This window comes from Mus musculus, chromosome 5 (assembly GCF_000001635.26).
Source record: "Mus musculus strain C57BL/6J chromosome 5, GRCm38.p6 C57BL/6J".
Classification (NCBI taxonomy): domain Eukaryota; kingdom Metazoa; phylum Chordata; class Mammalia; order Rodentia; family Muridae; genus Mus; species Mus musculus.
This window is the reverse complement of record NC_000071.6, coordinates 69,429,866-69,501,954: the sequence shown is the minus strand read 5'-3', so window position 1 is coordinate 69,501,954 and position 72,089 is coordinate 69,429,866. Positions and strand designations below refer to the sequence as shown.

The following is a 72,089-nucleotide window of genomic DNA, read 5'->3' as shown; positions in this document are numbered from 1 at the left end:
AGATGGTTATCCCATCAGCTCTCCTGAATCTACACCACCCAGGAAAGCTCTCCTGCCCTGTCCTGGCTGGCCCATCCAATGCTGCAGCTAGCAAGAAGCAGAGTCAGCGCTCTCCCATTTTCAAGCCCTCAGAATGTCTGATCCATGCCTATGCCATCAGGGCCAGCCCTGCTATACTTCCCAGGTGATGTGCAGGATCCATTCTCCCAAGTCCTGCAGCCGTTGAGGGTCTAGGTGGGCTCCCCCACTCTCTGAATCTCATGGCTATCGCACTCGAAACTCCTCCAACCGGGGCCAGCTGAACTCTCGTTCCAGGGAGGTACAGGTCTCTCTCCTGAGTGTTGTTGCTGGTGAGGAACAGAGACACCACTCATGATCCCTATGCCAGCTCTCTCATCTGCCATAGGTGGCAAGGGTCAAGAGGCTACAGGGGAGAGGGCATCTCTTTCTCAACCCTACCATTTCAGGGCAGACAAGTGGCAGGACCCATTCTTACTCTCTCGGGGACACCGCAAAGGTGCCTCTGCCAACAAGGTCAATTCTGCTGTGCTTCCCAGGTAAGATGCAAGGCCTGCTTTCCTGAGTGCTGCAGCTGGAATGCTAGAGAATGGTTTAATTACCCAGGAGAGTTTTATTTTAAAATATATAAGCTAGAAGAGCAAAGTTATTACCCACGTTTTTTTTATGAAAATAAAATCTACTGATCACAATGCATTTTGAAAAATAAAAAATAAAAACATAAAAGGTTTTTAAAAAGTAAAATGTGGTGAGAATAGGGGCCTAAAATACCTTTACTTAGAAAAGTGGTTTATTACCATTTGGAGGCTTCTCCTTCTAACTGTATTTCTGTAGAAGTAGAAGTAATATGTATGTTATTTTACAAAACATCCTCACTTCTTCCTAATGTCTCATTTTAGTGATTCTGTATCATCCTCGCTTTTAGACCCATCTGATTTATGTCTAACTTCCCCTTAGTGATGGGTGTTTAGATTGTTGCTGATAACAACTGTTCCTTTTTGGTAAAAGTGAATTCCAAAAAGGAGAACCGAGAAGTTAAAAACAGTAACTGTTTAAAGTTTCATGCTGAAATTTATTAAGTGGGCTTTTTAAGAATTGGGAAAAATTTATTAATCACTAGAAAAGCAGCTACTTTGTCCTGTTCTGGGACCACTGTTTGGCTCATACTGTCATTGTGACATGCAAACAGAAATGGGGTGAGTGTGGTGGGAGAAGCGAGGAATGGAGAGAAGAAGAGAGGGAGAAGGGGAGAAAAATGTAATCCTGAAAATAATGTTTACCAAAATCCCAATAAAGTGTTCCAATTAAGATTCAGATAAGTCTTCCATGTAAGCTGGATCAAGCTATAAAGAAGTGAGTGTTTTCTTTCTGAGCAGAAGTAGCTAAACCAAAGGGATCAATAGAAACAGACATGAGCTTTTCTTATCTTTGGGGCCTTTTATCCAATTCAGGGATAAAAGCAGCAGAGACTGCCACTGTTATCTATTTCTGTATTTCCTTTTAGACATATAGTTCAATAGTTGATGGTTTGAATGCTAGAGGATTTCTTGTGAGGAATCTGACTCTACTTTTGAATGAACTCTTCTTGTGAATTCTTAGAGTGGATCTTATTCAGTCATAATAGTAAAGAAGGCTTTCCAGAGAGAGGTTAGCCTCCCAGATCAGCCTTGTAGCATAGCCTATGCAATATGGTTTTCTGAAAATAACTGAAGCTGATTATATCATCTTCCTACACACCTGTCCCCACATTCCTATGTATATGGGTATCCTCTTTGTTTGGCCAGACCTATAATATCTATCTATATTCTTTCTATCTATCTATCTATCTATCTATCTATCTATCTATCTATCTATCTATCTATCATCTATCTATCTGTTTAATACCATTACTATTTTAACTAGCTTAATTTACTGATTATTAGAGTTTATGCAATAAATTTTTGGGTAAATGAATGAGAGAGAATTCGTGAAAAGACCTCAGCACATCCCAGGAAACTCTTCAGAAACCTTAACTAGAGGCCATACCTAAGGTACTTTTCTCTGTTTTCATGCAGTACCTTTCTGTTTATAGTCCTTTCTCAGCCAACCTTTCAGTTTACAGATACACATGGGGAACAGTCTTTCCTCTTGGATACCTAGGCAGTGACTGGGTCTTTGACATCCATACTGCATCTTCCTGGTCCTGCTCAGCCCTGTTTTCATTGTTTACTCTGTTGCAGACAGTCATGTGTCACATCTAGCTTGAGTTGCTCTAATAGATCAGCTCATTACTCAAATACTAGACCTTACCTGACCTTTGCTCCCATGGAACCTACACCCCTACATTACATCCTCCCTACAATAAATATATAGAGATGCTTAATTTTTCTATTATGGTCCTTATTGATCCATATTCTTATTTCTTTCTTCCTTTCTACTTCACCAGAAGAAACATGTCATATTTTTCTTGTCAAGAATTCTTTCTCCCCAAGATATAAGATACAATTTCCTAAACACATGAAACTCAAGAAAAATGAAGACTGAAGTGTGGACACTATACCCCTCCTTAGAAGTGGGAACAAAACACCCTTGGAAGGAGTTACAGAGACAAAGTTTGGAGCTGAGATGAAAGGATGGACCATGTAGAGACTGCCTTATCCAGGGATCCACCCCATAATCAGCATCCAAACGCTGACACCATTGCATACACTAGCAAGATTTTATCGAAAGGACCCAGATGTAGCTGTCTCTTGTGAGACTATGCCGGGGCCTAGCAAACACAGAAGTGGATGCCCACAGTCAGCTAATGGATGGATCACAGGGCTCCCAATGGAGGAGCTAGAGAAAGTACCCAAGGAGCTAAAGGGATCTGCAACCCTATAGGTGGATCAACATTATGAACTAATAGAGAGATGATAGATGCATAGATAGAATATAGATATTATAAGAATTCACTAAATCAGTTTTCAAATACTAACATCAACAAAATCATACCTGACAAGCAGAGATCCCTAGAGTTACTTAGTCCTTAAGGTTGGGTGTCTCAACTGTGGGAAAATGCCCAGAACATCTGTCTTTCTCTAGGAGACAACAACTGTTACTTACTCAGTTCACAAGGCTAGGTGCATCACTATTTCTAATCTGGCAACAGAATCCTGGAATTCTCTAGGAGAACTGCTGGTCCCCAAAACAAGGAGTTTAGAGATGCTATTTCTGCAATCACTGATGAAACTGCAGTAACAGCAGAAATAGGGCAAATCAACTTAGCACCAAGAAGAAAAAACAAGTGAGCAAAGACAAGATGACACTTCTTATAATTTACCCTTTATATCTGGACTTCTCTCAGAAGAGACTACCCACATTTGGGGTGGATCTTCCCATATTAATCAAGGCAATTGGAACAGTTCTTCTGACAAATTGACATTATAATCAATCATAGTATATATGCATGTATAAACACAGATAACATACAACGTACATAGACAGACAGACAGACACGCACACACACACACACACACGCACACACACACGCTGAAGATAGCACTGTTAAAGAATGAAGGGAAGGTCAGATTTAGAGAGGCAGGCCCCCAGAAGCACTTTTACTGACATCATGGGTATAAGTGAAGACCTTGCTATGTCTTACAGTGAAATGTATTACTTCCAAGTTTGCATGATGGTTCTCTAATTTTCAGTGTGTCTGAATTTGGAGACAGAGTTGTTAAGAAGGAAGTAAATTTAAATGAGATCATAAGAGTTGTTGGGGACCCTGACACAATAGGCATGATGTGCTTTTTTTGTTTTGTTTTTGTTTTTTGTTTTTGTTGTTGTTTTTGGTTTTTTGTTTGTTTTGAGACAGGATTTCTCTGTATAGCCCTGGCTGTCCTGGATCTCACTTTGTAGACCAGGCTGGCCTCGAACTCAGAAATCTGCCTGCCTCTGCCTCCTGAGTGCTGGGATTAAAGGTGTGCGCCACCACACCTGGCTATGTACTTTTAAAGAGAAGACTCAGGAACATTTCCCCCTCCCCCTCCCTTTGTCTCTTTCACACTCTGTCCCACAATTGTCTATATTAGTCTAGATTCTGTAAAAAATCCACACTGGTCAGATTTACTAGATTGGTTCACAATCGATATGGGTTCCATATGGATCAACATACAATGTTGGAAAGGCTGTGAGAATACTTTAGCTACACAGTCTGTAAAGCAGGATTTAACCTCAGTCTCAAGCCAGCGCTGAAGGCCTAGAGTACTCTCAGAGAGTCTCTGCCCTTCAGTTCATGTTACAAGTCCAAGAAGTTATATTCTGAACCAGTAAAGCCATGGCAGTAGCAGGAACAGCAAATATCAACAAGTAAAATAACATAAATGTGGGAAATGGGGTAGACATGGTAGCAAGCATGAAAATAAGGCAGCCAACCAGAAGATACTAATTTGTCCTTGCATCTCATTGTGTCTGGGTAGTCCTCAAGAAGACCTTTCTGGGGACGAGTCATTTTCTCTCAGGTAATTCCATCCTAGGAATCCTTCTCAAGGACTGACCCAGGGCCTTGTCTCTTAGTTGATTTCAGATCCTGTCTAGGTGAGAATTGAGTTGACCCATCCTCCTTTTGGCTCTCCCTCCTGTTTATCGTGTGAAGGATAGATATGTAAGAAGAACAAGGGGCAGTCTACAGCCTAGGATTTCCCATATCATGGGCATGTGAGTGACATCTACAATTGATACATATTATTTTAACTCACACCACGGTATAAGATATTATACCCTCTCTGAAAAGTTATCAGTTCTTGTCCTTGTTCCTTCAATGACAATACTCACATTTTTTTGGGGGGGGGCTATATTGGTGCCATCTGAATTACACAGACAGGGTGTCATGTCACTTCCTTGACAGCAGAACTTTGTCTACATTCGAGTTTATACACTGAACATTGTGGAAACTTCTGAAGCCTGAATGACCACTGAAGGCTCTTCATTAATAATTCTACCTTTTAGAGAATCTATTTCTTATGACCTGCCTGTGAGTTATGAAATGTGCTTACGCGGAAGATGTCTCCTTCATTGCTGAGCACATTTCAGGGGAAAAGGCCTTTTTAATGACAATGACAACATTTGAATTTTGTTTGTTCAAATTTGGAATCTCGAGGAAATTAGTCTGAACAGGTTAGAGGGTGCGCCAGAGAACCGGACAGCTTCTGGGACGGGCAGAAGCACAGAGCCGCTGAGGCAGCACCCTTGGTGGGCCGCAGACAGCCGGCCACCGTCCGGACCAGAGGACAGGTGTCCACCTGGCTCGGGAGGTGGCCTCAGCCTCAGGAGCAGCGGTCACCATCTTGGTTCTAGGACTCCCTGGAACTTAGGATTTTAGTCTGCACAGGTGAGAGTCTGCACCACAGAAGCTGACAGCTTCTGGGAACTGCCAAAGCAACACAGCTTCTGAGAGAGGCCCTGTTTTGGGCCTTCTTCTTCGACCAGGAGGAGGTCCAAAAACAAGATATCTGCGCACCTTCCCTGTAAGAGAGCTTGCCAGCAGAGAGTGCTCTGAGCACTGAAACTCAGAGGAGAGAATCTGTCTCCCAGGTCTGCTGAGAGACGGTAACAGAATCACCAGAAGAACAATCTCTAAACAGAGTCAACTATAACTACTAACTCCAGAGATTACCAGATGGCGAAAGGTAAACGTAGGAATCCTACTAACAGGAACCAAGACCACTCACCATCATCAGAACCCAGCACTCCCACTTCGCCCAGTCCAGGGCACCCCAACACACCCGAAAACCTAGACCTAGATTTAAAAGCATATCTCATGATGATGGTAGAGGACATCAAGAAGGACTTTAATAAATCACTTAGAGAAATACAGGAGAACACTGCTAAAGAGTTACAAGTCCTTAAAGAAAAACAGGAAAACACAATCAAACAAGTAGAAGTCCTTACAGAAAAAGAGGAAAAAACATACAAACAGGTGATGGAAATGAACAAAACCATACTAGACCTAAAAAGGGAAGTAGAAACAATAAAGAAAACTCAAAGTGAGGCAACACTGGAGATAGAAACCCTAGGAAAAAAGTCTGGAACCAAAGATTTGAGCATCAGCAACAGAATACAAGAGATGGAAGAGAGAATCTCAGGTGCAGAAGATTCCATAGAGAACATCGGCACAACAATCAAAGAAAATGGAAAATGCAAAAAAATCCTAACTCAAAATATCCAGGAAATCCAGGACACAATGAGAAGACCAAACCTACGGATAATAGGAGTGGATGAGAATGAAGATTTTCAACTCAAAGGACCAGCAAACATCTTCAACAAAATTATTGAAGAAAACTTCCCAAATATAAAGAAAGAGATACGTATGAACATACAAGAAGCCTACAGAACTCCAAATAGACTGGACCAGAAAAGAAATTCCTCCCGACACATAATAATCAGAACATCAAATGCACTAAATAAAGATAGAATACTAAAAGCGGTAAGGGAAAAAGGTCAAGTAACATACAAAGGCAAGCCTATCAGAATTACACCAGATTTTTCACCAGAGACTATGAAAGCCAGAAGAGCCTGGACAGATGTTATACAGACACTAAGAGAACATAAATTCCAGCCCAGGCTACTATACCCAGCCAAACTCTCAATTACCATAGATGGAGAAACCAAAGTATTCCACAACAAAACCAAATTCACACATTATCTCTCCACGAATCCAGCCCTTCAAAGGTTAATAACAGAAAAAAACCAATACAAGAACGGGAACAATGTCCTAGAAAAAACAAGAAGGTAATCCCTCAACAAACCTAAAAGAAGACAGCCACAAGAACAAAATGCCAACTTTAACAACAAAAATAACAGGAAGCAACAATTACTTTTCCTTAATATCTCTTAACATCAATGGTCTCAACTCCCCAATAAAAAGACATAGACTAACAAACTGGCTACACAAACAAGACCCAACATTTTGCTGTTTACAGGAGACACATCTCAGAGAAAAAGATAGACACTACCTCAGAATAAAAGGCTGGAAAACAATTTTCCAAGTAAACGGTATGAAGAAACAAGCTGGAGTAGCCATCCTAATATCTGATAAGATTGACTTCCAACCCAAAGTCATCAAAAAAGACAAGGAGGGGCACTTCGTTCTCATCAAAGGTAAAATCCTCCAAGAGGAACTCTCAATTCTGAATATCTATGCTCCAAATACAAGGGCAGCCACATTCATTAAAGAAACTTTAGTAAAGCTCAAAGCACACATTGCACCTCACACAATAATAGTGTGAGACTTCAACACACCACTTTCACCAATGGACAGATCATGGAAACAGAAACTAAACAGGGACACAGTGAAACTAACAGAAGTGATGAAACAAATGGATCTGACAGATATCTACAGAACATTTTATCCTAAAACAAAAGGATATACCTTCTTCTCAGCACCTCATGGTACCTTCTCCAAAATTGACCACATAATAGGTCACAAAACAGGTCTCAACAGATTCAAAAATATTGAAATTGTCCCATGTATCCTATCAGATCACCATGCACTAAGGCTGATCTTCAATAACAAAAAAAATAACAGAAAGCCAACACTCACGTGGAAACTGAACAACACTTTTCTCAATGATACCTTGGTCAAGGAAGGAATAAAGAAAGAAATTAAAGACTTTTTAGAGTTTAATGAAAATGAAGCCACAACGTACCCAAACCTTTGGGACACAATGAAAGCATTTCTAAGAGGGAAACTCATAGCTCTGAGTGCCTCCATGAAGAAACGGGAGAGAGCACATACTAGCAGCTTGACAACACATCTAAAAGCTCTAGAAAAAAAGGAAGCAAATTCACCCAAGAGGAGTAGACGGCAGGAAATAATCAAACTCAGGGGTGAAATCAACCAAGTGGAAACAAGAAGAACTATTCGAAGAATTAACCAAACGAGGAGTTGGTTCTTTGAGAAAATCAACAAGATAGATAAACCCTTAGCTAGACTCACTAGAGGGCACAGAGACAAAATCCTAATTAACAAAATCAGAACTGAAAAGGGAGACATAACAACAGATCCTGAAGAAATCCAAAACACCATCAGATCCTTCTACAAAAGGCTATACTCAACAAAACTGGAAAACCTGGACGAAATGGACAAATTTCTGGACAGATACCAGGTACCAAAGTTGAATCAGGATCAAGTTGACCTTCTAAACAGTCCCATATCCCCTAAAGAAATAGAAGCAGTTATTAATAGTCTCCCAGCCAAAAAAGCCCAGGACCAGACGGGTTTAGTGCAGAGTTCTATCAGACCTTCAAAGAAGATCTAATTCCAGTTCTGCACAAACTTTTTCACAAGATAGAAGTAGAAAGTACTCTACCCAACTCATTTTATGAAGCCACTATTACTCTGATACCTAAACCACAGAAAGATCTAACAAAGATAGAGAACTTCAGACCAATTTCTCTTATGAATATCGATGCAAAAATCCTCAATAAAATTCTCGCTAACCGAATCCAAGAACACATTAAAGCAATCATCCATCCTGACCAAGTAGGTTTTATTCCAGGAATGCAGGGATGGTTTAATATACGAAAATCCATCAATGTAATCCACTATATAAACAAACTCAAAGACAAAAACCACATGATCATCTCGTTGGATGCAGAAAAAGCATTTGACAAGATCCAACACCCATTCATGATAAAAGTTCTGGAAAGATCAGGAATTCAAGGCCCATACCTAAACGTGATAAAAGCAATCTACAGCAAACCAGTAGCCAACATCAAAGTAAATGGAGAGAAGCTGGAAGCAATCCCACTAAAATCAGGGACTAGACAAGGCTGCCCACTTTCTCCCTACCTTTTCAACATAGTACTTGAAGTATTAGCCAGAGCAATTCGACAACAAAAGGAGATCAAGGGGATACAAATTGGAAAAGAGGAAGTCAAAATATCACTTTTTGCAGATGATATGATAGTATATATAAGTGACCCTAAAAATTCCACCAGAGAACTCCTAAACCTGATAAACAGCTTCGGTGAAGTAGCTGGATATAAAATTAACTCAAACAAGTCAATGGCCTTTCTCTACACAAAGAATAATCAGGCTGAGAAAGAAATTAGGGAAACAACACCCTTCTCAATAGTCACAAATAATATAAAATATCTCGGCGTGACTCTAACTAAGGAAGTGAAAGATCTGTATGATAAAAACTTCAAGTCTCTGAAGAAAGAAATTAAAGAAGATCTCAGAAGATGGACAGATCTCCCATGCTCATGGATTGGCAGGATCAATAATGTAAAAATGGCTATCTTGCCAAAAGCAATCTACAGATTCAATGCAATCCCCATCAAAATTCCAACTCAATTCTTCAACGAATTAGAAGGAGCAATTTGCAAATTCATCTGGAATAACAAAAAACCTAGGATAGCAAAAACTCTTCTCAAGGATAAAAGAACCTCGGGTGGAATCACCATGCCTGACCTAAAGCTTTACTACAAAGCAATTGTGGTAAAAACTGCATGGTACTGGTATAGAGACAGACAAGTAGACCAATGGAATAGAATTGAAGACCCAGAAATGAACCCACACACCTATGGTCACTTGATCTTCGACAAGGGAGCTAAAACCATCCAGTGGAAGAAAGACAGCATTTTCAACAAATGGTGCTGGCACAACTGGTTGTTATCATGTAGAAGAATGCGAATCGATCCATACTTATCTCCTTGTACTAAGGTCAAATCTAAATGGATCAAAGAACTTCACATAAAACCAGAGACACTGAAACTTATAGAGGAGAAAGTGGGGAAAAGCCTTGAAGATATGGGCACAGGGGAAAAATTCCTGAACAGAACAGCAATGGCTTGTGCTGTAAGATCGAGAATTGACAAATGGGACCTAATGAAACTCCAAAGTTTCTGCAAGGCAAAAGACACAGTCAATAAGACAAAGAGACCACCAACAGATTGGGAAAGGATCTTTACCTATCCTAAATCAGATAGGGGACTAATATCCAACATATGTAAAGAACTCAAGAAGGTGGACTTCAGAAAATCAGATAACCCCATTAAAAAATGGGGCTCAGAACTGAACAAAGAATTCTCACCTGAGGAATACCGAATGGCAGAGAAGCACCTGAAAAAATGTTCAACATCCTTAATCATCAGGGAAATGCAAATCAAAACAACCCTGAGATTCCACCTCACACCAGTCAGAATGTCTAAGATCAAAAATTCAGGTGACAGCAGATGCTGGCAAGGATGTGGAGAAAGAGGAACACTCCTCCATTGTTGGTGGGATTGCAGGCTTGTACAACCACTCTGGAAATCCGTCTGGCAGTTCTTCAGAAAATTGGACATAGTACTACCAGAGGATCCAGAAATACCTCTCCTGGGCATATATCCAGAAGATGCCCCAACTGGTAAGAAGGACACATGCTCCACTATGTTCATAGCAGCCTTATTTATAATAGCCAGAAGCTGGAAAGAACCCAGATGCCCCTCAACAGAGGAATGGATACAGAAAATGTGGTACATCTACACAATGGAGTACTACTCAGCTATTAAAAAGAATGAATTTATGAAATTCCTAGGCAAATGGATGGACCTGGAGGGCCTCATCCTGAGTGAGGTAACACATTCACAAAGGAACTCACACAATATGTACTCACTGATAAGTGGATATTAGCCCAAAACCTAGGATACCTAAGATATAAGATACAATTCCCTAAACACATGAAACTCAAGAAAAATGAAGACTGAAGTGTGGACACTATGCCCCTCCTTAGAAGTGAGAACAAAACACCCTTGGAAGGAGTTACAGAGACAAAGTTTGGAGCTGAGATGAAAGGATGGACCATGTAGAGACTGCCTTATCCAGGGATCCACCCCATAATTAGCATCCAAACGCTGACACCATTGCATACACTAGCAAGATTTTATCGAAAATACCCAGATGTAGCTGTCTCTTGTGAGACTATGTCGGGGCCTAGCAAACACAGAAGTGGATGCCCACAGTCAGCTAATGGATGGATCACAGGGCTCCCAATGGAGGAGCTAGAGAAAGTAGCCAAGGAGCTAAAGGGATCTGCAACCCTATAGGTGGATCAACATTATGAACTAACCAGTACCCCGGAGCTCTTGACTCTAGCTGCATATGTATCAAAAGATGGCCTAGTCGGCCATCAATGGAAAGAGAGGCCCATTGGACACACAAACTTTATATGCCCCAGAACAGGGGAACGCCAGGGCCAAAAAGAGGGAGTGGGTGGGTAGGGGAGTGGGGGTGGGTGGGTATGGGGGACTTTTGGTATAGCATTGGAAATGTAAATGAGCTAAATACCTAATAAAAAATGGAAAGAAAAAAAAACAATAAGTATATATATGAGTATTAAAAAAAAAATTTGGAATCTCTCAAGTTGAAATCAGCTTCAGTGGTTCTTCTCTATCTAAAGATTCTCCTGTTCTCAGAGGAGCTTTAATAGGAGACAGTATGTTCATCAGGGTTCCAGTTCTCCATGATGAGAATGACAGTAAGGCCAACTCAGCAATGCATGAGCCTAATTATTAGAAATCTTATATTCTTTTTCTGCTTGATTTTTTTTTCACGATTCAAGATGGACTGACAGGCTCTTAGCATACTGATTAAGAAATAAGCCAGTTGATTTCAACCTTTTCAATCTGCTTCAAGGCTGCCGTGTGAAATGCACAGACTCACACTTCTAAATGCAGAAGGCTCAGTTTTACCATGCTGTATAGTCTCTCTTTCTTTTTAAAGGAATTTGTCCTTCTAGTAAAACAGTGATTTTATTATTTTCAGAGGGTGAAAGACATCTTGCAATAATATGGAATTTAAAATAGTGTTTCCGATGACCACTAATGCAAAATGAAAGTTGATGGGATGGGCGAGTTTAAAACAAAGCATTTCTAGTCAAATCCACAAAAGATTACTTTTTTTTCCCCCAGACAGGGTTTCTCTGTATAGCCCTGGCTGTCCTGGAAATCACTTTGTAGACCAGGCTGGCCTTGAGCTCAGAAATCCAACTGTGTGCACCACCACGCCCGGCTGTTTTTTTGTTTTTATGTTTTTGTTTTTGTTTAGAGAAAAAAAAAGATTACTTTGATGTCAATTAGTAGTAGAATTACAAGACCAAAACCCTGGTGACTTTCAAAAGAGAAAGAGTTCAGTAGACACCTGCCACCAAATGACTTATATATTTTTATCTGTGTGCATGTATGAGCTTATGATATATATGCACTTATTCATGTGTGTGAGTGTGGACACATGTATGTGACAGAGGTGCTTTGACATTTCTTTTGAATCAGAAACTCTGTTGTCTGAGTCTTCTATTAGATTAGTAGACTCATGAGGTTCTTGGGATTTTCCCATCTTTCCCCTCCACTCTCAGTAGGAACACTGGGCTTACAAATGTGTCACCATGCCAGCTTTTGGGGGATGATAGGAATTGATTCAGATCAATGCTAGATCCTTCTGATTATGCTTCCGGTGCCTTACCTACTGAGCTGTGCCCCTATTTCTGAAATAATTTTTAACAGGAATAAACCTAAATTTGGAAAACAAAAACAAAAAACAAAATCAAACAAACAGATATCAAGGTCCAACCTTAGCTTGGCCTGGGTTACCAAGGAAGGGGAATTTGGGAGTGGTGGAAAAAGAACTCAGAGTCATCAATGTTTTGTGTTCTGCTCTAAGTAGCTCTTGATCTAGATAACTCTCTTTTGTAGAGGAAAACCCAGTCTTTTATTTTGCAAAAGCTGCTTCCTTAGGAATTGCATATCAATTCAATCATTTATCCCAGGCTCCCATTCATTTACCCCAGGAATCAGCATTTTATGACCTTAGCCCCTTGACTGAAAGACAGAGTCACAAGGTCAGATTGAGTCCTAGCCAGAGCAATTCCACAACAAAAGGAGATCAAGGGGATACAAATTGGCAAGGAAGAAGTCAAAATATCACTTTTTGCAGATGATATGATAGTATATATAAGTGACCCTAAAAATTCCACCAGAGAACTCCTAAACCTGATAAACAGCTTCAATGAAGTAGCTGGATATCAAATTAATTCAAACAAGTCAATGGCCCTTCTGTACACAAAGGATAAACAGGCTGAGAAAGAAATTAGGGAAACAACACCCTTCTCAATAGTCACAAATAATATAAAATACCTTGGCATGACTCTAACTAAGGAAGTGAAAGATCTGTATGATAAGAACTTCAAGTCTCTGAAAAAGAAATTAAAGAAGATCTCAGAAGATGGAAAGATCTGCCATGCTCATGGATTGGCAGGATCAATATAGTAAAAATGGCTATCTTGCCAAAAGCAATCTACAGATTCAATGCAATCCCCATCAAAATCCCAACTCAATTCTTCAACGAATTAGAAAGGGCAATCTGCAAATTCATCTGGAATAACAAAAGCCTAGGATAGCAAAAACTCTGCTCAAGGATTAAAAAAAAAAAACCTCTGGTGGAATCACCATGCCTGACCTAAAGCTTTACTACAGAACAATGGTGATAAAAACTGCATGGTACTGGTATAGTGACAGACAAGTAGACCAATGGAAAAGAATTGAAGACCCAGAAATGAACCCACACACCTATGGTCACTTGACCTTTGACAAGGGAGTAAAAACCATCCAGTGGAAAAAGACAGCATTTTCAACAAATGGTGCTGCCACAACTGGCGGTTATCATGTAGAAGAATGAGAATTGATCCATTCCTATCTTCTTGTACTAAGGTCAAATCTAAGTGGATTAAGGAACTCCACATAAAACCAGAGACACTGAAACGTATAGAGGAGAATGTAGGGAAAAGTCTCGAAGATATGGGTACAGGGGAAAAATTCCTGAATAGAACAGCAATGGCTTGTGCTGTAAGATCGAGAATCGAAAAATGGCAAAATTGCAAAGCTTCTGAAAGGCAAAAGACACTGTCTATAAGACAAAAAGGCCACCAACAGATTGGGAAAGGATCTTTACCTATCCTAAATCAGATAGGGGACTAATATCCAATATATATAAAGAACTCAAGAATGTAGACTCCAGAAAATCAAATAACACCATTGAAAAATGGGGCTCAGAGCTAAACAAACAATTCTCAACTGAGGAATACTGAATGGCTGAGAAGCACCTAAAAAAATGTTCAGCATCCTTAATCATCAGGGAAATGCAAATCAAAACAACCCTGAGATTCCATCTCACACCAGTAAGAATGGCTAAAATCAAAAATTCAGGTGACAGCAGATGCTGGCGAGGATGTGGAGAAAGAGGAACACTCCTCCATTGTTGGTGGGATTGAAAGCTTGTATAACCACTCTGAAAATCAGTCTGGTGGTTCCTCAGAAAATTGGACATAGTACTACTAGAGGATCCCACAATACCTCTCCTGGGCATATATCCAGAGGATGTTCCAACCGGTAAGAAGGACACATGCTCCACTATGTTCATAGAAGCCTTATTTATAATAGCCAGAAGCTGTAAAGAACCCAGATGCCCCTCAACAGATGAATGGATACAGAAAATGTGGTACATTTACACAATGTAGTACTACTCAGCTATTAAAAAGAATGAATTTATGAAATTCCTAGGCAAATGGATGGACCTGGAGGGCATCATCCTGAGGGAGGTAACCCAATCACAAAGGAACTCACACAATATGTACTCACTGATAAGTGGATATTAGTCCAGAAACTTAGAATACCCAAGATATAAGATACAATTTGCAAAACACAGGAAACTCAAGAAGAATGAAGACCCAAGTGTGAACACTTTGCCCCTTCTTAGAATTGGGAACAAAACACCCATGGAAGGACTTACAGAGACAAAGTTTGGAGCAGAGACAAAAGGATGGACCATTTAGAAACTGCCATATTTGGGGATCCATTCCATAATCAGCTTCCAAATGCTGACACCATTGCATATACTAGCAAGATTTTGCTGAAAGGACCCTGATAGAGCTGTCTCTTGTGAGTCTATGCTGGGGCCTAGCAAACATAGAAGTAGATGCTCACAGTCAGCTATTGGATGGATCCCAGGGTTCCCAATGGAGGAGCTAGAGAAAGTAACCAAGGAGCTAAAGGTATCTGCAACCCTATAAGTGGAACACAATATGAACTAACCAGTAACCCCCGGAGCTCATGTCTCTAGCTGCATATGTATCAGAAGGTGGCCTAGTCAGCCATTAGTGGAAAGAGAGTCCCATTGTTTGTGCAAATGTTATATGCCTCAGTACAGGGGAACACCAGGGCCAAGAAGTGGGAGTGGGTGGGGGAGCATGTGGGGGACTTTTGGGATAGCATTGGAAATGTAAATGAAATAAATACCTAATTAAAAAAATAAAAAATAAATTACGAACTCTAAAATAATATATAAACAATGACAGCCATGCAAAAGAAAAGAAAGAAAGAAAGAAAGAAAGAAAGAAAGAAAGAAAGAAAGAAAGAAAGAAAGAAAGAAAGAAAGAAAGAAACAAACTGCTCAAGTTCTACTGCTTGCTGGATCCGGAACTTTTCTGTTTCCTACTCCTTCACTGTCTAAGTTTGGTTGTCCTGGAACTTGCTGTGTAGACAGACTTTGAACTCTGAGATCTGCATGACTCTGTCTCCTGAATGCTGAAACTAAAGTCATGTACTACCACATCTGGGTCTAAGCCTTTCATGGCCACCATTCCTCAAGATCTGGATCAAAAGTCTATGTCTTCTAGCCTCAGTGTCTGGATCACAACTGTGCTCTCAATTTTTGGATTGTAGTTTTTACCAGATTAAAAGTCCAAACTTTTCCTTGTTCAACTACAAACACAAACAATAAACTGGTGGACTCTTGACCTGAGATTGCCTTTTCCTAAATCTCTTTATTTCCTTCTTTAATGTCTTTCTAACAAAGTTGGCTCATTGTGCCCTTAATTTTTTCAGGTCTGTGAAACCCCTCATATAATTCATATTGCATCCTTTTATTTTTCATAGTTGAGAAATTCTGTAAAGAACTGTTCTCAGACTGGTTTATGTATTCTTGAACTTGTGTTTTCAGAGTTCTTTCCCTTAGCCTAAAGGGCTGTTCTGAAGATCTCAGTGTCACAGAGACACAGTCTTGCTTTCTGGAGTCCTGCTGTTTCTGATTATCATGTGGTCATTAACTTGGGCAGAGAGAAAATTCCTCAAAGGAGGAACATAAAGTAAAATATATACAGTATTCTGCAAACAAGCCCTTTGTCTGCAACAACCTTCAGCACTTGAGGAGACCCACATCTTGCTGGCTCTTCTCCATGAGGAACCATGTCATGCTGTCATTCCATCACTATGCTGGACCCAGCAAACAAACAACAACAAAACAAAACAAAAGAAAACAAAACAAAACACATATTTGAGCCTGGAATGTTTCAAGAATTGGTACTGAAGGAACATTCATTAGCAAACACTGAAATGCGGGCCTGAATTTTAAGACAGTCCTAGCTTCATAGACATCTTTTCCAAAGTTGCATATTGAGAACTTGACTGAAGTAATTAAGTCACTGAAGTGTATCAAGACATAGGTGCGGAATGTGATATAAATGGTAGGTAATCACTTTATATGATATGCAACATAAATATTTACTAAACATGGAAGCATTTTAAACTTCTTTTTCTCTTCTGTTTTTTTTAATAGATATTTTCTTTATTTACATTTCAAATGTTGTCCCCTTTTCTAGCTTCCCCTCCTAAAATCACCTATCCCCTCCCGACTCCCTCAGCTCCCCAACCCACCCACTCCTGCTTCCTGGACCTGGCATTCCCCCACACTGGGTCATAGAACTTTCACAGGACCAAGAGCCTCTCCTCCCATTGATGAGCGATTAGGCCATTGACTAGTCTATCCTCTGCTACATATGCAGCTAGAGCCATGAGTCCTATCAAGTGTTTTTGTTTTTGTTTTTGTTTTTTTTTTTTGATTGGTGGTTTAGTCCCAGGGAGCTCTGGGGGTACTGGCATTTTAAACTTAATAAAATGTGTTCATCTTGGAAAACATTTTCCACTGACAGCAGACAGATCAAGTTATCTTTAATTTTTCATAAGTAAAAATTTGAAGTATTACTATTAATTTAAAATTGCTGCATTGTTAAAGACAAATGTCCAAATTTGGTATTCCAGTTTCAGTTTCTGTATTTATGTGTTACTGACTAAAAGTATTATAAAACAAGGGAGAACCAAAAGAGACCACAGGAAATTTGACTTTAAAAATGTAACTTCTCTCCTTATTTGATCTATCAGCCAGTGACTCTAAATGTTTTGTCTACGCCAATTATAAGAATTGTATTATTTAGGAAGGTAGGAAAGATTGAAGCCAATAAAATGTGAGATTGAATGGTGTACTTGAGGTGAAGTCTTAGAAGGAAAACTTCCTGGACAAAAGCAGAAGAAAAAAAAATGGTGTCTAACCATTCTTACCAGCATCACACTTGTTCTGCCTAGGTGGCTAAGAGCTATGCTTTGGGCAGATAGAGGAGAGAGAGAGAGAGAGAGAGAGAGAGAGAGAGAGAGAGAGAGAGAGAGAGAGACAGAGACAGAGACAGACACACAGAGAGAGAGACAGAGACAGAGAGAGAGAGAGACAGAGAGAGATACAGAGAGAGACACAGAGAGACACAGAGAGACACAGAGAGACACAGAGAGACAGAGAGAGACAGAGACAGAGGCACAGAGAGAGAGACACAGAGACACACACACACACACACACACACACACACACACACACGAGAGAGAGCTAGAGAGAGAGAGAACCACATGATATCCTTTAGCCTTACTGAATGAGTCACTTTCATTTTCTGCTCAATACCTTTTCCATTGATTGAACACATAACTACAAACAACTTACGTGATCCACATGATGATTCAGTTGCTACCTTCTCTTTGGGTTGCCTTTTGTTTGGCCTGCTTAAAATGATAGCCCTGCAGTGCTTTCTATCCGTATCCAGTTTCTTCTTAACACAAGAACCACTTAACATACCCCAGTATTAACTTGCATGCACTTTTTATTATTTGTCACCCATCCTAGAATCTGAAAGACAGCAAGAGCTGCTTTTGCTTTTCTGTAACTTACAACTCTATCCTCTGCATCTACATAATGTTTGAGACATAGTAGGTGGTCAATCAATATCTCTTTAAATGAGTGACTCAATAAAGTATTCAATAAATACTTTTAGAATCACTCAATGATCTATTAAACTTATAAAGATAAACAATCAAACCTACCTCTATTTGCTTATTCATCTTTCATACATTATTCATAAAGAGATTGCCAAATGGATTTGTTACCTTCTATTCACTACGAGTTGTACTAGAGATCATTTTTACACTTACTAACTTCAGTAAGACTTAATACAGATATGGGTGATATGAAAACGAGCTTATTTTCTATAGGATGTAATCTATAGGATGTGTCAGTATTTGTTTGGCTATTTCTAAGTGGAACATATTTCTGTGCTAAGCTTTTATAATGCATGAACAGAATGCTTTTCAAACACTTAGTCTCGCCTACCATTAGGATCTTACTTTTTAAAATTGACTTTTAAAAATATTCTATCACTCTGAAGTTGGGTTTAAATTTTGATTGAAAATTAGTTATCATTTTACTATCTGTTTTTTAGTCTTTATAAAAGTTATCTGACATGTTTCAGCTGTGTTGGGAGACAAAACTAAATTCTTTATAATAATCCAAGTGAAAAAGATGACTACCAAGTCTTAAGACATAAAGCTGGACCTCCTCCCCAAGCTGACTAAGTCCAGATGAAGGTCACCAATGGACTGTTCCAGTTGGACCTCCTCCCCAAGCTGACTAAGTCGAGATGAAGCTCACCAACGGACTGTTTCGAGAATTACCACAAGATGACTCCAGACCTGACTGATGCAAACAGCAGATGTCATAACCACAAGATGTACTTTTAGATATCACACCTCTCCTTGTAGTCACCAAGGATAATTACCACTGTCCCCTCCCCTGCCCTTCTGCCTAAGGCTTATTTCCCCTTTGATTTTTGTATAAAAACTACAAGTTTTGCTGAATACAACGAGGCCTTGACAAGATTCAGATTGACTCCGTGTCTTTTCTGTGCTTGGCTTCCATTTCTCTCTCGACCCCCCATTTGGTTTCAGGAGCAGTCCCCTCGAGACCCACGAATAACTGGACCCGCTGGACGGGTCACAGGTATAAGTTTGTGCTTGTCAAAATCATCTGTCCTTTTAATGTGAAATTTGCTCTTACTAAGAAAAATCAAAGGACTTTTCTGTCTAGCTCTTGGTGACTAGTCTATATCAGAATTGGTTTTTTAATATTTCATTTAAAATATAACTGAAATTATCTATATTTTTACATCAAGAAAAAAGTTTAACAATTTCTAGATCATAATTTGATACATCATCTAGTTCATTAAGACTATACATTACTTTAAAATAATGCATAAAATATATTTTTAAAAAGTCTATGAAAATAAAATTAATGTTAAAGGGTTCTTTGGGGGTAATAAACATTATTATTAAGAAACTTCATTTAAATTCTAAAGAACACAGTTCTATTTTTGTAAAATTTTGTTGAATTTGGAACATATAACCTTGTAAATGTATATTTTGCTTGTAAACTTGGTTATTACTCAACAGCAGAACCTAAAATTATTGAAAAATTAGTTTTTTTATATGATAAAGATTGTGCTTCAAAATCTTTTCTAAAACTAACAGTAAAGATATTTAGATATAATTCATTGTTTAAAACTTTTGATGTAAGATATCCTATATTATTTTAAAGTTCCGAATGAAATATTCTAAATTATTTATTATAACATGAGCTGAACATAGCCGACAAGCTATTCATATTTTATTGTCTGTCAGTCCAACTTTTTTTTTTTCCATTTTTTATTAGGTATTTAACTCATTTACATTTCCAATGCTATACCAAAAGTCCCCCATATCCACCCACCCCCACTCCCCTGCCCACCCACTCCCCCTTTTTGGCCCTGGTATTCCCCTGTACTGGGGCATATAAAGTTTGCAAGTCCAATGGGCCTCTCTTTCCAGTGATGGCCAACTAGGCCATCTTTTGAAATATATGCAGCTAGAGTCAAGAGCTCCGGGGTACTGGTTAGCTCATAATGTTGTTCCACCTATAGGGTTGCAGATCCCTTTAGCTCCTTGGCTACTTTCTCTAGCTCCTCCATTGGGAGCCCTATGATCCATCCATTAGCTGACTGTGAGCATCCACTTCTGTGTTTGCTGGGCCCCGGCATAGTCTCACAAGAGACAGCTACATCTGCGTCCTTTCAATAAAATCTTGCTAGTGTATGCAATGGTGTCAGCGTTTGGATGCTGATTATGGGGTGGATTCCTGGCTATGGCAGTCTCTACATGGTCCATCCTTTCATCTCAGCTCCAAACTCCGTCTCTGTAACTCCTTCCATGGGTGTTTTGTTCCCAAATCTAAGGAGGGGCATAGTGTCCACACTTCAGTCTTCATTCTCCTTGAGTTTCATGTGTTTAGCAAATTATATCTTATATCTTGGGTATCCTAGGTTTGGGGCTAATATCCACTTATCAGTGAATACATATTGTGTGAGTTTCTTTGTGAATGTGTTACCTCACTCAGGATGATGCCCTCCAGGTCCATCCATTTGGCTAGGAATTTCATAAATTCATTCTTTTTAATAGCTGAGTAGTACTCCATTGTGTAGATGTACCACATTTTCTGTATCCATTCCTCTGTTGAGGGGCATCTAGGTTCTTTCCAGCTTCTGGCTATTATAAATAAGGCTGCTATGAACATAGTGGAGCATGTGTCCTTCTTACCTGTTGGGGCATCTTCTGGATATATGCCCAGGAGAGGTATTGCTGGATCCTCCGGTAGTACTATGTCCAGTTTTCTGAGGAACCGCCAGACTGATTTCCAGAGTGGTTGTACAAGCCTGCACTCCCACCAACAATGGAGGAGTGTTCCTCTTTCTCCACATCCTCGCCAGCATCTGCTGTCACCTGAATTTTTGATCTTAGCCATTCTGACTGGTGTGAGGTGGAATCTCAGGGTTGTTTTGATTTGCATTTCCCTGATGATTAAGGATGTTGAACATTTTTTCAAGTGCTTCTCTGCCATTCGGTATTCCTCAGGTGAGAATTCTTTGTTCAGTTCTGAGCCCCATTTTTTAATGGGGTTATTTGATTTTCTGAAGTCCACCTTCTTGAGTTCTTTATATATGTTGGATATTAGTCCCCTATCTGATTTAGGATAGGTAAAGATCCTTTCCCAATCTGTTGGTGGTCTTTTTGTCTTATTGACGGTGTCTTTTGCCTTGCAGAAACTTTGGAGTTTCATTAGGTCCCATTTGTCGATTCTCGATCTTACAGCACAAGCCATTGCTGTTCTGTTCAGGAATTTTTCCCCTGTGCCCATATCTTCAAGGCTTTTCCCCACTTTCTCCTCTATAAGTTTCAGTGTCTCTGGTTTTATGTGAAGTTCCTTGATCCACTTAGATTTGACCTTAGTACAAGGAGATAAGTATGGATCGATTCGCATTCTTCTACACGATAACAACCAGTTGTGCCAGCACCAATTGTTGAAAATGCTGTCTTTCTTCCACTGGATGGTTTTAGCTCCCTTGTCGAAGATCAAGTGACCATAGGTGTGTGGGTTCATTTCTGGATCTTCAATTCTATTCCATTGGTCTACTTGTCTGTCTCTATACCAGTACCATGCAGTTTTTATCACAATTGCTCTGTAGTAAAGCTTTAGGTCTGGCATGGTGATTCCGCCAGAAGTTCTTTTATCCTTGAGAAGACTTTTTGCTATCCTAGGTTTTTTGTTATTCCAGACAAATTTGCAAATTGCTCCTTCCAATTCGTTGAAGAATTGAGTTGGAATTTTGATGGGGATTGCATTGAATCTGTAGATTGCTTTTGGCAAGATAGCCATTTTTACAATGTTGATCCTGCCAATCCATGAGCATGGGAGATCTTTCCATCTTCTGAGATCTTCCTTAATTTCTTTCTTCAGAGATTTGAAGTTTTTATCATACAGATCTTTCACTTCCTTAGTTAGAGTCACGCCAAGATATTTTATATTATTTGTGACTATTGAGAAGGGTGTTGTTTCCCTAATTTCTTTCTCAGCCTGTTTATTCTTTGTATAGAGAAAGGCCATTGACTTGTTTGAGTTTATTTTATATCCAGCTACTTCACCGAAGCTGTTTATCAGGTTTAGGAGTTCTCTGGTAGAATTTTTAGGGTCACTTATATATAGTATCATATCATCTGCAAAAAGTGATATTTTGACTTCCTCTTTTCCAATTTGTATCCCCTTGATCTCCTTTTGTTGTCGAATTGCTCTGGCTAATACTTCAAGTACTATGTTGAAAAGGTAGGGAGAAAGTGGGCAGCCTTGTCTAGTCCCTGATTTTAGTGGGATTGCTTCCAGCTTCTCTCCATTTACTTTGATGTTGGCTACTGGTTTGCTGTAGATTGCTTTTATCATGTTTAGGTATGGGCCTTGAATTCCTGATCTTTCCAAGGTTTTTATCATGAATGGGTGTTGGATTTTGTCAAATGCTTTCTCCACATCTAATGAGATGATCATGTGGTTTTTGTCTTTGAGTTTGTTTATATAATGGATTACATTGATGGATTTTCGTATATTAAACCATCCCTGCATCCCTGGAATAAAACCTACTTGGTCAGGATGGATGATTGCTTTAATGTGTTCTTGGATTCGGTTAGCGAGAATTTTATTGAGGATTTTTGCATCGATATTCATAAGAGAAATTGGTCTGAAGTTCTCTATCTTTGTTGGATCTTTCTGTGGTTTAGGTATCAGAGTAATAGTGGCTTCATAAAATGAGTTGGGTAGAGTACCTTCTACTTCTATTTTGTGAAATAGTTTGTGCAGAATTGGAATTAGATCTTCTTTGAAGGTCTGATAGAACTCTGCACTAAACCCATCTGGTCCTGGGCTTTTTTTGGTTGGGAGACTATTAATAACTGCTTCTATTTCTTTAGGTGATATGGGACTGTTTAGATGGTCAACTTGATCCTGATTCAACTTTGGTACCTGGTATCTGTCCAGAAATTTGTCCATTTCGTCCAGGTTTTCCAGTTTTGTTGAGTATAGCCTTTTGTAGAAGGATCTGATGGTGTTTTGGATTTCTTCAGGATCTGTTGTTATGTCTCCCTTTTCATTTCTGATTTTGTTAATTAGGATTTTGTCCCTGTGCCCTTTAGTGAGTCTAGCTAAGGGTTTATCTATCTTGTTGATTTTCTCAAAGAACCAACTCCTCGTTTGGTTAATTCTTTGAATAGTTCTTCTTGTTTCCACTTGGTTGATTTCACCCCTGAGTTTGATTATTTCCTGCCGTCTACTCCTCTTGGGTGAATTTGCTTCCTTTTTTTCTAGGGCTTTTAGATGTGTTGTCAAGCTGCTAGTATGTGCTGTCTCCCGTTTCTTCTTGGAGGCACTCAGCGCTATGAGTTTCCCTCTTAGAAATGCTTTCATTGTGTCCCATAGTTTTGGGTACGTTGTGGCTTCATTTTCATTAAACTCTAAAAAGTCTTTAATTTCTTTCTTTATTCCTTCCTTGACCAAGGTATCATTGAGAAGAGTGTTATTCAGTTTCCACGTGAATGTTGGCTTTCCATTATTTATGTTGTTATTGAAGATCAGTCTTAGGCCATGGTGGTCTGATAGGATACATGGGACAATTTCAATATTTTTGTATCTATTGAGGCCTGTTTTGTGACCAATTATATGGTCAATTTTGGAGAAGGTCCCGTGAGGTGCTGAGAAGAAGGTATATCCTTTTGTTTTAGGATAAAATGTTCTGTAGATATCTGTCAGGTCCATTTGTTTCATAACTTCTGTTAGTTTCACTGTGTCCCTGTTTAGTTTCTGTTTCCACGATCTGTCCTTTGAAGAAAGTGGTGTGTTGAAGTCTCCCACTATTATTGTGTGAGGTGCAATGTATGCTTTGAGGTTTACTAAAGTGTCTCTAATGAATGTGGCTGCCCTTGCATTTGGTGCGTAGATATTCAGAATTGAGAGTTCCTCTTGGAGGATTTTACCTTTGATGAGTATGAAGTGTCCCTCCTTGTCTTTTTTGATAACTTTGGGTTGGAAGTCGATTTTATCCGATATTAAAATGGCTACTCCAGCTTGTTTCTTCAGTCCATTTGCTTGGAAAATTGTTTTCCAGCCTTTCACTCTGAGGTAGTGTCTGTCTTTTTCCCTGAGATGGGTTTCCTGTAAGCAGCAGAATGTTGGGTCCTGTTTGTGTAGCCAGTCTGTTAGTCTATGTCTTTTTATTGGGGAATTGAGTCCATTGATATTAAGAGATATTAAGGAAAAGTAATTGTTGCTCCCTTTTATTTTTGTTGTTAGAGTTGGCATTCTGTTCTTGTGGCTGTCTTCTTTTTGGTTTGTTGAATGATTACTTTCTTGGTTGTTCTAGGGCGTGATTTCCGTCCTTGTATTGCTTCTTTTCTGTTATTATCCTTTGAAGGGCTGGATTCGTGGAAAGATATTGTGTGAACTTGGTTTTGTCGTGGAATACTTTGGTTTCTCCATCTATGGTAATTGAGAGTTTGGCCGGGTATAGTAGCCTGGGCTGGCATTTGTGTTCTCTTAGTGTCTGTATAACATCTGTCCAGGCTCTTCTGGCTTTCATAGTCTCTGGTGAAAAGTCTGGTGTAATTCTGATAGGCCTTCCTTTATATGTTACTTGACCTTTCTCCCTTACTGCTTTTAATATTCTATCTTTATTTAGTGCATTTGTTGTTCTGATTATTATGTGTCGGGAGGAATTTCTTTTCTGGTCCAGTCTATTTGGAGTTCTGTATGCTTCTTGTATGATCATGGGCATCTCTTTTTTTATGTTTGGGAAGTTTTCTTCTATTATTTTGTTGAAGATATTAGCTGGCCCTTTAAGTTGAAAATCTTCATTCTCATCAATTCCTATTATCCGTAGGTTTGGTCTTCTCATTGTGTCCTGGATTACCTGGATGTTTTGAGTTAGGATCCTTTTGCATTTTGTATTTTCTTTGACTGTTGTGTCGATGTTCTCTATGGAATCTTCTGCACCTGAGATTCTCTCTTCCATTTCTTGTATTCTGTTGCTGATGCTCGCATCTATGGTTCCAGATCTCTTTCCTAGGGTTTCTATCTCCAGCGTTGCCTCGCTTTGGGTTTTCTTTATTGTGTCTACTTCCCCTTTTAGTTCTAGTATGGTTTTGTTCATTTCCATCACCTGTTTGGCTGTGTTTTCCTGCTTTTCTTTAAGAGCCTGTAACTCTTTAGCAGTGCTCTCCTGTAAATCTTTAAGTGACTTATGAAAGTCCTTCTTGATGTCCTCTATCATCATCATGAGAAATGTTTTTAAATCTGGGTCTAGATTTTCGGTTGTGTTGGGGTGCCCAGGACTAGGTGGGGTGGGAGTGCTGCGTTCTGATGATGGTGAGTGGTCTTGATTTCTGTTAGTAGGATTCTTACGTTTGCCTTTCGCCATCTGGTAATCTCTGAAGCTAGCTGTTTTAGTTGTCACTGTTAAGAGCTTGTTCTTCAGGTGACTCTGTTAGCCTCTATGAGCAGACCTGGAGGGTAGCACTCTCCTTAGTTTCAGTGGGCAGAGTATTCTCTGCAGGCAAGCTCTCTTCTTGCAAGGCAGGTACCCAGATATCTGGTGTTCGAACCAGACTCCTGGCAGAAGTTGTGTTCCACTCACTAGAGGTCTTAGGATCACGTGTGGAATCCTGTGTGGGCCCTTGCGGGTGTCAGGCGACTCAGCTGGCAAGGTAGCCGGGGCTCGAGTGGAGTGGAAGGGGTTTGTGCCCCAGATCAAGCCCGGGTAGCCTGCTTCCCTATGTACCGCAGTCTCAAGTTCCACGCGATTGGATTGGGGTAGGCGCTGTGTTCCACTCACCAGAGGTCTTAGGGTCCCGTGGGGAGTCCCGTGTGGGCCCTTGCGGGTGTTGGGCAAGACTCTGCTGGCAAGGTAGCCCGGGGCTCGAGTCTCGAGTCGAGTGGAAGGGACTTGTGCCCCAGATCAGGCCCGGGTAGCCTGCTTCCCTATGTACCGCAGTCTCAAGTTCCGCGCGATTGGATTGGGGCAGGCACTGTGATCCACTCACCAGAGGTCTTAGGGTCCCGTGGGGAGTCCCGTGTGGACCCTTGCGGGTGTTGGGCAAGACTCTGCTGGCAAGGTAGCCCGGGGCTCGAGTCTCGAGTCGAGCGGAAGGGACTTGTGCCCCAGATCAGGCCCGGGTAGCCTGCTTCCCTATGTACCGCAGTCTCAAGTTCCGCGCGATTGGATTGGGGCAGGCACTGTGGTCCACTCACCAGAGGTCTTAGGGTCCCGTGGGGAGTCCCGTGTGGGCCCTTGCGGGTGTTGGGCAAGACTCTGCTGGCAAGGTAGCCCGGGGCTCGAGTCTCGAGTCGAGTGGAAGCCAATCCAACTTCTTTACAAATTGTTATAGGGCACAAATTCCCTTTTAAAGTCTGGACTTGTGCAGTTTGATCTTGTTGAAAAAAATTCAAAAGACATTGAATATCCTCAAAAGCAACAGCCTTACCTCAATTGCAAAAGTATATGTTAATCTTGGATGACAATTTGTCTCATACCCTATGTATTATTGAACTTGACTTTGAAGATGAGAAGCCTTCCTTATTTCAGTGTATAACCAAAAAGGATTTGAAGTCATTAGATACAGAGTAATGAATTCTTTTTTTAAAGTGAAAGTACCTCTTAGCTTTACACACTGAGTACTATCTTAATTGGAGTCTATGATATTGACTTTCCAGTAGAATATGAAGTCATTGAAATTCCATCTCTTGAAAATATTATCTCAAGCTTAACCTCTGAATATGTTTGTGTCCATATACTCTTTTAGTTTGTGACCTTTTTGACAATTTACCTAGACTGTGAGATTGATACAAATGCAAACACAAGTCTACTGTACTACACAATATTTCCTTAGAAGCCAAAATGTGACATAAAGCTTGGTCTTTGTATTCTGTTCTTAAATATCAAAACATACTCACTCCCTGGCTAAAAATTTCACCAAGTTCACCAAGTTTTTAGATTCTGCTTTATGCCCAGATGATTCAATATGAATGATCAGTCCTATATATCCTTGAGAACAGGGAAGGACCCCAATGGAACCCTTCCTGTAGAACATTGCTGAAGACATTTTCTATAAATGTTTATAAATGAAAATGAACCATGGAGCCTTAGGAGACTTTTGTCTTCCTAAGGAAGAACTGAAAATGGAATGATGCCATTGGGGAAAAACAATACCAAGAGAAGGATGGATTTTTCAGCCAATTCACTTGAGCATAGTGAGTCCAAAGAAGTTTACTCTTGGCCTTCTTTTGGTACTGTTTTTCCCCAATGGCATCAATCTATTCTCAGCTCTTCCTTAAGAAGACAAAAGTCTCTTAAGGCTCTAGGGTTAGTTTTCACATATATATACTATCTATCTATCTATCTATCTATCTATCTATCTATCGGCCAAATATACTTTACTTGAGGAGGCTGCTTATAATTGAGTTTTAATTCGTTGTAAATAAATCAATTGCATGGGAAATAATAATAAACAGCAGTAAATACTTTTCATTAACTCTGGGGTTAAAAATATTGAAAGAAACAAAGCAAGTAAAAACAAAATATATCACTGTCTTTAAGATAGAGAAAGATTATTTTATTTAGTCTGTTTTTTTTTAAACTTTTTAGATTTCTCACAAGCAACTATTAGACATGTAATTATAATATTTCTAAGTCTAATTTTATTTTTTAAAAACTATGGATGCCATGTTTACTCAATATATCCTTTAATTTTGTAGGTTATGCTTTAAAATATGGTTGAGAACTTAGTCCGTTGCATTTTCTCTTTAAATGAATAATTTTGAATTCATTTAAAGAGAAAATGTAATATGAAAACAAATTTTGGGTGATCACAAAGATTTTTACTATATATTCCAATTCTTATAAAATATTTTCTACCTTGGAAATTCTAAATTTTCTCTTTCTTTGGGTATTAGTTGTAGTGAGAATTCTAGATTTTTGGTTTCTTTAAAAAAATAAAGCCACAGAAATATAAAAACACATTTTCATTTTATTCCCAGGTGTGGGGGATATGGGGATGCTCTGGACTGTCTGCAGCAGCTGACTGTAATTTGCATATGCATGATTTTGCCAGCTGCAGATAGTTTCTGCAATTGTATGATATTTGGAATTCTCAGAATTTTTCAAAGGTATATTAATATGAGAGCTGGGTGGATGGTTGTTTGTTGCTTAGGGGTGTTGTCTGCAATTGGTTAGTAATCGTGCTCAATGAAGAAGAAAGAAATTAGATTCAAGGATTTCTACCTCTTTTTCCCCAGTTTACCATTTTTTCTCTCCTACCTAATAATAGGGGTTGATACCGGGGTATAAGGGTGGTAAAAGAAGATCCCACACAGTAGCAAATACCGGCTACAAGCAAAGAAGAAAAAAGAATGAAATTAGGCTCAAGGGTCTCTATCTCTCCCTCTATCCTTTGTTCTCCCCTGTCTAGTGACAGGGGTGAAACTGGATAATAAAAAAATGGGGAAAGAAGAATCTACAAAATAGCAAAGACATGATACAATCAACAGCTTATTATTTCACTCCAATTTATGGATACTATCATGCCTATACCACATTCTGTTTCTATTTGCATTTGAGAAATGTACATCATGAATATATATGCTTTGAATTGTTGCTCTAAGTTCATTAGAAGCCATAACTTGTGAATATCAAAGCTAACAGCTGTGATTGAAGTGGACAGCATTGCTGTTATAAGTGCTGTTACTACTGTCTGTTAAAGAATAGAATTTTTTATTAGATATTTTCTTCATTTACATTTCAAATGCTCTCCTGAAAGTCCATACACCCTCTCCCCTCCCTCTGCTCCCCAACCCATCCACTCCTGCTTCCTGGCCCTGGTATTCCCCTGTACTGGGGCATAAAAAAATAGATTTTTAAATCCCTATAATTTTAGAAAGTTTGGAAAATATTCAAGTATGATGTATGTTTGGTCTTATTTCATTGGCATCCATAATTTACTTAACATTATATTAAATTCAGTGTTAAATAATATTTACATATAGATAAATAGAATGCAATTTTTATATTTTGCGAGTGTCAGTCAATATATTAAAATTAGTAAGAATAGTGTATTTGCATGTGTTTTATAACAAGGGGAATTTTTTCTTCCATATGAAGGAAAGATTTAACCTGGGGGTTATTTTAATCTCTAAAAACTAGAGATAAACCACTGGTAAGTATTTTCAAGCATCTCTTTGGAAACATTTGGAATAAATGGTTTATATTAAAATGGCATCTATGGAAAATTTAGCAACCTACAAACCTTGTGGTAGAGTTATAGGAACATAGGAGAAAAAGTTTCTCCATTAAAGTAAGCTCAGGCATGTTCTCAGAAATGTGTATAGAAGTTCTTATAAAAGGAAGTAATTAGCCTGATATTAACCAATTTGGGAATAGAACAAGGTTAGTAGGTGCTTTAAGAAAAAAAAAAGTGTTACTAAAAATAGCAGGAAGAGATCTGGACCAGACAGACCTAGGACAAGGGGATTCCCTTGGGAATTCTTAGCTGAAAGTGTCAGAATATCTTGGAAAGCAGACTGACTGATCCTTGACATCAGAGCCAGCACACATCTTAGTCTGAATATCTCCTCCCCTCCTCTCCCCTCTCCTCTGTCTTCTCCTCTTCCCTTCCCTCTCCTTCCATTGCCTTTCCTCTACTATTCTCCACTACTCTTCCCCATTTCACCCTCTTCCTTCTCCCTCTTTCTCTAATTAACACAGATTTAAGAATTGTTAAACTGATGAGAATGAACACGTTCATACAGAACAGTAGGAAAAATCCATTTAAGGTTCTAGTAAATGTGAGTAGAAATATTCCATGAGAATGATGACCGAGCATCACTTGGCACCTAGAAGCATCAAGACATGACCCTATGCTAAGCATCTCAGAAATGAATAGAAAGGCATGTTGTTTAGCCTTCAGTGTGGTAGGGTGAAGGAGACAGATGCTGTTTGTTCCAGAAGCTTTGCTAAAGTTGACCCTGTAAGAAGAATGTGGCAGTTAGACTTGGGTTGCTTACTGTGCCTAAATACCTGAAAGAAGGAACCTAAGGGACAAAGAGTCTATTTTGTTAGCTCATGGTTTCAATGACTTCAGTCTAAGGTCAGCCAGAACCACTGCTCCGGGGATGAGGGCAGTGGGAGTGAGCGGGAGAGAATGCCCAAATCATAGAAGCTAGAAACGGAAAGGGAGGCAGCCTGCAGAAAGAAACATTCTCAAAAACACACTCTCCAGGGACACAGCTAAGCCCTGCTTTCTAATGTTTCCAGAACCTCCCAAAGTCATACTGATAACTGGTGACCACAGCTCCAGTACAGGAGCCATTTGAGGGTACAATTCAAGTTCAAATCAAAACAAAAAGTGGTGGTTATATACTGAAAGATATTGTATGGGGAAATTGGAACAGAGTGATGGAGGGGTCAGTATTCTAGAATCAGGGTGAAGGACTATAAGGTCAAGTGAAGTTCCTGTTGCTGTTCATGAATAGCTCAGATAGCTATTTTAGCTGCTCTAACCCTGTTTCCTAATATTATTTAATTTTTTTATTAGATATTCTCTTCATTTACATTTCAAATGCTATCCCCTTTCCTAGTTTCCTCTCCAAAAGTCTCCTATACCACCCTGCTCCCCAACCCACCCACTCCTTCTTTTTGGCCCTGGCATTCCCCTGTACTGGGGCATATAATCTTAATAAGACCAAGGGAGTCTCCTCCAATTGATGGCTGACTAGGCCATGAGGAGTGTTTTCTTCTCAGTGTGGTACCTAATTAATTTCTCATTTTATAGAGTTGAAAGTTTTTAAAAGCATATTCTTAACATTGTTTTAATATTTGTAGCATATAACCTCACCTAAAATGTGAGACTTTTGTTTTCTTAGTTTTCTTTAAGTATGTATGTCTATTATTATTTTTAGTGGTTTTCTTTTAAAAGTAATTTTTTAAAAAATAAGTTTAATATGAAACACCCTCACAGGCTTAAGAGTTAGCACTTAGCTCCCAGGTAGTGGCACTGTTTGGGACACTGCCATATATTTGGAATGATGAGCACCTGGCAGAAGTGGACTCTTGGCCTTAAAGGTAATATCTTCTTTGTTTTTTGGCCCAATTGTTTACTGTAAACCTTCAAGATGTAAACAAGTCACATGGTAAGTTCCCTAGAGTATGGGCAGAGATTTCCAAGTGTCAAAAGGAGGCCTTCCCCAGGACAACGAATGGATAACACTTGGAACCATGAGGCAATATAAATCTCACACAGATAGTGTGAGGTGTTTCTGTGAGGAATTTGGTCACAACAATAAGAACAGTCAGTGATACATACACTTTAATTCAAGGCACAAATCAAATGAAAATCATGTTGTTGACCCTGTGCTCCGTTCAATGGATGGCTGTGAGAATCCATTTCTGTATTTGTCGGGCACTGGCAGAGCCTCTCAGGAGACAGCTATACAAGGCTCCTGTCAGCAAGCTCTTGTTGGCATCCACAATAGTGTCTGTTTTTTTATTTTTTTTTATGGGATGGATCCCCAAGTCGGGCAGTCTCTGGATGGTTTGGTCTCTGCTCCAAACTTTGTCTCTGTAACTCCTTCCATAGGTATTTTGTTCCCCCTTCTAAGAAGGAATGAAGTATCCACACTTTGGCCTTCCTTCTTGTTGAGTTTCATGTGTTTTTCAAATTGTATCTTGGGTACTCCCACGTAGCTGAAAGGGTTAGCAGCCCCATAGGAGGAACAACAATATGAACTAACCAGTACCCTGAGAGCTCCCTGGGACTAAACCACCAATCAAGAAAAACATATGGTGGGACTCATGGCTCTTGTTGCAAATGTAGCAGAGGATGGCCCTTGGTCCTGTGAAGGTTCTATGCCAGGAAGCAGGAGTGGGCAAGTTGGTGAGCAGGGGGAGAGGGGAGGGGATAGGTGATTTTGGGAGGGGAAACTAGGAAAGGGGATAACATTTGAAACGTAAATAAAGAAATATCTATTTTTAAAAAAGGAAACCATATTGTCTAGGAAAGAAAACCATTGGATGTAAATTAAAAATTGATTTATTTACAAAAGAAAGACATAAGAAGTTAAACCAATGATTTTATCAATAATTACATATTTACTAATTTAATTACTCTATGACCTTAAAATTTTAAAGTATAAGCTCTTGATGACCTATAAAGTACTTTAAAAATTAAATCAAATTAATTCCTTGCAAAAGTAATGGTAGAGGAAAACAAAAATGGAACTGGGTCAGCACTATAACTCGGATAATGTAATTGAGTCAGGGAGAAAAACCCTACATGCTATTGAGTTTGCCCAAAAGAGCGGATCTTCAACTCCAGTTTTCTTTCACCAGACTTTATGTTCTCCTTTCTTCTGTTCTCTCCTTGTAGCCAGTACATGGGGGGTAAATCCCTGGTTGTTTTTGAATTTCATAGTTTTCTGTGGGTCCCTGGACACATGAGGCAGTTTCCTCTGGGTCATTTAGTGAAAGATATGATTCTCTTCTGTACTTAAAAGAAACATTCTACCAGTGTGCTGACTACTGCTTTCAGTCCAACCTTGACTCTTAACGCCCCAGGTCCTACTTTGTGAAAGGCTGTCGGTTATTTTGGTCATATAAAAACCTCTACAGAATAGCTTTTTGTCTCTCTCTCTCTTTTTTTTTTGTAGTCCTTCAGAAGTGCACTGAATGTAATTAAATTGCAGAAGTAACAAAGTTTCTTCTCTAACAGGATCACAGGGGTTTTCTGTCTTCCCTGATAGAGATTTGGGTGTCATGATTTCATATAGAAGAGCTTCGATCTATCTCCCCCCACGCCCTGCTTTCTTTCTTCCTATCTATGATACATGGACAGAAGTGAGTTTATCCATTTGTTTTTACAGTTCAGGTTCTCTATCTTCTATCACACAACACCAGCTCCATTGCTCTATCGTTGCATCTACACCAAATAGGTTTTAGTGTTGTCTTTTTTTTTTATTTAAATGAATTGGGTGCTTTCCAGTGACACGATAAACTGTATTGTCCAAATTGTACTAAGTTTGCCTTTTCTGTGGACTAGCCATCTTTGTACACAAAGGAAGAATCTGTCTTTTTTCTAAAAAAGAATACATTTAAAAGTATTTTATTACATTGTTTTTCCTTCAAGTACTGTATGGTTAACTTATCTATTCTAGCATTATATAACTTCATGATTTTTCAAAACTAAAGTATAAGCAATGACACAGAGAAACTACTGAACTAGACTACGCCATGGGCAGAAAGAAAGATTTACTGAAGATCAGAGGGCCAAAGGGGTGGAAAGTGAGGAGATTCTGTATCACAGTCCGCAGGGCAGGATTTTGGGCTGATACTGATGCTGTCCTGGATTAATACAGAATGATTCAGAACTCTGTACACTTGCAAGAAGTAAATGACATTTGGGGGACGATTAAGAATGTTTCAGGAGATTAAGGAAGTTCCTGGTGACACAATCCACCGTATGAAATCTGCCTTTCTAGTAAACAGAAAACTTATTTACTTGATTGCAATTCTTCTGTTTATCTAGCCAGAGTGCCTCTGTTTAGGGCAGGATCACGAAGACTGTCATTTTAGGGAAAGGAAGTCTTTGGATCTGACATAGATCCTGGTAATTAATTTTGAACTACACCGTTAAATTAAAATTACGCAACTTTCATTGTCTCCTATTCATGGGGAGAAAATTTATACAAGAATTTCATAAGGACACTTTCATGTTGGCAGGGTCTGGAGACTGTGTCTGATAGCAGCTTTTTAATTATCTTCAACTTAAATGAAAGAGGACTGAACACAGCTTTCATCTGAGAGAAGTTAAGAAAGAAAAGGTTGGTTAGGGATTAGAGAGAGAACAAACAGTGCTGCATGGGAGGCTTGGCTACTTCCCGGACCAGAAAAAAAAAACAAAACAAAAAAAACAACAAGAAACAAACAAACAAACAAACAAAAAACAGAATTGTCATCCAACATTCAGAGATGGCAGCTATAACAAATGCAGGAAACTACAGCTTCAGGAAGGAAGTTTGAAGACTAATGTTCTTCTGAACAGTGCAGTATCCAGCAACAGTGATGTCCGGGAACAGTGAGCCCCAAGCCTTGAGTGACAGACCAAGAGAGTCTCTTGGGTAGGCTGTTAAACTTAACTATCTTGGCTGTATTCCAACATTTCAGCTAGTCCCCTCCAATTATCTCACAGCTAGCATCAGCATGCTAGCTTGAGTGAGTTATCTGAAATCAAAGTTTTTGAAACTTAGGCTACCTATCTCAAGTATGTCTGTTGCCTGTCTTGTTTATCTTGTTTTCCTAGAGCCAGGCTTAGTGAACCAGACATAGCAACTGCTTTTCAACTGGCTTATGTGAGAACTTTTAACACCCTGATGACTGGGAAAAACATACAGTCATATGTTGGGACCATAATGGAAACATTTCAAATTTGTAGACTGAGAATAGAGACTGAGAGTAGTGTGGACATTGCCCCCCTGATTGCTCGAAGGCTCTGAGTACCTTCAAAAGTTTGGCCTTATTAATGTTCAACCATGGAACAGGGATGGACACACAAAGCCCATTTGTACCTCCAGATAAATATTTAAATTTTCTGTCATTGATACACAGATATACACTGAGGTGCATATGTGTACATGTTTACGCACACACAGGCACAAACTTCCCAGCTAAATTCATTGTTTCTACCTGTTAGTCTCCACTAGCATAATTTCTTTGGCCTGTGGTTGAGTCCCTCTCTGGGGTGAGTAGAGATATATTCTTCTCATGAAAAGACAATGCAGCAGAAGAATTAGTGTTCTATTAGTGTTCTATTGCTCTGAAGAGTCAACACGGCCATGGCCACTCTTTTAAAGGAAAACATTTAATTGGAGCTTGGCATACAGTTTAGTTTGTTATTATACTTCCTCTGATAAGGGCACATCTATTCCAACAAGGGCCCACCTCCTAATATTTATCAAGTAGCACAATGCCCTAATGTCCAAATATTCAAATAAATGAGCCTATGAGGGCCATTCCTACTCATAAGGATGGACAAATGTATCCCAGTAGTATTTCATTTGGTCTCTCTCTCCTCCAAACATATCCTCCCAAGCCTTCCTATACCACTTTTCTCAGAACATTCTAGCACAGTGCAAAATGGATTATTTTAGCATGGCTTTCTGACATATTCAGTCTTTCCCAAAGACCTTTTAACTGAAATTTGCAGACTATCATTGCTCAAAAGTAATTTATACTATAAAGTGAGTTTAACATACTATTGTTTACAGCTGTGAAAAGATTGAACTTCTAATTGGCTCAGCTGCCAAATTTGAGAACTCTTAGAAAAACATACATGAGCAGAAAGTCTATTCCAGAATTTAAAAAATAATATCTATCTATATATGTACACACACACACACACACACACACACACACACACACACACACACACACACACACAATATTTTAATTTTCAAGAATAGAGAACTTTTTTTTTCAGTTTTCTACTGTTGCTGTAGTGTGGCCTTATAAACTCTACAGTATGGGCAAGACAGAAAGTCAAAATCTTATTACTCTGAAATATTGACTTGCATTGTGTGATCAATATTCTTCAAGCTTACCCATCTCTCCTTTTCCTGTTTGATTTTATAAATATGTTCACACAATTTGTTTATATTTTGTAGAAAGATGTGTTATAGTATATAATTCTATGTAAATAAAACTATGGCAGCTTTGCATAGTGTGTTCCTTTTGGAGCCCTAGTGGCTCTGTGTATGGAAGAACATTGTCAGAGGAAAACAAATGGAGCCAATTTGTTAGCATGCATAATACAAATTTAAACTCTGAGACTGATGATAATATCCTTAGAACCCTTATAATATTCTTAATGGAAATTAATGTTTTCAAGGTTTGTGCACATACTCAGAGACGATGTTAGCCACTTGTCTTAGTGTACATTAAGTTAGGAGAATTTAGTACCTAATAAAATGGTTTTTATGACATTTGCATAATTATATTCACATTCATTAAGTGTTCAGGTTTCATAATTTCTTTCCTCATGTTCAAAAGTGATGCATTATTGGGTGAAATAAATGATAAATTTAGAAACAACAAATTCAGAAAAATAAATTAAGTCTGAGTAAAATGGGCCCAGTGTTTAATTCTTTTATGACATTTTGTCAGAAGTTAGTGTGGTGGCTTTTGTTAGTAATCCTCACATTTGGAGGCTGTGTATATGGGAAGATTATTCTGACATTAAAAGATAAAATCGTTTTATGGATAATATAAGAATACATTGTGTGTTATGAAGTGAGTCAGAAAGGAAAATATCATTCTCACTTCTACATATAGAGTTTATAGTTAATCTTCAGAAGTTTAGAGGGAGTATTAGTTACCAATATCTTGGACAAGTAGACCAATGAGGAGTTGTGGAAATGTTATAATTTGAAAGACATTTTTCCTTAACGTTTGATAGCATTTCAAAGTGGTCTATTTCATATTTAACACATTTATTCATTTATAGATTAATTGCACTGTCATGAGAGAATGCAGGTTTTCATTCCATCTTAGAGAAATAGTTGATATTCTTTGTGGCTGAATTCAAGGTACTGTTTGAAAAGTTTTATAAACAAGATATGAAAGGAAATTCTTTGCTCTGTATAAGCTTTCCTACCTATGAGCTATTCAGTCTTTCTTACCTTCTATTATTATTTTTAAATTACTTTTGCTCAGTTATTTCATCTGAGATTAAAGGGCATAAATTTTCCTATTAATATTATGATCTTTCTTCTCCTTTTCTCCTTCCAATCCATCTCCTTTCTTCCATTCTCTCTTTCCTGTTTTTGCTCTCTCTATCATCTTTCTCTTTGTCTTTCTTCAGCACTGAGTCTGGACCTAAGGTCTTACACATGCTCAACACATTTAACTACTATACTGGCCCCTCTGATTCATTTCCTTGTTGCTTTTATTCATATATTTCAATTGATCACCTCAATTACTAGATCTTCTTTGCTTTAATATACAAATAAGTATATTTTACCAGAAGACCATGACCAATTTTAGGAAAGGTAATGATCCTAATTTAAGTTTCCATTTCCAGAGGTATCAAATTTGGAGAACAAACCAGAAGAGACATTTAAATGTCTGAGCAATGTATTGTTCAAAGCGTAGTCACTCAGAATAAAAAACACTGCCCCCTAGAGTTCAAATAAGGCACAAAGCTTAGTCACTGGTTCATTATTCTCCTTTTAGATGTTGCACTGGCTTTCAGAAACTTTCCACTCTTCACGAGGCAAGAAACATTGGCTTCTAAAATAGAAAGAATTCATGTTGGAGGATGTGTAGCACCAGGATGCATAATTTATCCATTCTATTTTTGTCTGCAGCATAAATTGTTCTTTTGGAAATTGTTAAAAACCATTGATATATGGTCATCACCATAATCATTATTCAATATTTACTGAACATGTGCCAGAATCTATGTAAAAGGTTCTGCATCCGAAGCATATTAAACAGAGAAAACAGCAGTGCTCAGCAAAATGTTAACTGTTGTTGCCCTTTCCTTGGAATCTTACCAAGACTTTGGGAAAACTCATAATTTGTTATAAACAATACATGTACCCTGTTTAATTAAAATCTAACTAAATTATGTATTCATGAGAAAGCCAATGAACTAGCTCCTCCTCGAAATTAATTATGAGACTTTTGAACTAGATTAAATATTATGTGCAATAAATGTTTGGAACATAAAATCTTTTTTTTCTGTTTTTTGTTTGTTTGTTTGTTTTGTTTTGTTTTTGTTTTTGTTTTTCAAGACAGGGTTTCTCTGTGTAGTCCTGGCTGTCCTGAAAGTCACTTTGTAGACCAGGCTGGCCTCGAACTCAGAAATCTGCCTGCCTCTGCCTCCCAAGTGCTGGTATTAAAGGCATGTACTACCACTTCCAGGCCAAGGGACATAAAATCTTGAAAGAGCTTTCTTACCCATCTCTTCCAGAGTATAGACAAAATAGGCTTGTTAGTAACCACTACACAGTGACTTAGCAGAGTGGTATAGTGTTTTATGTGAGAAGACAGTCTGGGTATGGGAAAAACATTTATGAAGTATGTTTCCAGGATGCTGTTAATGTCCTGAGACTTTTCATCTCCAAGGAGGGTCCTCCTAGGTGGTCGTGTGCTTTTCATTGTGTTGTTATCTAATCACAACACAGTGGAGGCATTCTCAGTAGATTGTTATTTGAAATAAAAAAGGTAAATTAAAGATAAGAAACATAACCATCTACATCAAAAGAACAAATATTTCTTACAAAGTCTCAGGCTTTTCATAGTGTGGGTGCACACACACACACACACACACACACACACACACACACACACACTCATACCACTTCTGAGAAGGGATCTGAGGCATTGAATGTTTGAACTGGACCCGTTGCCATCATGAATAATACTAAATATCTCTGGAAGAGAAAAGGGGGTCTTACTAGCAGTTTTCCTGGGGACCTTTCTTCCCATATTAGGTAGAGCATTGCAGCATTAGATAAGAGAAATGGACAAAGCTACTGTAAACTCATAGAGAAGCTTCACAAAATTTTCAAAAAGATGACTGCCTTAAAGGAATTGTGGCTTTTTGTTGGGGGCATACAGCTTGGCAAATGGAACATGAACTCATTCCTGCTTGTGTTGTCTATTTAACATGATACCCTTGTGCTTCTGAACAACCCATACAGTAGCATGTAGAAACAGGTCATAGAACAAAAGTAACATAAAAATGAATTATTATTGCTTTTGGATCTTTTGGTCTTAACTTTTGGTTCTAACTATTTCACCTTTGTTCTCTTGAAAGCATTGCTAAGTACATGTATCGATTTACAGTGTAATAGCCACTATTGTGAAACCTACGTAGGATAGATTCACATTTCTTAGTGGATTTTTTTCCCATGCCTAGTAATCCGACAGCTGAAGGAAGAAACTTTTCTTAGTGTCTGGAAATCTGTGAGCAAACCTCAAATGCCAGGAGTGGTCAATGGGTAGGTTATTAATAAATATAAAGAGCAATTATAATTATTACAGGCATATGAAAGGCTCTATTCTTTTTTAAACATTTATAAGATATATTTATTATTTTTTCTGACCAAAGTGCAATGATTTCTAAAATCTTTTAAAACAAGTAACCATGAAAAACATATTCCAGAAAATAAAATACAAATGGGAATTTTAACCACTAGATTGCTTTATCTAATTTACTCTATATTTAGTCTAAGAAAACAAAACAAAAAAAAAAAAAAAACTTTGAACTATTATTAAAACAAGAACTGAATCAAATTACCGTAAACTAGTGAATTCGTGTCAAGGGTCTACTGGTAGGAACTCTTGTTACATCAGTTTATGATGACTAGTCCTGTGTCACAGAGCACAGGAATACAAGTCACTACTTGTGACCCTTGCCCCACAGACTATGTCAGAAGAAAGCTGACAATCCTGCCCAGGCTCTGAAGCCCTGTTCCCTGACTCAAACCTTGGAAGCAAAGACTATGCCCTATCATACAACGTTGTACAAGCTGTAATAAATCAGACTCTAAGTTTTAACTTTCAACAGGAAATGGTCAGTCATCTGATAAACAGAGCATTGCTAGGAGTCCATTTTATGAGTATGTTTACTAAACACCTTGAGCAAGAGCCAGCTACACATAAAATTCCTTTAAATTTGGTCCACAAATTCACTTAGCGGGTTGAAAATTTTAAATGTGCAGCAAGAGGAAGTGGAAATCCCAAATCCCAACACACTGCAATTACAAAAAGGATATACATGCATACTAAAAAAATTAGCTCACCGAAGGCACAGACATAAAAGGGATAAAAAGGGTAGTCTTTACCACAAACAAGAATTAGCTGATATGCTTCTTCATGTTGTGAGCACCATAATACCTAAAATGATTTAAACCTGAATTCACTGTGCACAGTGACCACAAATTTAAAAAAACACATAATTTAATTTGTCTTACTATATATTTCTAGACATTAATTGAGATGTAATTTTGAAAGGTTAAAACTGCCTTAAAAGGGGCCATGATAGCAGCTATCAAAGCAATATTCAAGCATGATTTCAAAGATGTCTTCAGGGTTAGTTAGCCTTCTTTGTCAAAAATCTTCACAACTTCACCAAAAACTTCATCAACAGACTTAGAAACATCTATCTTCTTGACTTTCCCCATTTCTTCATATAAGTCAATAATTGGTTTTGGTGATTCAAAGTAAGTCTGAATTCTCTTTTCCAAGCTCTCTCTGTTGTCGTCACTCTTACCACTACTTTTTCCCCTTTCAGGACATCGTTCAATACAGATCTCATTATTACAGTCAAAAAACAGAACAAAAGATACATCTGCTTTTCCATCCATGGTTTTGTTCCAGCCTTGAACGTTGTCTTGATTTCTCGGAAATCCATCAATCAAGAATTTATTCTTCTGAGCATTGGCAGCCATTGTTTGGTCCATTTCCCTCCTTAATAAACTGATGGTTATCTCAACTGGTACAATCTTTCCTTCTTTAATGTACTTTTCAATAAGCTCATCATACTGAGAGTCTGGATTCTTCCTTTCATCACGAAGAAGCTCTCCTGCAGAAAGGTGTGTGGAGCCATATTTCTCGACAATGCACACACACTGGGTCCCCTTGCCCGCACCGGGCCCGCCCAAAATGAACAAGACCAATGGCTTCATGTGGTGGGAAGAGCAGCAGTCTGCGGGTCAGCGGCAGGCAGCTCGGGACCAGGACGTGCGGCAGCAGGCGAGGACAGCTGCTCAGCATACAACGCGCCTCTGACAGCGGCTCTATTCTAAAAAGATGTTACACCCTTGTGTAGCTAGAAGCATGTATTGTGGTCCACCTCGATGAGCAGGTGACTCCCAAGTCTTCTTGCGAACTATGTTGCCTTCCATAGTTTGCTGTCCTGCTGGATCGAGGTCACTTTTACTAAGCATAGAATAATTTAATAAAATTAAAGGAGAAACACATCCTATCACTGAACTACTAGGACATTTACTGCATCTCCTCTGGTCTGATCTTGATAAAGCCTGTCACCATTATTCTCAATGTGATGCTTTTTGCAGCACATGAGTTATAATACCTCTTTCAGCAGTGTGCTTGACAATCATCCTTAACTGCTTTCTCTTCGGGTCTTCTGTTTTTGTGGCTGGGTCATCAAGAGTGAGCTCAGCCTTTTCTTTGCAAATGTCAGATCCTCATTATTCCTTGCCCTGTCTCCTGTTCAGGTAGAGATACCTAGCTCTAGTTTTTATAAAAGAGACATCGAATATTAAAATGCATTTAGAGTAAGAAAGGAGCCTTTAGGATGCAATTCTTTATTATCAAAAATTATAGAAGAGATTTAGGAGGTCAGTTGGTTATGTGCTTTCCCTACTGTAATGGCTTATCAAACGACTGAAACCCAATTGTCAATGCTGTTAATGTTTTAAAACAATTTATGCAAATATTTTTCAAGAATAATATTTTTCTTCATCATGTTCTTGAACAACATTTTCCATATGTTCATTCACTCATTTGTTCTGAATTCAAAGATTTACTCCTTATTTATCTTCTGCTATGAAATTTTCAAGACACAACAGGGAAATGCAAGTCATTTTCAGGCCTGGGGAAAGTTTCAGAAATGTAAGTATCTTTAACCATGTCTGATTAAGGTGCAGGTTACAGAAATCGCAAAGGGAGAGGGTATGAACAAGAATGGAAAGCAACGAGACACTGTTCAGCTCTTCTTTCCTGCTGGTCTTGAGATTCAAGTTACATTTGGTTGAAAACATTGGGATAGGGGTGAGCTGACATTAGGAGTTCAAATCTCTGTACATGGGAAACTAGCTAAAGGAGCATACTAGGTTCACACATTTCTGAAACTGTACTCATAAAGTTTAAGTTTCTACCACCCTCAGCTTCACATATCCCTTTGCAGCCATCCCTGTGGGCCTAACTTTCACAGGAGTCACAACATTGATACTCTGACATATTACTAGTTAGGGGCATTTATAAAAACAAACAGCAGTTTACAAATAAATCACTCCGACCTTCATTCTGTTTCCTGAAAACAGAAAACAAAGTTTCTGCATGAAAAACATCTTCTACGTACTAGGAGGAAGGATGACATCTTTATATCCAAGACTTCAAAGTTACAAATGCGATCATATTGCACGTATTTTGTTTATTAGTAGTATTAATTATTACTGTTTATTAAAGCCCTTTTACAGCTTGCAACTCTTAAGACAATCCAGCAAAGATATATCTCAGAAACACCACAGATGTGTTAAAAAAAATCCAGAAAACAAAACAAAGAATCAAAAACAAAACCACTACCACCACCAACAACAAAAAGAAACCCTTATAATACAGGAGTTATGTCAAGAAGACAACTCATATGTAGACAACACTACTGGTTTAGTTCAGTCTCTCAGAGAATAACACAAATGCTGTGATTATATTATATCACAGGATACATTATATCCCTTAGTATACAATTGAATAGATAGGTATTAGACAAGAATACACATGCCTTCATTTAAAAAATATTTTATTGCTGAAACTGCTAAGAAGAAGACGGGTCAGCAGGGAGTCATTCTTTGCTGATGAAGTGTTTACCCAATGCTAATGGGGCTGACCAACAAGCATGGTTGTTGAGGGTTGGAGCAACTAGATAACTTCTAACAGCAATGAGGTTTGCTACATTAACTGAAAACTTTTTATCATAAACAACTTCTGTGTATGTCACTTGTAATGCTGAGTAGCATTCAACACACAGTGGGATTTCTTTCAAAATTGGAGTTAATCCTCTCAAGTGTGTCTGCTGTTGTAGCACTCCAGATTAGGATACATGTGAAGTGATCTACTGTTTAAGCAACACTTCAGCATCTTTAACAGATTATGTCTCCCGAAGATACTTTCATTGCTTATTCCTCAAAGAGAACTCTGTGTGTAGAAGTCTTTGATGGTGTGGTAGCAGCAACTTGTTTTCCTCTTCCATTTCTATCTATTCTGCCTTTTCTCTCCCATCTACAGTTGCTGCTTCCACTGAAGTCATAGATTCCTCAAGGGTGTCCAAGAGGGTTTGGAATCAGCATATTTTTAAGGTCAGGTTATTCTTAATTATTGTGAATCGGAGAGAAGTCACCCATGTTCTTAATGACATTTAGAATGGTGGATCACTTCCAGAAGCTCTACGATTTGCCTTGGCCAGATCCATCACAGAAATCCGTATCTATTCAGATAGAGCCTTATAAAGTGAATTTCTTAAGTAATAAGACTGAAAAGTCAAAATGACTCCTTGGCTCAGGACTACAGACTGGGTCTTCTTTTAGCAGACACAAAAATGAGATTAATCTCACTGTACAGTTCCATCAGAGCTCTTGGCTGAGCAGGCACAGTTTCAACAAACAACAGTATTGTCTTTTAAAAAAATTTAAATTAATTATTATTATTAATTTATTCATAAATGTGTGCAAAGGGATTTGATCATATTCACCCCCATTGCTCCAACTCCTCCACAACTTCCCAAGAGCTCCCATCCAAGTTTGTGTCCTGTTTTCATTTTTGTTAATAACTCACTGAGTTCATTATTACTCTCAGTATGTGCACAGATGTTGCTCCATTCACTGAAGAATGGGCACTCTATCATGGGACACATCTCTAAAGGAAACTGAGTTCCTCACCGTCACAGGTATCAACTGCCAATAGCACCTACAGTTGTACATATAGGTCTTTGTTTGCCCCTTCTTCATCCATGCTGGAATGTTGATACACATACCAAGGCAAAAGCACAATACTACAGGTCTCCCTCTACTGCTCTCAAATGAGTGGAAGGTTGCCATTTTGGCTAGAATGCTCTACTAGGAGCTCTCAGGATTCACCTCTGTCCTGTTCTTCTGGGTTGCACATATCTACAGCCATGCCAGACTTTTGGACGTGAATGTTAGTCATTCAAATTCAAGACTTCCCCAGGGAGGCCAGAAGAGAGTGACACCCAGGGCCCTGTGGTTCATTTCACAACACTAAAATGAGTGAATAAGAGATAGAGATGGGGAAGAGAAGTACTTTTGGATATATGGAAGAGAAAGTGAAGCCAAGCGGCTTGTGCACTGTGGAGAGAGGTAGAACTGGAGTTGCAATGACGGTGAAGAATAGGCCGATATGAGAAGCCTTCTCAACCACCTTGAGTCATGGTGACGTTCAGGCCTGGGTTGCCACAGAGGGTCATATCTGAGTCGGTGGTCCTGGTGCAGCTGATGTCTGTGTTGATGTCTATAGCTCAAGTTACCGCCAAAGGCCATTTGGATGTCAGCAGTATGGACTACCACCTGAGACCATGTGGATATCTGAAATTGCCCTGGCCCTCACCACGCACCACACTCAGGAGAACTTGCCAGCTCCTTACCAGGCTGCAGGAGAGTGGCCCATATTTTGCCTGGACATCAATCACAGTAGATGCAGCTGGCAAGGGACCTGGTCCCACTCCTTGATGGTCCCACACCTATCCTCAGCAGCACAGCTGGCTCTGGTGGTGTGAGTGCTGAAAAGCTGGTGGGCTGACCAACTCAGCTTCCACTCAGCCTCAGATCCAGGACTCTTAGTTGGCTTACCCCAACATCTGCGAATTGCTATCCACTGCATCTATGAATTGCTAGAGCAAGTGAAGAGGTTGGTCCTGCAGATCGAAAGCTGCAGGATCTCCATGACACAGGGCAACAATAGAATATCTGAGAGGAGTCCCATTGAGGGTCCAAGACTAATATTGTATCAGAAGCTAGAGGTCAATCTGACCAATGACTCATGACGATGAACATTTGCAAGTAAAAGTGTTTGGACAAAAGGGTGTATTGTGGGGCATACTGAAACTTTCAAGCTGAAATTTTATTTTCTTTTTCTTTGGGGAGGGAGGTTGAAAGACTGAAGGGCAGATATGAAGGGACAGAGAGATGAGTGGAATTGGAGCGCATGATGTAGAATTCACAAAGAATGAATAAAAGGTTAAAACAAACAAACCAACCAGCAACTTCAAGTCCTCATGCTTAAATACCAACTACTCTTGTCTGCTGAGCAATCTCTCCAGCCCAGTATAATTTGGTTAAAATGGTTTTAACTGAGATAGAATCCCATCACTTCCACTATCTCTTTCCTTCTTCAAACATCTGCTATGTACCCCCATTCTCCAAATGATATCCTTTTTTTCTTGACTGCCCTATGCACCACAACAATTAATAATATTTGGAAGGTTTACAATGCTGTGAGACTTACAGAAATATGACAAAGAGACAGAAATCAAGTTTGTGTTCTGGGGCAGGGGGATGGTGTCAGTGAGCTTGGGCAGCAACATCACTACAAACTTTCAAAGTTTTTTTTTCCCCTCAGACTTTCTGAGAAGCACAATAAAATAAAAGGCTTTCCTACAAATGGATGTAGTTGTACCCCACACAACAATGTTGTAGTCAAGATAAACTGCACACTAGGCAAAGCCCGTTCCAAGGCTGCATGGCTCACGTTGGCCGCAGCACATCATTAGACCATTTTCTCTCATGCTTGATTTGATTGCCTAGAGTCTTGTTCAGCAAAACATTGATGATGTTCCTTGAAAGAAACCGTACACAATGACTGACCGCCCTGAAATGAAATTGCAAGTAATTAAGGACCATGAAGTTGGACAATCAGTGAAATTGAGGCAAGGAGCAGGAAAACATGATAGAAATGATTTTGAGGTAGAGAAAATAAAGGGGATGAACACAGATTGAGTGAGAACGGAGACTGTGGGAGCTCAGAGCATCCTAATGTTCTTCCATAATCACTGTCGTAGGGATATTTATAAAGTTACTGAGTATTCTTAGGACAAATAACATTTACTCAGTATTACACTATGCCAAGAATATACCCAGTATTTTACATATATTACTATATCCAACACATTCTATAATCCTGTATGACTTGTGTTCATTCCTTTGGCTTTGTACCCTCATTGCCTCTGTTGATTGGTTTGAATATTTATGCCTTTAGATTTCTTCATTTGTATGTGTAATATAGCCTATAAATGTGATGTTTCATGTTCATATTATAATTTTAAAGAAGGTATATGATTCAAATTTGAATAGTAATTTAAAATTTTCAAAGTAGAAGATATTCTTAGTTTATTAGTTTCATATTGCTTTGTACTATCCCCTGAGATGCTGTTTGAGGCAGTTCTGCAAGATCAAACTAGATGGTCTTTGTTTTTTGGGATTGGTAATGGTGCCTAGTTTTATGTATCTTCTGCCAATGTGAATCATTATTTATTGGGGTACATATGTTAACACATATATTGTAGTTTGGTTCCTAGTTGGATGTTTTTTTGCTTGTGTATTTCTCTTTTGTCCTATCCTGCTGTCACCTCCTGTAGCCTGGCAGGACTCCCAGTGGAGGGATAAAGACAGCAAACCACCCACAGAACCTTCAAGCCAAAATGTGTCCTACCTAAATGATGTTTAGGGCAAACATAAAGCAGAGACAGAGAGAATGGCCCACCAATGACTGAATCAAATTCAGAACCATCTCACGGGCAAGAACCATGCTCTGACATTATTACTGATATTCTGTTATGCTTGCAGACAGAAGCTTAGCACAACTGTCCTCTGAGAGGCCTAGCAGCCAGTGGAAACAGACGTAGAGACCTATAGCCAAGTATTAGACGGAGCTCAGGGAGTCTTGTGGAAGAGTTGAGGGAACGATTGAGGGGGCTGAAGAGGGTAGAGACTCCACAGGAAGACTAATAGAGTCAACTCAAACACCAACCAGAGAGCAAACAGGGGCTGGACTTAGGCCTCTTGCACATGTGTTGCAGATGAACAGCTTGGTCAGCATGCCTGTCCCCCAACAATTGGAGCAGGGTCTGTTCCTGAATCTGTTGCCTGCCTATGGATCCTAACTGGGCTGCCTTGTCTGGCCTCGGTGGGAGAGGATATAGTCCTGTAGTCACTTGATGTGCCAGGGTGAGGTGATACCCAGACAACCTCACTATTCTCAGAGGAGAAGGGGGGAGTATGGGAAGGAGATGTAGAGGGGGTCTGAGAAGAGGGGGTTGATATTGGAATGTAAAGTGAATAAATAAATTAACAAAACAACAACAGAAACTACAAGAAAAAAAAACCCTTGTTATTTTGTGTTGTTTTTCCATGGTTTCCTTAATAGTCCTTTTAAAAATTTGCTTCAATCTTACATTTAAATATGGCTAAGAATAAAATAAAAGATGAGTGTCGACTAGGTAGATGAATTTTGTTATTGGCTAAGCTATATAAATATATTAACTAAATGACAAAATGTTCAGCCCAAGGTCTCTGTTTTATTTCATACTTAGCCATATTTAAATCCAGAAACTAATAGCAAAACATATGAGTGGTATAGATATAAAAATTTATATTTAAGGAAAGGTGAAAGTAAACTATTCAGAACTTTATTATAAACGCAACATTTTGAAATTTATTAGTTGATTATAAATAATTTTGGCTTTGCATTTAAAAATATGCTCCATCTTAACTAGAGAACCGTGGCTATGCCAGCAGGCTCGTGAATGTTCTTTGTTTTGATTCCTGGTGCCATTGGAAAAGAAAATTTTGGAATTCGGCATATACATCGGTGTGTGAGATGTGTGGGCACATATATGCCGTCAGGATTGGAATGGCACTGTATTTATGGCACTAACATTAATGGTTGCCTGTGTGGCTGTAAATGTGATGGGATCCTTATATTTTTTTATTACAAGTCTGAGATTTTGATTTGGTGGTGTATTCTAACACTGTCACACTTGATAGTACATATATTTTTCAATATTTAAACATAGCTTGACATTCTAAGTAATTACAACACTTCTCCCTTTCATTTCCTCCATCCAAATCTTCCCATATATTCTTTCCCTCTCTCCTTTAAATTCATAACTTCTTTTTGCACCCACTGCTCTTGTATGGTTATATATGTAGGCATGCATGTATATGTTTAACAAAAGAAAAAAGAATATGGAGGACTGGGAACTTTCAAAACTTACCTGTGGCAATGGGAAAAGCTGACATGGAAAGGAAATAATTATTTATTTCATTACCCTTTGAGCATTTTGTAATTTTATTTTCAGTTTTGCATCATTTTCTTTGTCTCCCATTTATCCAAGAGGTCAATGACTTCTCATTTAATGTCTTCCTGACATATTATACTGCATATTGTTATATTTGTATTTAATAAATTACACATGTATATATTTTATATATTCATATATTGTATGTGTTGTGTATATTATGTTATATATAATTATAGCAATATTGATTATTCTGTATATAGTTAATGTTATAGTGACTCCAAATGTGTGTGTGTGTGTGTGTGTGTGTGTGTGTGAGTGAGAGAGAGAGAGTGAGAGAGAGAGAGAGAGAGAGAGAGAGAGAGAGAGAGAGAGAGAGAGAGAGCATGTGTTTATGTGTGTTTAATCAAGTGAATATTCATGTGTGTTTGAAGGCTATTTAATTCAGACTGCCTGTGAATATTTTAGAGGAAGAAGAAAAATAATAACCAGAAGGCTTTTTTAGCTTTTGAAAAAAATCATTTTATAGCTATGTATGATAGATAGTGTCTGTATTTGTATATTTTGGACAGAAATTAGAAATAACTAGAGTTTGTTCCAGATTAAGAAATTTCAGTCTCTTTTAGTGATTGCTTGCTTGCTTGCTTGCTTGCTTGCTTGCTTGCTTGCTTGCTTGCTTCCTTCCTTCCTTCCTTCCTTCCTTCCTCCCTCCCTCCCTCCCTCCCTCCCCTTCTCCCTCTCCCTCCCTCTCTCTCTCACTCTCTGTCTTTCTTTCTTTCTTTCTTTCTTTCTTTCTTTCTTTCTTTCTTTCTTTCTTTCTTTCTTTCCTTTTCTTTTGCTGGTGAAGGCAGGGTTATTTCTTACATCATTTTTTCTCTTCTTTTCTTAAGGGATTATAAAATACCTGTATTACATAATTTTCAAAGAGTACTCCATTGCCTCCTGATCTTTAGCCTTGACTTGTCTGGCAGTGTCATGGTTCCCAGGCTGTCTCCATGAGTCCTGCACACTTTTAAGTTCTGTACAGAGGTCCAGGTTCTTATGACCCAGATTTGACAGTGGTTCTCTCTCTCTCTCTCTCTCTCTCTCTCTCTCTCTCTCTCTCTCTCTTTTTTCTATTTTGAACTTTCTTTTTCTAGGTGATTTTGTGGGCCTTTTGTTCTCATTCACTACTGTTTTATTGGACCTTTGTAATCCTTTATAAAAACTGGCATCAGTGTTGAGAAATCAGTGCACTGGGGATTGTATTTTGCATTTTCTACAAGCTAATTAAATTTTATTTAATTGAATTCATGGAAGTTGTTTGGCTTACTCATTTCTTTGTTGTTTTTATAATTTAGCATGATGACTAGGGAGACTTAGATAATTGCTTTCCTACCTGAAACTTCTTTATTGTTCTTGGTAAATACATGAAAAAACTAAGACTTAGAAAATTAAAATAACTGTAAAACCAAGCTTATGTATGGAACAGCTATTCATCACTTTCTACAGTACCTCTGAACTGATAAATGTATCTTATGTTGCAGTGTATATGATCAGTGTCCATTATTCATAATGACTGTTCCAGGTAGCAAGTCTAGTATGGTTGTGGTGTGGAGTTGAAAAGTGATTAAGCTTCTAGAAAACAATATTAGGTTATATGAATCTGTTGTGATAGGTATCAGTGAGGTCAGAAGAGACAGATAAATGATGAATATAGGCAATGTAACTATAAGAGTCTCCAATAAGAGAAACAATCCTCCCCAACAGTGAATGAGCCCAAATGATGGTGAAATGGGAAGAAATTAACTTTTCCCCATGAAGAAAAACATTAGCTTCAATTCAGAGTCAACACAAATTAGTGAGATAAATACTCATGTATACTAGAAGCTTAAAAACCAAATGAAAATCATAAACTATAGCTAATCTTTTTGATAATTCTCACCATTATTTTCATATAAAGCCCTGGAATTTAATCTTGGTATGATGGCATATATATGGAATGCCAGAACTTAGGGTTGCTGCGAGTTTGATGTTATCTTGTCATATACAGTGAGTACCCGTATCAGTCAGTCCTTACAAATATCTTAGAATGCATAGTATACTGAAAGTATACATTTTACAAATACTGTGAAAAGGCTGGATGAACCTGAGGTAGTCCCTTAGGATCCTGGTGCTTGTACCTAGACAACTAAGAGTCCCCTAGATTGAATGTCCAGAACCTTGGAGGCCTTGTCTTGATCTTTTTAGTTCTGAAAACGTTAGGAATCATTTTAAAGCACTATCTACATTAATTACAAGTTACCTGCTTCTTCTGCACTATGCCATGTAGCTTACTATCTACTTTTTTCTTTTTATTGTTATATTCTTTTTTAAAAAAAATATTGGTTAATTCATTTACTTACATTTCAAATGTTATCCCCCTCCTCTGTTTCCTCTCTGAGAACCCTGCCATCACATCCCTCCCCCTGCCCCCAAGAGGGTGTTCCCCCACCCGTCTGCCCACTCCCACCCCACCGCCCTAGAATTCCCCTATGCTAAGTCATCGAGCATTCACAGCACCAAGTGCCTCCCCTCCCTTTGATGCCAGAAAAGGTCTTCCTCTGCTACATATAAATCTAGAGCCATGGGTCCCTCTATGTGTATTCTTTGGTTGGTGGTTTAATCCCTGGGAGCTCTGGAGAGTTCTTTCGTATACATGTAGTTTAAGATCATTCTCCTGACCTGATGCAGACTAAAACTGGTAAGACACTATGTGATAAGACTCCATGACCAAGGCAACTTTTAAATGGAATTATTTATCTGAGGCTTACAGTTTCAGAGGGTTGAGTTCATGACCCTCAGGTCAGGTATTGCAGCAAGCAGTCAAGCATGTTGCTGGAGCAGTTGCTTAGAGATCATATTTGATCCATAAGTAGGAGACATATAGGAACACTGGGAATGATACAAGTCTTGAAAGACCTCAAAGCCTGCATCCAGTCTTACTTCTACTCCAACAAAGCCACACCTCCTAATCCTTCCCAAGCAGTTCCATTAATTGGAGACCAAATTTTCAAAGATATGAGCCTATGGAACCCATTCTCATTCTAACTTTTACAAGATCTCCTGGAAGGGCTGTTCATTCAGTTTCATATACCACAGGCATGGTGGTAGGGTGGAGGATTCTAAAGTATGATAGGTATATTTGAGGAAAACAAATGCAGTCAGTTCAGTCAATCAATCATGAAAGGGTGGTCACTACATGATAGTATTATGCAGGTGGTCATACAGGGTGGATTTTAAAGCTGAATTTTATTCTTACAGCCATGGAAAAAAATCAGTGGCAATTTTCAGGACTATGAAGCAATTTATATATATTTTTTTAATCAGTAAGAAACTTCAAGAGGTACAAAGAACTAAAAATGGGCACCACTTAATTAAAGGATTGTTTACAGAGATGTGGGAAAGTTAAAGCTACCAGTAGAAAAGGAGAACAATTGGCAGTTCCATCATCCAGCAGTGTTATTATCTCCTATATGTAGAGATAGAATAAGGCTTTCTCTAACACGCATCTAATTGGTAATGGTAAGAAGGACTCAGGACTAGAAGGAATTGTGATTCTAAAAAGGGGAACACAGTCTCTAGCAGAACAAAGCCTAGTGGCTGTTCAATACATATTCTGACTTCTTTCTTATGTATACACAGACCTCTGTTGGTTGTTGCTCTTTCTACTTAGCACAGAGAGTCAGAGAATATAGATGCTGCAGTCTGTGGTTATCCCAACCCACCACTCAGAAGAGTGAGAGAGGAAGGTACATGGATGCGGAATGATGAATGAAAAATAACACATCTTTCATAATCAAAGATAGCAGCGGCTGGTACTTCATCGTCTCCATGGAAAATGGGACACAGTAAGAAATTGTCAAAAATGAAAACTTTTCTAGACAATTTGTTAAATTAATAAAATTGTCAAAAGAAATTGGACAGTTACAGAAGTCATGTGTCAATATTCACCAATGTAAAATCCATACTGCTTTTGGCACTCATTAGTAATATAAACTGCTTTCGAAGATTTTTCAGTCAAAGACATGTATTTCAATTTTTAAGATTTCTCTTTCAGAGAGAAGTTTATGTTTAGCAACTAATTTATTGCTTGTGATTATCATGTTTCCCTTCCTACTGCTAATATTTCATTTCAAGATTTTAACAACCCAGCTCAACTTATCCCGATGACAATGAGTTCATGTCCTTGAAATGAATGGATGTTGTCCTCCTAAAGACCAAAGTTGGTTCCCCAACATAAAATCAGAAAATATATGCTACCAAATACTTCAGAAAAAATAAACCTTTACTAATGAAATTTTGCAATTTGCATGTGATTTGCAGTAATTTTAACCATGCAAAATTACTATTTAATTTTTAATTACTATTCAATCTTTTCCCTTTTAGCTTTTTTTTTTTTTAAAAAAAAAACTCATTAATTAAGGTGAGATTTAGATGAAACTAGTTCTGCTGAATAAGGGAACTGACTTTGATCTTCATGTAAAAATGGAACATTTAAGAAACCCATTAATCAGCCTTACTTGTTTCATTGGTGGACTTTTAATTTGAAGTGTTTCATATTTGTGTGCCTAACTAAACTTTTGTTAACAGTGCTTTCAGTGATTTAAATTCTGCAAAATTTACTTATTATTTTTTCCATGAAAAAAATGGATCCAATTGTTAAAATCTTCTTTGAGGCTAAAAATGAGATCAAGGATCTTGCATGAGGGGATTTTGCACCCTCTCCACTTACTTACGTGATACAGAGAATAGAAATTAGAAAGCCAGGAAGGAAAGTAGAGAGATGTAGAAATTTGCAGAGGCATTTTAAAAATTAATAGTCAGTATTTACAGCTTTCTAGTAATAAAGACTTCTATAATAAATGATTAACTTTAACTAATGCTACTTAGTGCTATTATCTGAAACTAAATCAGGCATATATAAAACAATGTGAATGAACTTTTTCAACTCCTTTCAAACACCAGCCTTATGAATTCAAATGAAAATATATTGTAGTATATATGATGGAAACATATACATGTTTAAAATACCCATTTGGTATTGACTTAAGATGAGTTGATGTTTCAAAATTACAGTCAGATAAAAGTCAGAGGAATTCAGTAGAAAATGTAATAAATTATTTTTTCCTGGGTTATTTCTCTTTGCTAATACATGTAAGTCTCTGAGCTACAACTCCCACAGTCCATGGAAGGAAATAGGCAGGGCTCTGTTGTGCAACTGTGTTCAAAGCAAGGTTGTTCTGTAGGTTAGAAGATTTTATGTTATGTTATGATAATTCAACTTATGCTGATTTTATCAAGACCACACTATAAATTGATGGGCATACATACCTTAGAAACCATACAATATGTTATATATGATTTCACATGCAAACACATATATCTTTATACATGCTTATAATGTGGGCTCTATTTTACATTAAGTACTGATGACACACGATACAGATTTGTCAACATCTTGGACCATGTACAAAACTAAGCAATTTTCTCCAGGACTATATCACAAATATTCAGTCAACAAATGCCTGACTGCTTATTCTTCACCAAGTTTTCTTAAATAACTGAATAGAAAAAAGAACACAGAAATTACGTGTATGACTGAATGATCAAGGATATTAACAGAATGCTGAATATGAATGAATGTCTCTTGCTTAATTACCTTATGAAATGTGATTAGGCTGAGAATGTAGATAGAAAGAATATAAATGGAAAGATAAACCCAGATAATTTAAAATAGTTCTTTAAAAAAGAAATTCTCCAATGTAGCTGCAGTGTTTACATGAGTTTCCCCAAAATACAAGAGGGCTAGAGGGAGAAGTCAAGAGCTGAGTTAGAACACACATTTAAAATTAACACTAATCAAAAAGTGAAAAAAAAGACCCTAAGTTATTCAAGGAGTAATATGTACTTATTAATGACTACTTTTTTTTTTACTATTAATGGTAGAATACAGAAGATGCATATGAACCCCTCAAAAAAACCCTAAAACATTTACCTCTATTTCTTGACAGCAAAATGTTATCTATGTCACAAAATATTCTTAAAAATCTCCCTCTAATAAGGAATTGGAAAATATAGATTGGAGAATCAAATTATTGTTTTAGATTCAGATCACTTTTAATGCCCCTTCCTCACTCTTATTTCCTTTTTCTTAAGTTAATGATATCCAGCTTTGTAAAGTTCATATTGAAAGGTTAGGGCTTAGTTTAGTTAATAGAATAATTAGCCAACATGCCCCCCAAAACTGCATTCTGTTCTTTGTACTGCAAACCTGAGTGAAATAGTCTCAGGCTTAGAGCCTCAGTTCTTCAATGTGGAGACAAGAGAATCAGAAGGTTAGAGTCATATTTTCCTGTATAGTGAGCTTGAAGCAGCTTCAACTTCTTGAGATCTCCCCCCTCCCCTCCCCCTCTCTGTCTCCCTTTCCCTCTCCCCCTCCACACCCCCCCTCTCTCACACACAATTCCAAATGATAAACAAATCCTATTAGCTATTGATTTTATCTTTTTTAAAAAGCTGAACAACATAACCATAATCTTTGTCTATAACTTTGTTCCTAGGAAATGAATAATCTGAAAAAATCTTGCTGCATATGGACTCCACGTGAGGCAGTCAGGTCAGGGTGGAGCTCTCAGTCTTGCACCCATGCCCCGAGCTTTCCTACCAGAGTTTCCTTTAAACCACTCCAGAGAACTAATTTGTGAAAATTAGTTATTGACATGTTTTAAAAATATTTTGCTAGCTTGAAACAATATAAATATATTTTATTCATTTTCCCCACCCCCCAGGAGATAGATTTAAACAGCATCAACTGCTGCCTTATTCCACGGTCCTACAGTTGTGAGTTTATTGTTTCTTTTCCTTAACACACATCTCTGTGACCCCTCCTTTTTTCTGCACTGGTATTTTACCTGCATGTGTATCTGCAGGAGGGTGTGAGACCTTGGAGTTACAGACAGTTGTGAGCTGCCTTATGGGTGCTAGGAGTTGAACCTGAGTTCTCTGGGAGAGCAGTTCAGTTCTCTTAGATGCTGAACCTTCTCTCCAGCCCCACCTTTCTTTTTAAAATCATTTATTTATTTTTACTTTCTGTGTATAAATGTCTGCAAATGTATGCCATGCACCACGTGCATACAGTGTCTACAGAGGGCAGTCACCTTCAGCTCCTGGCTGTCATCGGGCAGTTCTGAAGGAAACTCCAGAGACTGTTGGCATTCCAGAGTGAGGCAGGACTTCTGTTGTGTTCTCATGTGCCATATCAATACCTGGACAGCCTGGATTTTCATAGGGAATTTTACCTTTCTTTCAGAATGATCTGACAACAAGTGCACGAAGAAGACAGAGGCACTTGTAACATGACAAATGAAATCCAAAGAGAATGAATGAAGAACAAATGTAATTGTCTGTGATTTCTCACTCCAGAATTCATTAACTAGTGGTTCTTGGACTCTTCAATAATGGAATAAGCTGAAAGGGCTTTGAGGTTGCAAATCAGAAGGTCCTAACATCAAAGTAATAGGACCCAGATATGCTTATGGTATAATTCTAAAGCTGAATAACAACTATCATTTGCTGATCACATTTGTCTGGTTCACAGGGAATGACTCTAATGCCGATTTTGAAAGAACCAACACAATTCTCAGGTAGAACAAAACATCTAATGAAGAAACATGAGAAAAATCCATCCCAAATCATCGGCGTTTGTCTCCTAGACACTGAAGAAGATTGATTGTGTCTTTACCTTCAAAACCAGACAGACCAAATGTTGAAAGCCAACTGGTCTTGTAATGTATTGGAATGTTTTATCTAAATGCCAGTAAAGATAATATAAACACTGTGCAATAAGTTCTTGAAATGATAATGTGGTGTCCAATTGAAGTGACAATAATTATTATAGTGTATAATTAGGAAGACAGGCACTGTGCTTCAGTTGTGTACTGACTCTAAACAACAACATTAGCATAAACTTGTGCCACAGAGCAATTGTGGTCAAGGGCATTTAATTTATTGTCAGATTCATGGTTGTTATGATGCATATCCAAGAGCAATTAGTAAAGCATAGTAAGCCTACAGCATATCAGGTTCTTTATACTCTTCATTTGGAATACTATTTTTACTTTTAACAGTATTACTTTTATTATTTTAATAGTATATTTACAGTTCATAAAATAGAAAAATCATCATTTTAGATTATAATGTTAAAGAAGCTATTATGAAAAAGAATTTTATGTCCACTATGCACCTCAGTTAAGATTGTATTAGATGATGCTTTGGTATATGTAATAGACCACACACGCTGTCATTAAAAACAACAACAACAATAAAAACAGCCTAAGCAGTGTAGCTTAAATAGTACATATTTATTTTCTGACCATTGGATTCTGCTATCCTCTACCACCATGAGAAAATAAATCAACTTTGTATTTGCAAGGCAGAACCTTCCTTCACAGATTGCAAATGATTCTTGTTTTATTCTCTTGCAGATTTTTCCATGTTATCACCTAGAAAGAAAGATCTTTGGTCTTCCTTGATATTTTAAGTAATTAGGCCTATCAGATTAAGGGTTGAGCCCATCAACTTTGTACCACATCACTTTCCCTTTTATAGGAACACTCTTTAAAAAAAATCACATAGTATCCAAGATTTCCAAGTATCAAATTTTGGGTATAGAGAGTACTCAGTTTATAATGTGGTTTCAAACTGGAATTATTGAAATTGTAGACTTGTAAAATAGGAAGACATCCATTATATTTTGGCAGCTTACTAGCTCCAGATATTAACATCAACATAATATGAGACCCAATAGCAGTTAAGTTATAGTAATGAACATTAAATTTATTATTAAACAGACTTACAATTGCAATGCTATGTTTCCATGAGTGACAAATAAAGCACAGAAACTCTTGCAGCACATCACAGTCATCACCCCAGACTCCAAAAGTCCACATAAGTATTTATAATAAAAAGGCAATATTACATAAAAATGTGACTTTAGATGTTTCATTTTTTTATCCCTTTATCATCCTAACAAATCACTGAAGACATCATGCTGAATCTCAGAATGCTATGGACAGGATAGCATGCAACAATCCTGCTTAACTGTAAAATAATTACGGTAAGTTTCTCAAGAAATGGTTGGACCTGGAAGGCATCATCCTGAGTGAGGTAACCCAATCACAAAAGAACTCAAATGATATGTTCTCACTGATAAGTGGATATTAGCCCAGAAACTTAGAATACTCAAGATATAACATACAATTTGCGAAACACATGAAACTCAAGAAGAACGAAGACCAAAGTGTGGACACTTCGCCCCTTCTTAGAATTGGGAAGAAAACACCCATGGAAGGAGTTACAGAGACAAAGTTTGGAGCTGAGATGAAAGGATGGACCATTTAGAGACTGCCATATCCAGGGATCCATCCCATAATCAGCCTCCAAACGCTGACACCATTGCATACACTAGCAAGATTTTGCTGAAAGAACCCTGATATAGCTGTCTCTTGTGAGACTATGCCGGGGCCTAGCAAACACATAAGTGGATGCTCACAGTCAGCTATTGGATGGATCTCAGGGCCCCCAATGGTGGAGCTAGAGAAAGTATCCAAGGAGCTAAAGGGATCTACAACCCTATAGGTGGAACAACAATATGAACTAACCAGTACCCCAGAGCTCTTGTCTCTAGCTGCATGTGTATCAAAAGATGGCCTGGTCGGCCATCACTGGAAAGAGAGGCCCATTGGTCATGCAAACTTTATATGCCCCAGTACAGGGGAACGCCAGGGCCAAAAAGTGGAAGTGGGTGGGTAGGGGAGTGGGGGAAGGGTATGAGGGACTTTCAGGATAGCATTGGAAATGTAAATGAGGAAAATACCTAATAAAAATATTAAAAAAGAAAAAAAAAGTAAACTTTGCTTAAGATGCTACAACAAAATGGTATAAACTAGGCACTGAACAAAGAAGAAAAACATTATTTTTGATATTTCTGAAGTTGAAGGAGATAGAGGCAAGGGACGTTGTTGTTGTCTACTGAGCACCTGTCCCCTTAGAACATCTGCTTCTCTTTGTGCTTCCATATGGTGAGTCTAGCAGGGCATCCCTTAAGGCATCTTGTATAATACCAGGCCTTGTGGTTTATCATTTTCCAGAGTCTCTCTTTTTATGTTGACATGGCCCAGCTAGCCTTAACTGTCAACTTGACATAGCCTAGAGTAATTAAAAAATAGTCTCTTATGATAATACAATTTCTTAGTAGGTAGTTCTGAGATATATAAGAAAGCTAATTAAACTTGAGCCAAAAAGTAGGCCAGCTATCAAGCTGCATTTTCCATGTTTTCTGCTGTAAAGTCCCTGGATAGATGTAATGATACAGGTAAGAACAAGCAGTCCCAACTTAGGTTTTCCTTACTGAGTTCCTGTTCTGATTACCCTCAGTGATGGACTGTGACCCTGGAAGTGTAAGATAAAATAAGCCCTATTTTTTTCCAAGTTGCTTTTTGTCAGTGTTTTGCCATAACAACAGAATGAAATGAGAACATATCATAGAAGTCACTAGTTAAACAAGTGACATCCAGGAGGATGCAAATATTATACCAAACCAGTTCCATTTGTTTCCTTTCGTGGATACAATTTATTTCTGTCTTGTTATTCTCTAATTTTAAAAGAATATATTATAATAAACAGTTGTGTGTAAGTTATTGTTTATTGAAATGCCAAATAACTTTCCTTAATAGTTTATTTCTTTATTGAAAATAGATTTTTCTCTTATACAGTAAATCTCAACCACAGTTTCAACAACTCTCAGCTCTGTTCCTCCTCCGCTCTCCCCGAGATCTACTCTATGAGTATAGCAGAATGGCATTAAGAATCATTTTATTGTTTTTTCCAGCCATATTTGGTTCTATCCTAGGCCTCTAGGCTATGAGTCTCCACTTACAGGCTATCCAGGCAGATAAGGCATGGGGTCCCTTTCCTGGCACAGACCTCAGCTGAAACCAGCTATTGGTTGGCCACTTTTACAAGTATATGCTACCACTGACCCCTCACATCTTGCAGACAAGGAAGATTGTAGGTCAAGGGTTTTGTGACTAGGTAGTTGTCCAGGTTTCTCTTGCCTGCAGAGTACCTTCCTACGCCAAAGAGACTACAATGTGAAGACTCCACGGGGGCACCTCGTTGACCTCTCTACATTCAGTGAGAACCTTTTCAAAGTCCAGTAGCATTAAGTAGCTCTCACTTGAATCTAGATCTTTGAGAAGTTTCTTTTCACTTATTTCTTAGTGCAGAGAATAAAAATGCTGTAAGACTTGGAATTCCAAATAATGCTTGTTGTTACTGGTGTGTGTGTGTGTGTGTGTGTGTGTGTGTGTGTGTGTGTGTATGAGAAAGAGAGAGAAAGAAAGAGACAGAGAGAATGATGAGACCTAATATTGAAAAAAATAAATAATTTGGATAGTTGTTTAGATACCAAAACATTCATTCCCTTAACCAATTAGGGGACTGTAGCTCAAAGAGGGTAGAATGGTTATCAGGTTCTTTCATAAGTGTTTAGCTCTGACCCAGGTCAGCATTCACACCTAAGCTTCCATTCTGGATCTATGCATGTTCCTTAGTGCTATGCCTCCCTATTCTCTGGATCAAGAACATTTAAGCACATGTAGTTCCTCTTAGGTAAAAGAATGTTGTTTATTTTGAAATACTATAAATTTGTAAGTAAATGGAGTTTTCTTCCTATATTATGTAAGGAGAAGAACCTCATGTTTAAAAAGCTCGACAGTGAGTACCACAAACTGCAAGTGCTTGGCAAAGTATGGCTGTTTTTTGAGTGGCTTGTGTATGCCTCATCTTGATGGTGTAATTTGAACTAGCACTTTCACATTTTGTATCCTGGTTCTACTTTTGATTTGCTTTGTTTCCCATAGAATTCGGATTATGAATTTTTGCTTTAGCTCAGTGAGTTCTACTAATTCCATAAGAAACAACTGAAGGTGGTTGGGGAGATGGGACTGGTTGTTTCTCCAGAGGACAGGGCTTTGATTCCCAGCACCCACATGGCAGATCACAACTGGCTGTAATCCCAGCTCCAAGGTATCTGACACCCTCTTCATGTCTTCTAGGGGGCCACACACACACACACACACACACACACACACACTCACACACGAAGCCTAGAACTATATGCAGTAAATCATCCACACATACAATTAAAAACAAACAAACAAACATGTAATTCTGGGCTTTGCCACCCATACCCCAATCCCCAAAGAATGACTCAGAGGCTGTTTATGTTGAATAAATGCCTAGGCCATAAGCTTGGCTGTTTTCCTGACTGGCTCATAACTTGTATAACCCATTTATTTTTCTAGTCTGTGTTGGCCTCATGGCTGGTTAGTTACCCCTCCTAGTTTCATATGTTGAACTTCCTCAGAGCCCAGGGCAAACCTTTCTTTTGACTATCTCCCAGAGTTCCAGAACTCCTATCTTCTATTTCCTGCCTTCTGCTAATAGGCCATTAGCTTTTTGTTGACAAATATGTATGCTTCCACACAGCACACAAGATAATATCCCTACACCAACATTGCTTAAAGTCTAACTCTTTCTAAGAAACTTCCATAAAGAGTTTTTAACCAAATGATACCATCACATACGTGATCTACATGCAGCTCTTTGTGGTTCACAATAAATGGGGTCCTTATTTTTTTCCTTTATTTGCTTCTCTGAACTATGAGTGGCTTTTGTCTGTCTACAACAACCATCTTTCTTCACACAGCAAGTTTTCAAAGACCAAGGAAGTTATTTGTTTAATGAATTGTCAAATCAAATATGGCCTTTAAATTATGTATGCAGTAATTGGTCCATTTGTTGAAGCAAGGAATCAATGGCACACAGCCTTTCCTGCCAAATCTATATACTTTATACAAAACTGAACTCTATTTCAACTCTGGAGATGATTTCCAAGCTCTAGACAGTCATTTTGAATAGAACAAAATGGGTGTCTTTTTTTGCCTCCAGCAGAAGCAGCACAAATGACATCCCTGTTTGAGTTCAGCATAAGACACTGGGGATCCAGAGGTAATCAGAACCACTTTCTATTTGAATGAATGGTGTTACCAAGTAGATTGTACAGATAGTGAATTAACAAATTCAGTGACTTTGATATTCTATTGGACTAGGAGGGATACAGATATATCACCAGGGAAATGCTGCCTGTTTGGATTTCTGGATACCCCAGAACTCTCTATCAATGTTGTAAAACAGACATATCAAGTGTTTTATATTTGTGGCAAAGAAAATTTGCCTTGATAATTTATATAAAAATGAAATGATAATATTGGATATCCATTTTTATTCACTATGGACTTCTACTAATTTACATCAGTGAACTGGTTTATAATTAAAACTAAGCTGAGTGTCTAGGCTGTTTTGTGACCCACTCATTCTGTGATCACGTTTGTGGTGAATATTGAATTAGAGTAATTAATTCTATAAACACTAACTAGCCTATGATCTTGGAAAATTAATCACTTTGTGTCTTAGTTGATAACTCTATATCCCTGACAAACAGTTTTATCAGTTATAGCCGATAAAACCATGCTTAGTATTGTTGATGTAATGGTTATCCAATCAAAGGAAAGTTTTCCTTTATCAGAGTTTACACTGTGAAGAGAAAGTTATTAGTCATCAGAAGATTTGGTGACTTGGTATAGGATAGGCCTAGCTCAAGTATCCGTGCTGAGAGTTGTGTGACAGTCTCAGGTTTATAGTTCAGGAAGAACTATCCATTTACTGATGAGTACAAAACATTTTCAGTGTGAACTCTTGTTAGTAAATATGCCTCTATTTGACATAAACTATGTCGAATTTGCATTTGATTCAGAACTCAAGTTAAAAAAAAAGTACTGGTTAAGTCGAATGACAAATAGCTAGCGTATAGGGAATTTCACATGTAAAAAGAAATAAATGTAACCTGCCTTTCAGGAATGCCTTGCTGAAGGAAGTGATCAGAAGACCCTGTTGGCCAATCAGAGATGGGCACAGCAGATGAGCCTCCTTCCTTTTTTTCTCTTGGGAAAGAGTTGCTTGTGTCTATTTCTACTGTCTGTCAGCCATTTGACAAATTCCTTATAGCTATATCAACTGCATGTTTACTTTTCAAGTAAGTTTGATATTTCAAATAATCTTGATCTTGGGTTACATTCTTAGTTTTCGATAATGGAAATCTGACAATAATATATTCAAATTACTGTGAGCTTTCTAGTTACTTTTCTGTCATTTTTTAAAATTAGAAATAATTGCTAATTATACAGTACTTGCTATCTGTCAGGGCCATGAATATAGCTTTGTATGCATTGTCTCCTTTGGTATTTATAATCCCATAATAGTTTGGTAAGTCTTTCCATATTCAGATTAAAAAATTAAAGGTTTAAAAGACAAGTGACATGTGTCAAAGTTTGATAGCTAGAAATAATTAGGCTACTGCTAAATGTTTTCCGATATTTTAACTGGAGTCTTCATACTCCTAAAGACGCTGGTCTGCTTTATTGTTTAACAATATGTACTTAGTGTGTGTATGTGTGCATGCATATTCCATGGTGCACATATGGAGGGCAGAGGACAATTTTCAGAGGTCAATTGTGTCCTTACACCACAGGAGTCTGGAGATACAACTCAGGTCATTAGACATGGCAGGAGATACCTTTCCCCCACTGAACATGCCTGCAGCCCAAAATTACTTTTAATAAAGGGGCATGTACTATGGGAAGTATGCTTACCACATATCAACATAACTCTGATTCTAAATCAATATATTCATTCCTGAGACTTTCCAATGAGCTGTTTCAAAACACTGAAATACATATGGGGAAATCCGTAAGATTTTGCTGAGGAAAAATTTGTTAAGCACTACTGATATTCAATTCATTATGCCAAGAACAGTAATGAATATAAACTCTATCATCAAAGATATTCCAATGTGTCTACTGTGATTTCTTGTTATCATATTCACAAAAGTAATTTTATTATTTTATTTAAAGTGCAATTTCTTTTTCCCCCCATGAGTTTGGTTGCTAAATATAAATGAGGGAACTGCCTCTTTACAAACCATATTTCTATTGCTTAGCATCACAGGAAAAAAAAGGCAAGTGAACGAAACTTTTCTAAGTAAAATTTTAACCACATCTAGAACACTGTAATCATAAAAAATTATTGATTATAATGTCAACACCAGCATTTATTTACTTGGCAATTGACTTGACAGAAGAGTATTATATAGCACAAAAGGCTCAACCCACCAAAATATCACAGTGCCTGACAGGCACTGTTCTAAAATCTTTTTGAGACATGCAGTTACATGTTGCAACAGTGTCTCTAAGTCATTGTGTGCTACCTGCTCCTCCGGGTGAGGAGGAAGCAGAAATACAACTCAGCAGAGCTGAGAGCACCTAGGAAACCTTCCCAGCAGGAAATGGGGTATTTAAAAAAGTCCCCTGTCTGGCCATGTCAACTCTCCTTTTGCAAATGCAATTTCAAGGTACATTTCTTGAATGTAGGCTAGAATTTTATCTTATGTTATGTGGTAGCTCACATTATAATTAAAATATATACCCTATAGTCATGAAATGAAAATAGCCTGGCATGGAGATTGATTCTGTGTGCCCTTCTGGTGGCTTCAATTTTCTGTGTTCTAATCTACACTGATAAGCTGTTCATTTGCATGAAAGCAGTCTTTTGAGGAAGGTGGGCTGAAAGTGAGGGGTTACAGCAAGAGCTAGAGACAATGTTTCTCACCCCACAGTATAGCTAGACTGAAGGATGAAAAGTAAAAATTGGCTTTCCATATAAGCTTGTCGTTCTGCAATTAAAATAATCACTTTCAAGGTCTGTAGCAGTATTAAAGTAGTAAAACTAAAATCAATCTAATTATGCATGGTGAAGTTTCTCCCATTAATTTCCATTGTATAGGAGGAAAATGGCCATTACTTATCACTTCAATATTAATGTTGGCTGCAGCCTTGTGGAGAGGTGCTTAGAAGCACATCATTTATTAGAAATCAGAAAGTGATTCTTTTGACTATAACTGCATGCATAATAGCTCCAGAGGCAGAGAGTAATTGCTAGTGATGTTTCTTTCAGCAAATAGCCATTGGTCTTAGGTCTGAGACTATAAAAGTGAAGATGTTTCTTAATTCAAGGAATTGAAATTCTAGATGAGTGCCGGAACATGGCCCAAGAATGAAAACTGTGAGATTTCTGAGACATCATGGAAAAACTCCAAGTAAACAAAACAAGAGTCTTATAATCCATTCCTCCATAATTTGGGTTGATTTTTGGAATATGCATTAGTGCTCCTCCCAGATATAAATAATAGGAGCAGATTTTACTTTAGATTACCCATTATATTATACATGTTATTCAGAAAGATGTCTACAGGCACTGGTTATCCTCAGGACTGTATACAGTTGAACTAAGGTGACCTCGCTGCACATCTTGAAGATCATTGCTCCTATGACCTTGCTTAACCTCTAAGACTCAACTTGAATATAAATTATAGGATGCTTATGATGCTCTGAATGAAGTTGACTGTTGCATAAGACTTTAGTCTACCTCATTTTGATGCTCCATTCTCCTTAGTTCATGCCTCCCACTAGAGCAGTAACCGATGAGAGCACAGGCACATGAATAGAAAATATAGAACTATGATAGAAACAGTGGTGAAGAGATCCACACAGTGAGGAGGAAGGGTAACTTGCCAAACACAAATATTTGGAGATGGTAGGGAAAGCCATAGCATTCAAAGGACAGTTAGGCTATTTCTCAGGATCATTTGAAGAAAAAATAAGGACAGTTATTCTCATAGCAAGCCTTGAATAACAGCGAGAAATAACAGGAAACTAGTGGGAAATCACAGGTAAATTCTGTTCTATAACTGTAACATGCCAAGCCAGCAAACATGGCTGGGTAGGGCAATGATGGAGGAAGTGCTCCTCCTCCTCCTCCTCCTCCTCCTCCTCCTCCTCCTCCTCCTCCTCCTTCCCCTCCCCCTCTTCTTCTTCTTCTTCTTCTTCTTCTTCTTCTTCTTCTTCTTCTTCTTCTTCTTCTTCTTCTTCTTCTTCTTCTTTTCTTCTTCTTCTTCCTTCTCCTCCTCTGCTTCTCTGCTCCCCTTCCTTCCTTCCTTCCTTGCTTCCTTCCTTGCTTCCTTCCTTCCTTCCTTCCTTCCTTCCTTCCTTTCTCTCTCTCTCTCTCTCTCTCTCTCTCTCTCTCTCTCTCTCTCTCTCTTTCTTAAAATAAAATTCCATTTTATTTAATAGGATATAGGGTATTTCAAAAGAAACAGGCATGAGAACCCCCACATGATTGTGCACTGGCTTGCACTGCTGCTCTTTCTGATACATTCTTTGCTTTTCTGATTTTGTGATCTGCTGAGAATACTGACATGCACAGAGCTCTTTCACTTGATGATGGAAAAACAACAAACAAACAACACCCAGAAGTGCAGAAATAAGGACACCTTGAACTATTGTGTCCCTCAATTAACCAAAGATGTCTGTTTCTTTTAAACCAGAAAAATCTACCTATTTTTTTCACTACAAAACTAATTTCCTCATTGCACCCCATTGATCTCAAAGGTTATGGCATCTTGGCTTGATTATTATATCATGTGATGTCCCTCAAACTTGTGAGACTTGTCATTTTGTGACTAAACCTATGAAATGAAATATTCTGAAATTACTCACCCTCTGTTTAATGTTAGAAACTTGGTGGATATATTTTGCATTTAGATAAACTAAAATAGATGTAGTGTGTGTGTGTGTGTGTATGAGAGAGAGAGAGAGAGAGAGAGAGAGAGAGAGAGAGAGAGAGAGAGAGAGAGAGAGAGAGAGAGAAACACTGAGAAGGCATGTAATAACTGAAAATAATTTGTGGGCAGAGTCAGCTAAATGTACTTAATTAGCTGATTGGGATGTGGGTAAAGGAAAGAGGGAAATCACATTTTTAAAAATTATTTTCTTTTTTTGAAGTTATAACTTAAAATTTTTCAGTTTTAACTTCGGTGACTAAATGGTTGATAGTGGTACTGTTGGAAACTAGAGCTATAGCAGCTGTACATGTGGAAGGATGATAAGATCACTTGTATTTGGATTGATGTTGAATGTCTAGATCTGCTGGAAATAAGAAAAGAGAATCAAAGAGCCTAATATGTCCAAACTATGTCAACATAGTAGCAGTGGTGATTAAACCATGGGAGTAGTAGCAGGGATCTGAGAGAAAGAATCTCTAAAACATCTAATGCTTATACTTTCCACTAGGAAAGTGCATTAAATTGCACTGTGCATGGTCTCTCCTTTAATGTCAGTGCCCCTGATTCCATAATCATGTTGAGAAGTTCAGACTGGTTTCCAAGCATATATCCCAAGTAACTCTGATTACATACAGTGTGGATCACACCTAGAAGAATACCAAACTAAGTATAAAGCAGACAATAAATTGTAGCTTCATTTTTTTGAGACACACAATTATTTTTTTAATTTTTTTTCTGTATCTTTTCTTTATTAGATATTTTCTTTATATACATTTCAAATGCTATCCCGAAAGTTCCCTATACCCTCCCCCTGCCCTGCTCCCCTACCCACACAATCCCACTTCTTGGCCCTGGCATTCCCCTGTACTGGGGCATATAAAGTTTGCAATACCAAGGGGCCTCTCTTCCCAGTGATGGCTGACTAGGCCATCTTCTGCTACATAAGCTGCTAGAGACTCGAATTCTGGGGGTACTGGTTAGTTAATATTGTTGTTCCACCTATATGGTTGAAGATCCCTTTAGCTCCTTGTGTGCTTTCTATAATTTCTCAATTGGGGATTCTGTGTTCCATCTTATAGATGACTATGAGCATCCACTTCTATATTTGCCAGGCACTGGCATAGCCTCATATGAGACAGCTATACCAGGGTCCCTTTAGCAAAATCTTGCTGGCATATGCAATAGTGTCTGGGTTTGGTGGCTGATTATGGGATGGATCCCCAGGTGGCGTAGTGTCTGGATAGTCCATCCTTTCATCTTAGCTCCAAACTTTGTCTCTGTAACTCCTTCCATGGGTATTTTGTTCCCGATTTTAAGGAGGAATGAAGTATCTACCCATTGGTCTTCCCTCTTCTTGAGTTTCTTGTGTTTTGCAAATTGCATCTTGGGTGTTCTAAGTTTCTGGGCTAATATCCACTTTTCAGTGAGTGCATATCTAATGACTTCTTTTGTGATTGAGTTAGCTCACTAAGGATGATATCCTCCAGATACATCTATTTGTCCATGAATTTCATAAATTCATTGTTTTTAATAGCTGAGTACTACTCCATTGTATAAATATACCACATTTTCTGTATCCATTCCTCTGCTGAGGGACATCTGGGTTCTTTCCAGCTTCTGGCTATTATAAATAAGGCTGCTATGAAAATAGTGGAGCATGTGTTCTTATTACCAGTTGGAACATCTTCTGGGTATATGCCCAGGAGAGGTATTGCGGGATCCTCCGGTAGTATTATGTCCAGTTTTCTGAGGAACCGCCAGACTGACATCCAGAGTGGTTGTATAAGCTTGCAATCTCAGCAGCAATGGAGAAGTGTTCCTCTTTCTCCACATCCTTGCCAGGATCTGCTCTCACCTGAATTTTTGATCTTAGCCATTTTGACTCTTGTGAGGTGGAATCTCAGGGTTGTTTTGATTTGCATTTGCCTGATGATTAAGGATGTTGAATATTTTTTTCAGGTGCTTCTCAGCCATTCAGTATTCCTCAGTTGAAAATAGTTTGTTTAGCTCTGTACCCCATTTTTTAATGGGGCTATTTGAATTTCTGGAGTCCAGCTTCTTGAGCTCTTTGTATATTTTGGACATTAGTCCCCTATCAGATTTAGGATTGATAAAAGTCCTTTCCCAATCTGTTCGTGGCCTTTTTGTCTTATTGACAGTGTCTTTTGCCTTACAGAAGCTTTGCAATTTTTTGAGGTACCATTTGTGAATTCTTGATCTTCCAGCACAAGCCATTGCTGTTCTGTTTAGGAATTTTCCCCCTGTGCCCATATCTTCAAGGCTTTCCCCCACTTTCTCCTCTATTAATTTCAGTGTCTCTGGTTTTATGTGAAGGTCTTTGATCCACTTAGACTTGAGCTTTGTACAAGGAGATAAGAAAGGATCAATTCACGTTCTTCTACATGATAACCCCCAGTTGTGCCAGCACCATTTGTTGAAAATGCTGTCTTTTTTCCACTGGATGGTTTAGCTCCCTTGCCAAAGATCAAGTGACCATAGGTGTGTGGTTCATTTCTGGGTCTTCAATTCTATTCCATTGATCTACCTGTCTGTTACTGTACCAGTACCATGTAGTTCTTACCACAACTGCTCTGTAGTACAGCTTAAGGTCAGGCATGGTGATTCCACCAGAGGTTCTTTTATTGTTGAATATAGTTTTCGCTATCCTAGGTTTTGTATTATTCCAGATGAATTTGCAAATTGCCCTTTCTAACTCTGTGAAGAATTGAGTTAGTATTTTTATGGGGATTACATTGATTCTGTAGATTGCTTTTGGCAGGATAGCCATTTTGACTATATTAATCCTGCCAATCCATGACCATGGGAGATGTTTCCATCTTCTGAGATCTTCTTCAATTTCTTTCTTCAGAGACTTGAAGTTCTTATCATACAAATCTTTTACTTCCTTAGTTAGAGACAGATCAAGGTATTTTATATTATTTGTGACTATTATGAAGGGTGTTGTATCACCAATTTCTTTCTCAGCCCGTTTATCCTTGTGTAGAGAAAGGCCGTTGATTTGTTTGAGTTAATTTTATATCCAGCTAGTGCACTGAAGCTATTTATCAGGTTTAGGAGTTCTCTGGTGGATTTTTGGGTTCACTTACATATACTATCATATCATCTGCAGATAGTGATATTTTGACTTCTTCCTTGCCAATTTGTATCCCCTTGATCTCCTTTTGTTGTGGAATTTCTCTGGATAGGACTTCAAGTACTATATTGAATAGGTAGGGAGAAAGTGGGCAGCCTTGTCTAGTCCCTGATTTTAGTGGGATTGCTTTGAGTTTCCTCTCCATTTACTTTGATGTTGGCTACTGGTTTGCTGTATATTGCTTTTATTATGTTTAGATATGGGCCTTGAATTCCTGATCTTTCCAAGACTTTTATCATGACGGATGTTGAATTTTTTCAAATGCTTTCTCAGCTTCGAAGGAGATGATCATGTGGTTTTAGTCCTTGAGTTTGTTTATATAGTGGACTAAGTTGATGGATTTCCATATATTAAACCACATCTCCATTTCTGGGATGAAGCCTACTTGGTCAGGAGGATGATCGTTTTGATGTGTTCTTGGATTCCATTTGCAAGGATTTTATTGAGTATTATTGCATTGATATTCATAAGGGAAATTGCTCTGAAGTTCTCTTTCTTTTTTGGTTCTTTGTGTGATTTTGGTATCAGAGTAATTGTGGCTTCATAGAATGGATTTGGTAGAGTACCTTTTGTTTCTATTTTGTGGAATACTTTGAGAAGAGTTGGAATTAGGTCTTATTTAAGGTCTGATAGAACTCTGCACTAAACCCATCTGGTCCTGGGCTTTTTTTTGGTTGGGGAAATGGGACTGTTTAAAATGTTAATCTGATCCTGATTTAACTTTGGTACCTGGTATATATCTAGGAAATTGTCCATTTCATCCAGGTTTTCTAGTTTTGTTGAATATGGCCTTTTGTATTATGATCTGCTGATGTTTTGTATTTCCTCAGGTTCTGTTGTTATGTCTCCTTTTTCATTTTTGATTTTGTTAATTAGGATACTGTCCCTGTGTCCTCTAGTTAGTCTGGCTAAGGGTTTATCTATCCTGTTGATTTTCTCAAAGAACCAGCTTCTGGTTTGGTTGATTTTTATATAGTTCTTTTTTATTCCACTTGGTTGATTTCAGCCCTGAGTTTGATTATTTCCTGGTGTCTACTCCTCTTGGGTGAACTTGCTTCCTTTCATTCTAGAGCTTCCAGGTGTGCTGTAAGGCTACTAGAGTATGCTCTCTCAAGTTTCTTTTTGGAGACAATCAGGGCTATGAGTTTTTCTCTTAGGACTGCTTTCATCGTGTCCCATAAGTTTGGGTATGTTGTGGCTTAATTTTCATTAAACTCTAAAAAGTATTTAATTTCTTTCTTTATTTCATCCTTGACCAAGGAATCATTGAGTAGAGTGTTGTTCAGTTTCAACGTGAATGTTGGCTTTCCATTATTTATGTTGTTATTGAAGATCAGCCTTAGTCCGTGGTGATCTGATAGGATGCATGGGATAATTTCAATATTTTTGTATTTGTGGAGGCCTGTTTTGTCACCAATTATATGATCAATTTTGGACAAGGTACCATGTGTCACTGAGAAGAAGGTATATCCTTTTGTTTTAGGATAAAATATTCTGTACATATCTATTAAATCCATTTGTTTAATAACTTCTGTTAGTGTCCATGTGTCTCTGTTTATTTTCTTTTTCCAGGATCTGTCCATTGGTGAGAGTGGGGTATTGAAGTCTCCCACTTTTATTGTGTTAGGTGCAATGTGTGCTTTGAGCTTTACTAAAGTTTCTTTAATGAATGTTGCTGCCCTTGTATTTGGAGCATAGATATTCAGAATTGAGAGTTCATCTTGGTATATTTTACCTTTGATGAGTATGAAGTGCCCCTCCTTTTCTTATTTGATAACTTTGGGTTGGAAGTCAATTTTATTCGATATTAGAATGGCTACTCCAGCCTGTTTCTTTGGAAAATTTGCTTGGAAAATTGTTTTCCAAACTTTCACTATGAGGTAGTGTTTGTCCTTTTCCTTGAGGTGGGTTTCCTGTAAGCAACAAAATGTTGGGTCCTGTTTGTGTAGCCAGTCTATTAGCCTATGTCTTTTTATTTGGGGAATTGAGTCCTTTGATGTTAAGAGAAATTAAAGAAAAGTAATTGTTGCTTCCTGTTATTTTTGTTGTTAAAGTTGGGATTCTGTTCTTGTGGCTGTCTTCTTTTAGGTTTGTTGAAGGATTCATTTCTTGCTTTTTCTAGGGTATAGTTTCTGTCCTTGTGTTGGTGTTTTCCCTTTATTATCCTTTGGAGGGCTAGATTTGTGGAAAGATATTGTGTGAATTTGGTTTTATCATGGAATACTTTGATTTCTCCCTCTATGGTAATTGAGAGTTTTGCTGGGTATAGTAGCCTGGGCATTTGTGTTTTCTTAGTGTCTGTATAACATCTGTCCAGGATCTTCTGGCTTTCATAGTCTCTGGTGTAATGCTAATAGGCCTGCCTTTATATGTTACTTGACCTTTGTCCCTTAGTGCTTTTAATATTTTATCTTTATTTAGTGCATTTGTTGTTCTGATTATTATGTGTCGGGAGGAATTTCTTTTCTGGCCCAGTCTATTTGGAGTTCTGTAGGCTTCTTGTATGTTCATGGGCATCTCTTTCTTTAGGTTTGGGAAGTGTTCTTCTATAATTTTGTTGAAGATATTTGCTGGCCCTTTAAAGTTGAAAATCTTCATTCTCAGCTACTCCTATTATCTGTAGGTTTGGTCTTCTTATTGTGTCCTGGATTTCATGGATGCTTTGAGTTAGGATCTTTTTCCATTTTGCATTTTCTTTGATTGTTTTGCCCATGTACTCTATGGAATCTTCTGCACCTAAGATTCTGTCATCCATCTCTTGTATTCTGCTGCTGATGCTCGCATCTATGGTTCCTGATTTCTCTCCTAGGGTTTCTATCTCCAGAGTTGTCTCACTTTGGGTTTTCTTTATTGTTTCTACTTCCCTTTTTAGGTCTCAGATTGTTTTGTTCAATTACATCACCAGTTTGGTTGTATTTTCCTGTAATTCTTTAAGGACTTCTACCTCTT

The 72,089-nt window shown here is 38.2% G+C and overlaps 1 pseudogene; it reads right to left on the bottom strand.

Moving 5' to 3' along the window:
* Nucleotides 1-40,145: 40,145 nt before the first annotated feature.
* Gm5867 lies at nucleotides 40,146-40,892 on the bottom strand (annotated as a pseudogene).
* Between the last annotated feature and the right edge of the window lie 31,197 nt (nucleotides 40,893-72,089).